Genomic DNA, 71,085 nt, shown 5'->3' on the forward strand with positions numbered 1-71,085 from the left:
CGCCAATCTTCCACGTTCCAACTTTGTGGATGTTGTAAAGAGATTGTTAATGAGTCCTGAGGAGAAAGATAACTTCTTTCAGGTCAGTTACAATGACTCGATGTCTATTTACACAGACATGGCAGAAACACTGGAAAACAAGGTAGTTGGCATGCTGAGTTGTTGTTTTTCTGATGAAACCACACACCCACACTCTTGCCTGCAGAGAATAATATGCTATAAACATTAACAAAGGGAGAACATGGACATTTGTATGGACAGGAAATTAAATTAGATTGCTCTTTCCTTTTTCTTTTACCAGAGCGTCTTTCCTGAAGAGTTTGGACCCGCATTTGATGAAGCTCTTCACGCTCTGATGTGGCTGTTTTTATCCAGACTGGAGAAGTTTATCCCGCTTCAAACCTTCCAGCAGGTACTCCAGGACCACATCAGTCTTTAATGAGCTGAATCCTTCAGCTGGACCTCTCCTCCGCTCATGGTGTTCTTCTATTTCTTGCAGGTTGCATGTGCGTTGGGGGAGACGCCCTCTGTTCTGGAGGAGTGTGTGCAGTCTGTGTCTCAGTGTGAGGAACTGAGAACTCTGCTGCAGTACCAGAGGACCCTCGCACCCCTGGATCGTCATGGTAAGAGAACCATAGAGGGTTTAAAAGGAGAGTAAATGTGTGCAGAAATCTAAGAAAACATTTTTCATCTTAGTTTTTTTGATGCCACTACAATGTAACCAACTCCTTTCTTTAATCTTTCAGGTCAAAAGTGACTTGCTTTGACATCAACCATTAAAAATAACCTAAATATAACTCTACGCTCAAATTTATGACTTTGTCCTAAAGTGACACAAATGTTGTTTTTTGGTTGTTTTTTTTTACATTTTTGTTGTGGGTCCAGTCACGGAAAAGGTGCTTCAGTGGTGCTCAGATTAGACAATCAGCTTTTTATTTTTGCACAATGAGACCCACTGGATACCTGGAAGGAAGACACATTGTATTGAGAGACAGATTGTTCCCACCAGTTTACAAACATTTAGCAGTTACACAACCACGGTGCTCAGAGCCTAAGGAGATTAAGGTTTATTTGATGATATAGCAATGATAACAAATCTATGATGATGAATAACTCTTTTCTTTTTCACTATTTAACCACATTTAATCATTTTCCCTTTCAGATCTTGTCTCGGATGGTGCGTGCATCATTTCAGCTCTCAAACTTCCTCCAGTACGACCTTCTTCTCCAACAAACGGCAACGATCTCCTGTTGAAGGCGTTGCAGTTGTGCGTGTCCCAGTTGGACAAAGAATCTGCATCGGCGCCTCACACAGCTCCAAGTACCACTGACACAGCCTCAGAGCGGCTCATAAGGGAAAACCGGGCGGATTCTTGTAGCTATGAACCTAAAGAACAGTTACATTTGAAAAACTTAAAAATGAAAAAACCCACAGACAACCTTCGGAGAGACGATATGTTACAATGTGTTCCGAAGGAGTGTAAGATCCAGCTGACCAGGATCGATATGGCTCGGACCCAGCGTTCTCGCCCTGTGAGGCCAAACAGAGGACTGAAGATGAAGAGGTTCCTGCTGGAGGAGAAAAGATCACTGGAGGAAGAGGGGGGTCAAGTCAGTGAGACTTCCGAAGGATATGAGGAGGAGGAGGAGGAGGAGGAAGAGGAGGATGAGGAGGAGGAGGAGGAAAGAAGGCACAGTGAAAATGTCGCCCTCATGAGTCCATACAGCGAAGACTCCTGGTCGTTCTACTCCGACCAAAACTCTGACGATAAGAGCTTCAGTGGCCGTTCCAGTACTGCCGATTCCTGGTCTTACTACTCGGATGATGACTCTTCTTTTGTGAGTCCATCTTCGCCCTGCCCCTCAGAGGACTCGTTCAGGGTTCGTAAGAAGATGTCAACCGCAATCAATAAGCCTAAACTCCCCAACAATAAAGCTTCCACTTTGAAAAAGACTCGTAAATTCAGCTGCTTCATCTGTAAGGAGGCATTGAACACCAAGCTGGAGACCCACCTGAAGATCCACTTCCCCTCCGGAGACTACGCCTGCCCTCGCTGCGACGCCCGGTTCCACCTCTACCGGGGTCTTCAGCAGCATTTGAAATCGGCCTGCTACGATTTCTACAGCCAGCAAATCAGTCAGGACACACCCGAGAAGCCCGGGGACGTGTACAAGTGTGAGAAGTGCAACAATGCATTCAAGTACAAGGTGTCGCTGCAAAGGCACGTGCTGACGCACCATGAGCTGTACTGCGCCGTGTGTCAGAAGGTGCTGCGAGACGCCGAGGCGTTGGCGAGACACAAGCTCTCGCACACGCTGTTCCAGTGCAACCGCTGCAGCCAGTCTTTCACTCTCTTCAAGCACCTGCTCAAGCACTGCCAGAACGTGCACAAAGTCAAGAAACCGTTCCAGTGCTACAACTGTTCGATGACGGTGGTCAGCGTGCGCCGTTTGATCATACACGAGTGGAAGCACACGGGTCACCTGCCCTTCCAGTGCGCTCAGTGCAGCTTGAGGTGCAGGTCCGACGCCGACCTCATCGACCACCTCCGAGTCCACACCCGGGAGAAGCCCTACCTGTGTTCAGAGTGCGGCAAGACCTTCTCCCAACGGTCCAACATGCTGCGACACCTCAGCCTCACCCACGGCGAGTCTCGAAACGAGAAGAAGCACGCCTGCTCCCAGTGTGAGAAATCCTTCAAGCAGAAAGGAGCGCTGAAGAGACACCAGAGGACCAAACACCTGAAGGAGGTGTTCCGTAGCCCCTGCCCGCACTGCGGGAAGATGATCTCCTCGTCCACCATGGCAAGACACAAACTGATCCACACAGGCGAGAAACCCTTCAAATGCAGCTTCTGTGACAAATGCTTCCGGTCGAACCCCGAATTGAAAAAGCACGTTCTCTTTCAGCACACATCGGACAGGCCATATAAATGTGACATCTGCGAGAAGGGATTCATTCAAATGTGGTGTCTGAAGGAGCACGCCAAAATACATTCTGGAGTGAAGCCGTTTGTTTGTAACATCTGTGGAAGAGCTTTCCTCAAAGGCTCCAGCATGCTGAGACACAAGAGACTCCTACACACATTTATAGCACAATGACCCTGTGCTGGACGACGGGTCGGGTCATCTCCTGGAACACTCCATGACACTGTATTTTCTGAACTGTTGAACGCACCTGGACATAAGCTGTACCTGCAAAATTTCAAAAGAAAATAAAAAAAAAGTACATATATATATAGGCCACACTTGGCTATTAGCCTCAGGTTTCAACGTTGTAACAGAGCAGAAATTTCAGTGCGGGAATACAGGGATTGCTTATATTTTTAATCAATTCCCACAAATCTGTCATCCATAGTGCTGGGACAATGCTGTGTCATTTTATAAGCCACAGGGTTTGAACCCCATGGCTTATAAAATGTGTGGGGAAAAAAAAGTAGAGGCTTATCATCTGGAAATTACAGTAATCTTTTTGTAAATCACAATTGAAAAATAAAAAATCCTGAATTATTTATGCAGATTTTATGATTCCTTTCAACTCAATGACAGTCTGAAACCAGCCACATTATCATCCGTTTGTCTATATTCTCCATTGCCATCTCAGTGAAACTAAAACATTTTATTCGTATAGCACTTTTCAAGATACTCAGACACTTTACATAATCACATTATAAGATCAGTCCACAAAATAGGTCATAAAAATGCATCATATAAATACATTTGTACTATGCACTGTGTTCAGCTGATAAACCTGTGATGTTATATCAATATGGGCCAACATTTCTCAAGAATGTTTCCAGCACTGTTAATTCTATAATTTCAAGAAATGACGCTATTATTGGGGGTCAAAATTGTACAATTCGGTGGTCCAATGACTTAAATTGATATAATTGTTGCAACAGTCACAATGAATGGAACATCTAAAATAGCTCAAACTACAAAAAAAGGTTAATTAATGTAACTCCATTTTAGTAATCTGTATACATTTTCATCTTATATCAGTACATCTTGTCGGTATAAACGACTTTCATGTTGCATAAACGTCAACCACACGCCACACCAAGCGGAACCCTTGTGCTCGGACTGTTGTTCTCAACGGACCTCCGAGCACCCGTTGACGCACAAAGCTCCTCCGGCATTGAAACCCGGTGAGCCGTTCTAAAACGTCAGAAATCTCCGCGTACGGAGCTCAGAGGTCCGTGTAGTATCGGACAGAGCGTGTGCTGACGGGGTAATGTCCAGACAGTGAACGGTCAAAATGGACGGAGGCATCTGTGAGTTACCCGGTGAGAAACCACTGTTACACCCGTTTGTTTAGATAGGCCGCAGCCCGCGCGCGGGAAGAGCATCGCCGTCGCCACCGGTTAAAAATAAGCTCATATCTTCTAATCTAGCCGTTTTTAAACAACTTTCTGGCTGATATCGGTGACTATGGTTATTGTCACCCTGAAAAATATAGCGCTGTTAAACGAGCTGCATTAATAAGCCGCTGTTTAACAACGCTCGGACGCGTATACGCTAATTGCTAATGCTAAGCTACTTTTGCTAATGGCAGAAAATCTGAAAATGTTTTAAAACGATAATACACTGAGACAAACCGCAGCACTTTGTTTGAATGGGTAAGTCTGCATTGTGCCTTTATGATCACATACACTCAAGTTGTTTGCGTTTTGCTAAACTTAGTGTTTGCCATGTCATGTTTATGACACGAAAATATAACCAGTTACATTTATGTGACAAATTGTGCTTTAATATTTCTATATTTCTGGTTAGTTTTAGTGAGATAGATTGACAGAAGCCACAGGAGCCCTTCAATGGGGCGATAACAGGGTTCTTAAGAGGGCAATATTGTTTTTTTTTTAATGTTGACAACAAGGTTTAGGTGCTGTAAATATTAGTTGATGTCTGTTTACACAGAAATAACAAACGCTGATGGCAATGTAGTTAACATGTTGGGCCACTTGTGGGTGGATTTCTTGTAATATAACCTCACACATACATACTGAGAACAATACGCTATAAACATTAACAGTGCGACTACATGGTCATTTGTATAAACCAATGATCCAGTTAGGTTACTATTCTTGGTGACTCAACTATGAAACTATGAAGTCGAAGGAGAATATGGACTGGTGGTCAAGACACCATGGAGGTCTGTATTGTTGTAATGTTCCCCCTCCTCTCACATGTGCAGAAGAACTATCTACTACACTGCGCAAGCGTTTTCAGGAAGTTGCATTAACCCCCGTTTACACATAGACAGAGGAGAGGTATTTTCAAAGAGTTCGACCTTAGTAGCTCTTGGATTTTCAGTGGCTTTGAGCACTGCTATGTAAACTGGCTCTTGAAAATGCTCTGTAAATGGGGCCTCAACATAGGAGTGTTGAGTATGTTAATTTAGGCTTAGTTGGGATTATTATTGATGCATTTTAATGGAAATGGGACTGTGGTAAGTATCAACACAGTGTGCAACATAGGTGACCCATAAGTGTTCAGTCCCGTCAGATTTAGATGCTACGAATCATGAATTAAAGGACAGATGAGGTTCCTCTTGGCTCTGATCTGGGGCCTGATCCATTCTACATCCCACCTTGTTGAGATTGTTTTTTATAAAGAAGTTAAAGAGTGCAGATGGAGACATTTTCCTTCTGTTTGTGTGGACGTGCTTCTCATCAAAGCATTTCCTATTGGGGGAGTAGCGACCTGTCCTCGCCTGCATTGAAATGACGTGCAGTGAACTATGTGTCTTGTGTGTCCAGGTCCCTCTCTCCCCCTGTCCACTCTGCGTCTCCTGGTCCCGCCCATCCGCCTGGTCTCTGCTGCCATCTGGCAGACAGTGGAGCAGAAGATCGTGTCGGACTACGGACTCCTGGAAGAGTTTGTGTTCATGGTTACCGAGACCGTCCCACAGCTCCTCTCCAGCAGACAGCGAGCAGAGCTCATCCTGGGACTGCGAGCACGGGTCAGTTACCTGCAGTCTGATCTTTGATTGACCAGGTTTTGTAATCTGGTTATACTCTTCTGGACTCTTCATCTGGCCAAATGTCCACTGGCCAAACTGCTATTAAATACTACAGATCATATATTTTCTTATGCATTCCAGTTGTCATCGAAACTATCAAATCTTCTATCCACAAGCCCTTTTGATAACATGATGGTGATATATTGTTCTGTTTTTAATGTTCAGTGAAGTAAGTACAAAGTGTTTTTACAGCTGTATAACTAAATAGTATATGCATAGTTGGTATATGACTTAAATTAGAAGAATGTGACGAGACAGGAACTGATCTTGGAAGTTAAACATGCTTTTAAAAAGCAAACTCGCTTTACATAATACATGGTTTTATTTAGTTTTGGCTATGAGTTTAAATATTAAGAGAAGCCTTAATTGACTCCAGGGGTTAGTAAATATATTTCGAATTGGGCCCCGTTTACATGGCAGAAATGCTGAAAATGATGTGGTTTGCATGCCAGGTCCAGCCAGTTGTTGCTGTTTTTCATTTTTTTAATGAAACCACACACATTTGAGCCTAGACCAGATGGGCAACGCAGACTGTGCATCACTGCAGTCTTCACACTGAAGTATCTGATGGGTTTAATCTCCATCCTCTCTTTGTAGCTCATCTTGGAGCTGTGCCGCTCCGAGGAGACCGCCGACCTCCAGGTGATTCAGCCTCATCTGGACCGCATGCAGAACCTGCGCTCTCTGTGGAACACAGACGTGAGTGTTGGCATCCTGCTACAGCCAGTGAGAGGCCTGATCATGTCTGAATGTTTACTCCTTCAAATGATTCTCTTGTTGTAACCATTAGACTTTGGTAAGCTAAACATGTGTCTTCACGGCCAGCAGTTTTAGTTTATGGGTTGACCTTCCAGTATGTTAGAATGAACTAACTTGAGGGTCAGCCCAGTGGAAAACGAGGCAGCAGGGTCAGAGAGGTACAGTAAGTAATGAGAATGATGGCTTTGTTTTAAAATGATCACAGACTGATTTTGACCAACAAGAAGTTGACCAGCGATTACAAGTGAGAACCAAACTAGTGCCACACAGCAAGTCGGTGCAGGAAATTCACACTCATTCTGTGAAGTGGATGAGAATGCAACTTTTTAATTCTGGTAATTGTCTCGTGTTGCAGACCGAAGATGCGTCCGACTCTCATTTTCTCGGCCTCGTCGCAAACCTGCTGAGAAATCCAGACGAGAGAAGAAACTTTTTCCAGGTCCTTTTCCATCGATGTATATTCATGGAGACGCACATTTTGCTGAGAGGCGTTTTTAAATGACAAACATTTTTGTGTTTCAGGATGTTTTTCCGGGAGACTTTGGTCCCACTTACGACAAAGCGATCCAGACTCTGATGTGGTTGTTTCTGTCCCGACTGGAAAAGCTTCTTCCGGCACAATCACTTCAACAGGTACACAGACGGTTTTCGTTTAACTTGCAGAAGTGGAGTCGCTTTTATAAGTTGGCTGCTAAACGTCAGTTTTCTCTTCTTTCTTTTTTTTTGTCAGATCGCTTCGTTGCTCAGCGATGCCTCGTCAGTCCTGACCGATTGCATGGAGAATTTCACTCAGCCACACGAGCTCAAGGTCCTCCTGGACTCTCAGAAAGATCTCAGCCAGCTGGAGGACATCGGTGAGCACAGTGTTGGCCTGTAACCTGGTCTGTGTGTGCTGAGGGGGTTCTACTGCAACGAAAACCGCTTTTAAAAAGGAAAACACAAGAAACTGGCAAGGTTTCACAGTTAGAACATCATTCACTGAATACATTGTCTTTTAAGAGAGATTTGAAGCTTTTACTCACAAGCTTAAAGAACATTATCAAATTTTAATTTGTAAAATTTATCAGGAGTTAAGTAATAACCAGTAATTTAACTGAACCCTCTTCTGAGGTTTTTTTCTTAAGCCCAATGGATTGCAATTTCTACATTTGCCATAGCTGATTCCTTATAAAACTTGAAATTGCGTCAACATTTTCATGATTTCCAAGTCTGGCTCATCCTGATTCCTTTTCTTGCTTTCAGAGTCGTACGTTGTAGAGAGTGGGATCTTGTCGGCGCTGTGCCTCCCTCCCGTGGAGCGAGTTGTAATCGTCAACGAGCAAACGGAACCGGACGCAGATAGCGGCCTTGTGTACACCGTCTGCACTGAGATGGAGGTGGAGTCGGAGAACAAAGAGTTGTATGTGGAGGGCAGCGGGCAGACGGAAGAGTGCGTTCAGACGCAGTGGTTCGGCATTGGTGGGGACGTTAAATCAGAAATAGTCAGCGTGGTGGTCACGGACCCCGCGGAGTCCATGGAAGCCGGCGAGGCAGCAGACGACAATCAGGCGGGGACGCTGATCATCGGGGAGGACGGACAGGTGACGATGCTCGATGGCTTGGAGAAGACGCCCAAGAAACGCGGCCGGAAGAAAAAGCAGCCCGTGGATAAGGACTTCGAGGTGGAGAGCCGAGCAAAGGTCGGGAGCGAGGACCAGGATGTGCCGTGGGAGCGGCCGGTGCGAAAGAACCGGGGACTTAAGATGAAGCGGTACTTGTCTCAGTGGAGGAAAACTGGCAAGACGCAGGAAAGCTCCAACAGCAAAGCGTCGCCCGGGTCGCCAAGTTTAGGGAAAAGCGGCGACCTGGACGACAGGACGTGCAAAGTTTGCGGCAAAGTTGTGTCTCAAGCCAAGTTCTTGGAGCGTCATATGAGCCAGCACGCGGAGGAGCAGCAGTACACCTGTCCCTCATGTCAGCGGTCCTACAAGAGCCTGCGCTACCTGCAGATACACCGATGTGTGACATTCACCGAAGGGCAGCCGGGCCAGAAACCCAAGGTGCCGGAGTCTGGGGAAGAGGAGGGCGAGCAGTCGTCCAGCGGGGTGCAGTGCGAGATGACCGGCGAGGAGGGGCTGCTGGAGAACCCCAACCAGGACCCCGACTACCTCGCCTCCAAAGACGGCGAGGGCCCCTTCTACTGTCCACACTGCAGCGTCGAGTTCAAGTGCAAGCAGACCTTCCGGTACCACCTGAGGAACATCTGCTACACGGAGCAGCAGGTGGACCCCGAGAAGCCCGACGACGCCAAGCACTGCTTCCGCTGCACCGATTGCGACAAGGCCTTCAAGTTCAAGTCGACTCTGGATGCGCACAAGCAGACGCACAACCCGCTGTACTGCGAGGTGTGCATGAAGCTGGTGCGGGACCCGGAGGCGCTCGCCATGCACAAGGAGTCGCACACGCCGTTCCAGTGCAACCGCTGCGAGGAGAACTTCCCCGTGTTCAAGTCGCTGCACAAGCACTACATCGACGTGCACAACCCGACGGAGCCGTACACCTGCACCCACTGCGAGACCACCTTCGCCAGCCTGAAGCGCTTCATCAGGCACGAGTGGAAGCACACGGGCTACCAGCCGTTCCAGTGCTCGCACTGCAGCAAGCGGTTCCGCTCCTACTCCGACCTGCAGGAGCACCATAAGAAGCACACCAAGGCTTACCCCTTCCTCTGCTGGGAGTGCGGCAAGAAGTTCCGGCACGGCGTCACGCTCACGAGGCACGTGGAGCGCGTGCACCACGCCGGCGAGCCCATAACCGCGAGGCCGCTGCCCACCTTCGTCTGCACCCAGTGCGGCAAGTCCTTCAGTTCCAGGAGGTGCCTCCTGAAACACGACAACTTCCACCACAAGGGCATGCGCTTCCCCTGCGAGCACTGCGGCAAGGGCTTCTTCGGCAAGGACGCGCTGGTCCGGCACACGCTGATCCACACGGGCGAGCGCCCCTACAAGTGCGACGACTGCGACAAGTCGTTCCGCTCGTCCGCCGAGCTGAAGATCCACCGGCGGTACCACACCGGCGAGAGGCCGTTCAAGTGCAACGTCTGCGAGAAGGGCTTCGTCCAGTCCTGCTTCCTCACGCTGCACATGAGAACGCACACGGGAGAGCGGCCGTACGTCTGCACCGTGTGCAGCAAGGGCTTCTCCAGCCTGCACGGCCTCAAGAGACACCGCCGGCTGGTGCACTCCTAGCTCGTCCGGACACCACGCCTAGCGCCCAGTCCACCCGTCCGAGCAGACCCACACTTATTTCGTTGTAGGATTCGTCATCGTTCGCAAACACTGATAAGGTCCTGGATTTAAAGAAAAGTGGTCGTTCCAGTTGAAAGACGTTTTGTTTTTGTGAAAAAGCCCTTGGGCTCTTTGCTTTCCGTACAGCTGCCACAGCATGGATTGTAGGAACTCTGTAATATAGTTCATCAAAAAGAAAAGATATAATGTAACTTTGTATTTTTTACAGGAATGTTGTTGCTGTAGTTCTGCGCAAGATTTGTATGTCTGAAAGTTATCGACCTTAATTCCACTGGGAATTGTTTTTTTTGTTTTTTTTTCTTGAATAAATTGAACATTGGATTTGAAGAGTCCTTTATTTGTTGTTGAGCGTTTTTGTCAACACATTTTTTCTTTTCTTTGTGTACATATTGTGGTCCGGTCACAACTGGTGGAATTTAGGGACAAGAGAAAGAGCACTGTTATCGAGAAGAACAAATCCACTAGCACAAAAATGTCAATATCTACACATTTGAATCCATCATAATGTTACTATTGCAGTTTTCCACATTAGTTCACCAAGACTCACAGCATCTCTGTGCTTTTAATTGGCATGGATCATTATTGTAATAATCCCATTATGTAACCTGTTTAAATCAGAATTTTGTAATGTGGATGTCTTATGCTGATGTATTTATAAAAAACTTTGTATAGCACAAGGAAGCTACTTGAACCCAGAATCAAAATAATTAAATATTGTAGAAATAATTAAACATTGTGGAATTGACAGCTTTTTAGAATTGGTGATCAGGCTGCACTATTTTTGGTCCTTTTTGCACATTCACCAAAAAGTACATTTGTACATCCATTCTATGCTTCTTTTGAATGTTTATTATGAAAGAAAAGCGCTACTAATCACAATTGATTCACTGTGCAATCAATAATTAGATATCAAGCAAACTTGATGTTCAGTATTGTTATTTGCGATGAATTCAAACACTTGAACGATGTTAAGGTCCTTAAGATTTGTTTGTACAAATATAGTAACTTGTCAGTTAATTAAATATTTTACTTTGCTATTTGCACGTTTTTTTATTTGATTACAATTATTTGCACATTTAAACTTGTCATCTCAAACTGAATGCACCGAAAAGTTATTTATTGCAGTTTGGTCTTGTGAAATGTATAATGCATTTCTTGACATTACAATGAATTTGTGATATATTCTGCTCCTGAGTTTAATTGATTGACAGCTCTTTGCTGTCTGCTAAAATGTGTTTTGTAGCAAGACGTCATTTAGACACTGAACTTTTCTGAAATGAAAACTTAAAAATGATGCGCTTTCACTTGAAACCTTTTGTGTGAATGAGGCCAGGCTCACTTCCGTTTTATCTAGCTTATTGAATACAAGCCACGGGAAGCTGTGCAACACAATTTAAACCGCGTTTCTGCGCTTATATAATTGTAAAATTGTATATTTTTAATGAAAACAAAATAAAAAGATCGCCTCACCCCAGATGGGACTCGAACCCACAATCCCTGGCTTAGGAGGCCAGTGCCTTATCCATTAGGCCACTGGGGCTGGGATTCACATCATGGTGAAAGGTTCCGTAATATACAACACGTGCACAATATGTGCCTAGAATGTGAATTAAATTGGTTTATTTACGATTGGCGGAAACAAAAACAATAGAAAGAGGAGCAGTCGTCGTCATCACGGAGTTCTGTGCGGCTCTCTCCGCCGATACATAAGAGCTTTCTGCCGCTCTTCCCGTCCTCTCCGCCGGCAGGAACCAGCCGCCGCTCCGCTTCCTTCCCACTGTCCAGCGCACTCTGCGGGAGGAGGAGGGGGAATGGTGGCCGGTTAGCTCGTCGGGTTTGCCTGTATTATTCTCCCCTTGTTTTTTGTTTGTTTGTTTGTTTTGCTTGATTTTCGCACTGGCTCTCTTTGGCACAAGGATGAATTTACTACCGTCTAACCCTCACGGTAACGGGCTGCTGTACGCCGGCTTTAACCAGGATCACGGTGAGTTTGTTTTTCCCTGATGCTAAGCTAAACGACGCTAACCCGACGTTTCCCAATAGCATAAATTAAACATAACCTTGTGTAACAGGGGTTGATTCACCATTTCCCAAACCAAATATGCGAATTTACTGTCATTTCCGCACTGGAAATGTTGAAATAAAGCAGCTAACGTGAGATTTATGCCAGTTTTGAGCTAAAGACTTTAGCTGGTGCAGGTTTGTTTTTAGCTAGCGTTTTGCTGCTGTCAGATGACGAACAAATGTACCACAGCGTGTCACGTTTAAAACATTAAAATTAGAATGTGGTTTCAACTAAAATCGCATGAATATGGTTCAAACTGAGATGCTTTTAAACAACAAAAGGCGGAATAGAGATTAAGTTAGCCGTAAGGCTAACACGAGCTGGGCTATCAAAGCTAACAGCTGGGTAGGATAACTGAACGCTATTTCGAGTTGTACGCTTTTATTTACTTTATTTCTACTTCAGCTGCTCAAAACTTGATTTTACCACCACATTTATTGATCTGCACCACACAGATGCCGATGTAGATCCGTGTCTTTAGTCCCAGGCCTGAAGTTGTACCGTTTTTATGAATAACTTAATCTGATTGAAATACCGTTTCAAAAATGTATTTTGTGTAACTTTGAAGGAGTTTGCCTGGGTGAGCGTGTGGGTGACAGGTGAAAGCCATCAGAGACCTCACATGACCTCTTGTGACAGCAATGGATGGGGATCGGGCTCTGCAGCCTGCTGGGATCCACTTCCGGTTTCCCCTGTGGCGATCTTTAGAAGTGTGTCAGCATTTAGCCCAAATTTCTGTGTGACCATTAACATCTAGACCTGAAAGACGACAGATCACAACCTTCAGAGACCTCACGTGATCTCCCGATGCAGCTCATGATCCACTTCCTGTGGAGATCTTTGGAAGTGTGTCGACATTCGCCACAAAACCCAGGGTGTGTCCCTTTAAATGTGCTCGTCAATAGTCAAGCATCACGAAATCCAAGTAAATGAAAGTAGAACAACTAAAAGATAGAAACACAGAAAATGAAGAGGATACAATAAATGAATAGATACAAGAACAAAAAAAAATGTTCTCTATAAGGTACCCAGACATGACATATGAAATAAAACTGTAATACTTTAATACTAATTTGAGGCCATAAAATATCAATTTGAGGACACAAAATAGTCTTTTTTTTTAAGAAGGTAATAAATGAGTAGCAGTACATTTGTGTCTAGATGTGACATTTTGAAGTTTTTGTGAATTTGTGTTCAGGGTGTTTCGCCTGTGGAATGGAGAACGGGTTCAGGGTTTACAACACAGATCCTCTGAAAGAGAAGGAGAAGCAAGGTGACACACACACACATTCAAATTGTGTCTTCTTGAAATTTGAAAAAGTTCAAATGTAATTTTCATGGAAAGACTACAAAAGCAAAAATATAGCATGCCAAGACAAAACGTCAAGCCCAGGACTAACTGGCTGCTGACTGGCAGCAGGTAGTCACACGGCTCTCGCTAAACTCTCAGTCCTCCCAATCTTTAGATTCTTTTTAAAACGACGGGGGCTTGTTTTTGCTGTGAGTCATTCCTGGTGGTCCTGAGCTGACGTCTTGTCTCTCCGGTGTTTGCAGAGTTCCTGGAGGGCGGGGTCGGCCACGTGGAGATGCTCTTCAGGTGTAACTATTTAGCTCTCGTAGGAGGAGGCAAGAAGCCCAAATACCCCACCAACAAAGGTAGGTGGCTGCTGATTCGAGAGAACTTTCCCTACAAAATAAAGTAGTTGAATTACTTAGCATGTCGTCAGCACAGTTACTGATTGTTTAGGTGCCCAGCGGGGGGGCGCCACACTCATTAATTCCGCAATCTCTGTGATAGCGTCTGCTAAATTAGGAAAGTCAGCCTGGAAATGTAATTATAAGTTTATGTGGTTTCATTACAAAAACAAACAACACCCACTAGTGGTCCTACATTCAAACGACATTGTCTGCGATTCTGCCATTTCCATAGAAACTGACATTGTTTTCAAAACGTTGCCATGTAAACAGAAAACACTGACGCGTTTTCACTTGAAAGGTTTCGTAACACGTGGCCTAAGTGCGATTTTACAGATCTTCTCTCTCTCTCTCTCTCACTCACTCACTCACTCACCCCCCCCCCCTCCATGCCACAGTGATGATCTGGGACGATCTGAAGAAGAAGACCGTCATCGAGATCGAGTTCTCAACAGAAGTGAAGGCGGTGAAGCTTCGGCGGGACAGGTTTTTCCAAACATCCCCATTCAAGTTTTCCCAGCTTCACTTTAGCTGTTGGCAGACGTTTCTTTTACACGTGCGCTCTGCTCGACCCTCAGGATCGTGGTGGTCCTGGACTCCATGATCAAAGTGTTCACCTTCACCCACAACCCCCATCAGCTGCACGTGTTCGAGACCTGCTACAACCCCAAAGGTCGGCTCGTTCGCCATCCATGTTCGTTTTGTACAATGGTAGCACTCTTCAGAGACGTCTTTATGACCTTCAACCCCGACTTGGCCTTTCCTCGCCAGGTCTGTGCGTGCTGTGTCCGAACAGCAACAACTCTCTGCTGGCGTTCCCCGGCACGCACTCGGGCCACGTGCAGATCGTGGACCTGGCCAACACCGAGAAGCCCCCCGTCGACATCCCCGCCCACGAGGGAGCGCTGTGCTGCATCGCCCTCAACTTGCAGGGCACCAGGATAGCGACGGCGTCGGAGAAGGTGCTCGTGTCGTCTTCATTCGCACCGCCAAGCAGCTAAATGCTAGTGTTGTCGCCACATCTTGTCTTCTCTTTCAAGGAGTGATGGTTGTAGCCTCGTCAGTAGTCTTAGAACTGTATGCTCGATTCCTTCACGGGTGAAACTTTTCAGACCTGACTGTCGTGCATTTCTCCAAACTGTTAACACCGTGTGTTAATTTGATCTACTGGGGTAAATAAAATCCTACTTCCTGGAGGAACTGCTGAACAAAAGGATGTTTCTTTCATGTTTTCTGTTTCTGAAGCTAAACGGAGTGTTTTGTGTCTGTAGGGGACTCTGATCCGGATCTTCGACACGTCTGCAGGACAGCTCATACAGGAGCTGCGACGGGGCTCGCAGGCCGCTAACATCTATTGGTGAGTGTTCAGCATCTCCTGGAAGCAGGTTCACGAGTGGTCCGTCACACGACTGTAGGTCCTGCACCGTCACCGTCACATGACCAGTTCCCTACAACGTCTCTATTAGTACCTCATCTGTACGTTTAGTTCAGTTTGAAATCTCCACGAGACTCAAATACTGAAGAAATGTCACAGGATCCCAACTGCAAAGCCAGCAGGCTGAGCCTGGATGGCTGTAAATCCAGTTTCTATCACAAGATGGTACGCCAGCAACTAACGTCGTGATTTTTCTTTTATTTCAAAAAGTAACAATGCATGCAGAGGCTATGGCGAGTTCAGATCCATTCATTCTCATTCTCATTGGAATCAACAGAACATTGACGAAATTGCGATTTTAATCGCCATTTTATCTGGTTTATCAAAGAAAGACTCATGTTTTGCAACTTGATTTTCACTTCCTGTTTCTTTCAAACTAACAAAGCCACTAATGAGGCTCAAAACTGTTAAAAGGCTAAAACTGCTAATAAGGCTAAAGCTGTTAACGAGGCTAAAAGCGGTCAAAATGTGAACGTTGCTATAAAGGCTCAAACTTTTCATGTCAATGTTTTAAACAATGACTTCAAAATGACCTCGTTTGCGCTGCAGCATTAACTTCAACCAAGACGCTTCCCTGATCTGCGTGTCCAGCGACCACGGCACCGTGCACATCTTCGCTGCAGAGGACCCCAAAAGGAACAAGCAGTCCAGGTGAGACACGCGGAAGCGGTCGCCACGGCAACCCGGAGTGCCCTGGAACGTGTGTAACATGCGTGTGTGTGTCTCTCTCTGTGCAGCCTGGCCTCGGCCAGCTTCCTCCCAAAGTACTTCAGCTCCAAGTGGAGCTTCTCCAAGTTCCAGGTTCCCTCAGGATCGCCCTGCGTGTGCGCCTTCGGGACCGAGCCCAACGCCGTCATAGGTGGGAGACACACAGAGACAGACACACTCAAAGAGACACACACGCATACACACATTCAGCATATTAGAAGTGTAGCCAAATGTAACATTTATTTTTTCCATTTAACATTTTTCGTTATAACAATTTTTAGCCTTTCAAGGAAGTTTAGCTATTTGGAGCCTTAACCCATTTAGAGCCTTGACTTTGTTGAAATGTGATGCATTGTGTTTATGAAAACCTGAGCAGTGACTCACTGCACCACCTTGTGGTACAGACTGGTATTGTAAGACTGCTAGCCAATGTCATCAATCACAGTTATTTCTTCACTGTTTTTTTTTTGTAGTATGAAATAAAAACTGATTCAGTGTTGTATCTTTAAGGATTCATTTAGTGATTTTAGAGCTCGAACCTTATCTAAACAGTCTTTTTTGTTTGTGTTTTGACTTAATTGTTCTTTTTTCTTCCAGCCATTTGTGCCGACGGAAGCTACTACAAATTCCTGTTCAACCAGAAGGGGGAGTGCTCCCGAGACGTGTACGCTCAGTTCCTGGAGATGACGGACGATAAAATCTGACCTTTGACCTCGTCCTTGAACGCAGAAGGAGGCTCGTCCGTTCAAAGACTCTGTTGGCAGAGCGACAACACGGCTGGAAAAACATCCAAACCAAACAGAATACAAAGAGGGAAAGTTATTTTTCTGAGAGGACGACTCGACACTTTTCAAAGACGTCTTCCGAAGAATTTACAAAGGACAGCTATTTTCAATGGCGCAGACGGAACGGGAGACTTTTGAGATTTTTTTTTTTTCTTTGTGGACTAACACCACCTAACCTAACCGTAGGGAGTGCCTCTGAGACTGAGAAGAATCTGTACGAACACAGGTTACCGTCATATATATATATATATATATATATATATACGTGTCTTCGTGTTCGGTACCATCGAGAGCACTCACAGAGCGTGTCGGTCCCAATCCGTCACACGTCAATGTTAGTATTAGATTTTCTTATAATCACTGTATATATACACAATCCCCACCGGCTGAACTTCTAACCACATAGAAACTGTACAGAATCGTAGCAAAGGAAAAGAAAAAACAAACATGTCTTTTTCTTTCGTACATTGCGCAATATGTTCACCCTCGAGTTTTTTGTTTTTTTTAGTTTCTTATTTTGTTATTTCTACCAACACCATAAACGTTCGTTTTCTTGCAGAGAGTGGGATGAATTTGATGGGCGCCACATGTGTTTACGGGATATTTAACTCCTCCTCTCCCGCGAGGGGCTTGCTGGTCCCCCGAAGTTGTTTTATGTCTAATTCACCATCAAACTGCATAAAAGTAATTCTGCACTTTTTTTCCCCCCTAAAATAATTCAAAACATGATGAAATTATGCAGCGATTTTAGGAAGTCCAGTTCGGAACTCACTTCATGAACGTTAAACTAGAAGACTTATCCGCACTTGTGTCTGTTTGGGGAAAACGAAGCTACAGTTTACAGCGCTTTAGCTTTAGCTTCACGTAAAAATAGGACAATGCTCACGATTGTCTGAATCTTAAGAAGCACTTTCATATTTAGAACTTCATGAAATCTTGAATGTGGATTGAAAGGAAATTAAAATGATCAGCTGTGTTATTTGGGTATAATTTTTCCATTTAAATGTTTACATGTGTAAAGTGATTCTATATTTAAATGGTTGAGATGTGCAAAATCAAAAAAACGGTGCAAAATCTTTTGGACATCTTGTTTACAACTTGCTTCCTGAGAGCAAGGCAAGAAGTTTGATACCACACTTGTGTCTGCTACAGTTTATAGCTCGTTAGCTTAGCATGAGAACAGGAAACAGGAAGTAATTTGAGGCCGTTCCAAAAATATCAAATTTAATTTGACATTTCATTTTCTTTCCTTTTAATTAACTTCCAAGATAAATATGGAACTGTAGTGAAAGGCTCACTAGCTCATAAAGACACTAAATGGCTAAGCTAACTCTACTTGCATTTGGCACTTGTTTGATTTCACACTGGATTCCACACATTCCATGAAAAGCACTTAAGAATTTGTGTGAAGTTTTGAGAAAAACATCTTTCTGGGGAATTTTGTTAGCTTACTTTTTTGAGAACTTGACCAGAACGTCGATGCTACACGTGTTTCTAAAAGCGAAACATCCTGGAATGGTTGAAGCTACAATTTACAGCGTGGTAGCTTTGGAAATGGAAGAAATGACTCGGCACGTTTCTGAAATAGCTCATCATTGCTACCTTAAAGTGTAAATCCACGAATAATAAGGATTGATTTTAAAGCAAAAGAGGCTAGTTAGCTTTAACTTAGCATCAAGCTTTCGGATTTTTGCTTAAAGAAAACGAGTTAGGATATTTTTCAACTCCGTTTTTCCTCCTTACAGCCGTTCAAAGCCAATCTGACGTCTTGGAAACTAATTTCAACATTGCTATCAAGGCTAGCGTGTAATTCTCTGCAAGAAAGTGACTCTTTTCCTCAAAATGTCAAAACATTTCCTGATCAGGACGCCAAGAGAGAGCCAAACAATTCAGCTCGCTGCACAAACACAAAGATGTTGGCATTAACTTTAGTGTTATTGCATCTCCTGTGTTGTGGAAGATGGCTGTTCTGCTCTACATGCTTCGTGCTATTCGTTACCATTCGAAGTGCTTCGCCCTATGAATTCAATACAAATCAGGGACTTTGAAGACCAGAAATGTTCAAGTTTAAAAAACAAAAAGTCTGATTGTGAGGTTGTTTTTGTTTTGTTTGTTCGTTTGTTTTTCCCCCCACTCTCCTTGTTGCAAAAACCTGTTTGTGTCGCTCTCCGCAACAGATTGTACGGGACGCTGCACAAGCTGAAACGCAGTGGGAACGATTGTAAAACCTGCAAATTTGTGAATAAAATTTAACCTTTGCTTTTATAGCACGAGCTCTTGTCTTGTAAAACCATCTTTGCAGTCGTTCAGTGAGTAAGAGTTTCTCAAGACTGTTAACTGAATGTTTTTTTTTGTCATGGTAGGCAGAAGTGGCTTCTGGTAGTTTCTTCCTCTGGAACACCAGAAACCCTGTTCCCTCTTTTTCACGTTCAGTTTCCTTGTCTGCTGTGTCGGTTCCTTTTTCTCCTCTGCCGACTCTCTCTCGTCGTCTCGGAGTTCTTTGACCTCTGGAATTGTCATGACTGATTTCCTTCCATTGCCTCTTTATTTACAGTTCCAGTCTTCTTTGCGGTTTTCTGGCTCCCGACAGATTTGATCTGATTTGAAGTATTCCAAGTATCTCAACGTGCACATGTATATTATTTAAATCAGTTGCTCGGTTCTTGGACAGCAATTATTTGTTGGAGCGGTTTTTCTCAGGCTTGTAGCTGTTCTCTGATCTGTGTGAGCTGCACATTGTCTCCATGACAACACACTCACCTGGAGTATTTTTTTTTTTTTTAGCAATTACTGCAACTTCATGATCACTTTGCACTAGGACTGCTACTTTGATACTTTTATCACTACTACTGCTACTTTATCACCTTTGCCAATGAAAGTTGCGGAGAAGGTTAGATTTCTGTCCGTGTGTATTTATTTGGTTTGCATGTATGTATGTTCGCAAAATTGCGTGAAACCTTCAGGGATGATTTGTCCTCATCCAAGGACCAATTGATTAGATTTCGGGACGTTAACGGCGAACCTCATGAATAAATCCCCCAAAACTGCAAAATATAATCTCCCATACAAAGAACCTCATGTAGGAGATCAAAGATCAATGTCTGTTGCCATGGAGACACGCTGGCAGGCTGCAGCTGCTGTTAGCCGTCTGCTAGCACACGTTTAACCTTATCATTGCAAGGTCGCATTAGTGAAGAAATACTTGTTCCAGTTGATACTTTTTCACCATTACTGCTACTTTAATACATTTACTGTGATTGCCACTTTATTCTTTTTTTTTTTTTTTTTACTGCTACTTTTTCTTCAGGAAATGCACATTTTCTATGTGGCATTTACATAAATATAAAAAATTGATTGGCTCACAGCTATTCATAACTGTTTTTTATAACACACACAGAGCACTAGCTTATGACGGTGTTTCTACTAAACATACGAGATTCAATCAAAAGTTCGTAAAACTTACCGGGGACGATTCAATCCGGTCAAGAAAGAAGAAATGCAAAGGTTTTGTGTTTTAAATAAATTTATATATAAAAAAAAAAAAAGAAAAGAAAAAAAAAAAAAAAGCATTTCTCCACAGAAAGCAGAATAAACACCTAGTACTTGGATTTCCTGGCGTAACATAGAATACAATCCGGGTGGGCTTCTTTCAAAGCCCCCAACACGACCCAGCTAACTTCAACACAAAGGGAGGGGGGCGGGGGGGGGGAGGGGGTTAACAAAGGCAGAAATAAACATACATACTTTAAAAAAGAACTAAGAGGTTAAGTGCAGCACTGGTTCAGAATCATTTAACATAGATTCAGTCGAAGTCTTCTTCAGTTCCATGTTCAGAGAATCTGCTCAGGTACATTTTTGTTTCTAAGATCCGTAACATGCAAGCTCCAAGAAAGGTGGAATACACACAGGAGGGGAAGGGGGGGCGGGGCGGGGGATATACTTTATATCTCATAGGATATTTCTGTAAAATATGAAAAAGATCTGTCCATGTACAGTGATAAACAAACTTCTTTTGCAATGGAGGAGCCTGAAAACAAAGAGAGACGTCCATTCCATCGATAGTGTTTTCTTTAACGGAAGGAGAACAAAGAAGAGTACATTCAGTTCACCGAACGTCCACGTGTACAACAAACCAACAAGGGTGGGTGGGGAAATAAACAAAACAAAAAAAAATCTTCCGGAAACTCTCACGCTGTAAGATCTGTGGCTCAGAAGGGGGACGAGCCCAAACATGGAGGTAAAAAAAAATGAGAAAAGAAAAAAAGAAACACTTCGTATGACTGAATACTGCATATCTACTCACAACTGGGTCGGGGGGGTTTGTTGTTGAGGAGGGCGAGGCTAGCTAGCTGCCGAAGACGGAGTGGTGATGGGGGGGGGGGGGGGGTTCACGTGTTCATGAGGTGCCTCCATATTGGTCGGTGACGTCATGTTTTCTTCTCGTTTTCATTGTTAATGCTACCGAAGTGAAACCCCTCAAAGGTTTTTTTTTTTTTTTTTTTCTAGGGGGGGGTGGCTCAGGGTGGGTGGTTTGGGGGGGGTGTCTCAGGGTTGGTGTTTGGGGGGCTCATTGTTTGTGTCATGGTGGGTTGGGTGGGGGAGGTACAATGGAAGTTACTTTTTTTTTTTTTTTAAACCTTTTTCTGTGCTTCTTCTTGCTGTCTGGGTCTTGTGGTGTGTGTGTGTGTGTGTGTGTGTGTGTGTGTGTGTGTGTGTGTGTGTGTGTGTTGGGGGGGGCTGTTCACAGTCGTCGTAACTCTTTAATTCTGTTTTTGGTCGTTAGTTTTTGCACGATGGTCTGAAATATGTTTTTGTTGTCATTTTGTTCACACATTCTGAAGTCCATTTCTTTTTTTCTTTTTGGCACGTCGGAGTTGGATGATGACTGACAGGTGAGGAGGCGGAGCTCGTCAGGCTCTGGACGGGATTGGTTGAGGAGAAGGGGGAGGAGGGGTGAGGGTGAGGGGGGGGCTACTTGTTGGCCCGCACCTGCTCGCCGACACCCCCCTCTCCGGCTCTGTCCGTTGTGCTGTTGGGGGTGTTGTCGCCCTCCGCCCGGGCCCTCTTGGAGTCGGGCTGCTCCAAGACTTCGCCGTTCTGCCTCTTGGTGGGGAGCGAGGCCGACGCCGAGGCGTGGGTGGCCAGGAGGTGGAGGGGGCTCGCCACAGCTGCAGGGGGGGAGAAAAACACCCACCTTGTCAGGATGGAGCTCTGTATTTACAGGTGTCCACTAAATGCTTCACCACCTTCACAGGCTTCCGTTTACAGTTGAGATGACACTACAAGTTCCCGATAACCTTAAACCGATGGATGCTACAGTTTACAGAGGTTCCCTGAACGTCACGGTCATCTGACCGTGGGAGGACACGCAGGATTACTGACACCCGACAAATTGCATCGCAAGGTAGTTTCCAATCCTGCATCAGCGAGGAAGACCGGTCACTAAAATCCCCAAATCTCTTAGCACTGCGGTTTACAGATGTTCCCTGAATGCCTCACATGAAAGTCAGAAAAGGACAGGCAGATCTAAAAATCCTTTAAATGTCTCAAAATCAAGCTTGAAATGGTACGTCTCGCACTGAAACACCTGGAAGAGTCCGTAAGTTACTGAATGCATCACAGTCCATAAATCCATCAATAATAACATGAATAGGCCACACTCAGAGGTCCCCTGAATGCAACACACTCAGTCAATAAAATGCAGGAAATGGAGGGAATAAAATGAGGAAATGAACTGAAATATGTGGGGAGTACCACATAGAAACGGTAAACGCCTCGCGCTCAGACAATTTATGCAACCGACCTGTGGTGGCGGTCACCAGGTGCGTTCCGTTCTGGGTGATGGTCTTGATGGGGAGCTGATGCTGTCCGAGTGGCGCCGGCTGCACGATGGTGACGGTGGTGAGCGGCGCCGTGGAGCTCTGGATGATGCGTCCTCCTATGGAGGAGGTTATGGAGGGGAGGGGCTCCACTTTCACTGTGAAAAGAGGAAGCATTGTGAGGCGCGGGGGGTAGGGATGGAGCTGATCAGGAATCTGTATCAGGTTTATTACAGCCTCATATAAAATCAACAATAATGATGATGATGATAATATTAAAGCAAACAGAGCTCCGGTATCAGAATAGTATCGGCATTGGCAGATACCCAAATTCAAGTATCAGGATCGGAAGTGAAAAAACGTGGATCAGTGCCTCCCCAGTGGGGCGACGTGGGGGGGCCTCACCTTTCAGGTCCCGATGCTCTCCTCCTCGACCACCACCTCCTCCCCCTCCCCCTCCATTCTCCTGAGGTTCTGGGCTCACGGTGGCGGTCGTCGCCACGGTGACGGCGGGGATCTGGTGGACGACGTGCACCGTCTGCATGACGGGCGCCGAGCTGTTGGTGGTCACGATGGCCGGCGTGGCCACGGCGTAGGTCACAGGCTTTATGGTCGTTTGAGGCACCTGACGCTGCACGGCGATCAGCACGGGCTGGCCGCTGAGGGGGGAGCCTGGAGGGGCAAGGAGGGGGGGGGGGGGGCAGGGGTGAGATGAGCCCATAGAGAAGACAACAGAGGACATTCTGGCGGGGGGGGGGGTTGTCTTACCGGAGGAATTCTGTGCAAAGCGGGCCTCCTGGATGACCGCCAGTTTGGGCTGGACCATCTGTGTGGGGGCTGGAGGGGGGGTGGGCTCTGGCTCCATGGGCACCGGGGACCCCTCCCTGGACAAGCTGTCTGGGGTCTGCACGCCACTGGAGTGGGCCGACAGCACCCCCGTGTGGCTGGGAGACGCCGGTGCGCTTCTGTGGAGGTACAGAGGGGAAAAACTCATCAGCTCTGTTTGAACTCAAGCACTCAGAGAGGGGACGCGACGGGGGGGAGGGGCCCACCTGGATGACAGAGGCCCCACCGGGGTCCTGAAGCACGGCACGCCGCGGGGGCGCCGCTTCCTGAACGCCTGCTCGATCAGCTTGCCCTCGGAGGCGGGGTCGATCCTCCAGAAGGAACCTTTCCCCGGCTCCTCCTGAGAGCGAGCCACTTTGATGAAGTACCGGTTCAGAGAGAGGTTGTGACGGATCGAGTTCTGCACACGAAACACGCAAATTAAAACACGCACGCACGCAAGCACACACACAAGGCTGCTAACACTTTACCCGAGACATGACATGACTGTGTTCTTGTTTGGTTTTGGCAGCTCCCTGCAACTTGTATGTCAAAATAAACCAGTTGGTACCATCTGTGACCACTAGATGTCACAGTAGGACCACAGAAAGCTGCTCTACTAAAGAAAATAAAAATCGACACAGAACTTAAAGAAAGTCCAGAACGAGAGTAGTAAGACTTCAGAATGTGAGGAACTGGTGCCACAATGAAGGAATTGGACCCAGATGTGACGTGTAGTCCGGAAGCATCTTTTCTTTTGGACTTTTCTCATTGTCTCGCCGTAATTCAGTTTCAACGGCGGTTTTGGCGTCTCATTGTATGACAGATTTATTGAAAATGAAAGACATCCTGATTAAATGTTAGGCCCCGACCAGAATTTCTTAGAATTGAGTATCGCTACGTCACAATTTCCCAGCTGGACAGTTTCTTTGCATATTGACTCGGAAAATGGTTTTAGGTTTAACAAAATGACAGGAATTTCTTCCGTTTGTTCTTCTGGATGTTTATACGCTCTGCTTTTTCGCTGCTGTCATGCTAACGTTGGACTGATTTGATTACTGATCGTAATCAAATTAAAGAAAAGAAACAAATGCTAAACTCAGCCCAATTTAAACCAATCACGTGAGTCCGCCAGGCCAGACCTGCCAGCCTTTGTCCGCCGTCCGGTAGTACGGGTAGTTCTTGGTGATGTGGGTGTAGATCCCGTTCAGGGTCAGCTGTTTGTCCGTTGCCATGGTGATGGCCTGCACAATGAGCTGAGCGTACGAGTACGGCGGTTTGGAGTCGTCCTGCGGGAGAAAGCAGACAGGAAGTTAAATCTGTGCCGCGGTTCAAGCAAAAGAGTCAATTTTTAGACTTCAATGCTGCCGCAGCCCGTCGAGACTCTTCAAAGGAGCTGGAGCTTCAGACAGTTTCAGAGTTCCACATGCTAAAAATGATCCTCCTGCACGAAAAGCATCAGGAAACGTGTAAAATGACTCAAGACGTTATGAATCTTAAGAGTTTACTCTTTTTCCAGGACATCAGGACGCTCATAACGTCAACTTCCTGTCATGCAGATTTCGATTTCCACAGATTGAGACAGAAGGATAGAAATCTGAAACACTGCAGATGTTTTTTTTCATAAATGGCGATCGAATGCATCACCAACAAGTGCACATGACTGCTGGATCCCAGAATGGCTTCTCATAGCTAGCGATGACAAAAAAAAACAACATTTGCATTTATTGCTTTATTCTTGGGAGGAATTTTTGTCGTCTTTCTTGTGTGACAGACACATTTCATGTTCGATCATTCACATGTTTCCTTCTCTGTGAAGTCGTGTGGAAATAAAGTCTGACTCGGAGCTCTTGGAAGTTCGTTTCCCCCTTTCTGTTGGGAGTTTTTGTCTGAGATTTGAAAGTGAAAACAAAGAGCCGACTGAACCTCGGTTCAGTACGAACCATCGACTGGAAACGACATCATTGATCAGAAACGTTTCAGACGGAAACGTTGAGAAAACGATTGCAGTATGACGAGTCTCAAAGGAGTTGCTTCTCCTGTTTATTACTTGCAACCATTAATATCCTTAAACAGTATATCCGTCTTTCCCTTCAGGAAGTTTTCCAAGCTACACTGAGGCAAAAGAAAAATCCAGTGTTATTCATCAGGTTCATGATATAAATTGTTCCACCGTCTTACAAAACTTTTTTTAAAATTTGTGCAAGATCAAAAATATATGAAAGAAATCCGCAGAACATTCGAGCACACGTCCAAAAGTCCCTCCGATACCAAAACCAGGTACGTTTCTAATGGCACTGCAGCACCCTGCAGGTTCGACAACCAGTGTGAGGCGCTCTCTCACCTTCGGGCTGTCTTCACCCGACGCCTCCTTGTCGTTTTCCGACTGGGAGTTGTCCCCGATGAGGTCTGAGGCCAGGACTCGTCCCGTCCGGTAGCTGGACAGGCCGGCCCCCCGCGGACTGGACGGGCAGGAGTTGGCAGCACTGTGGAAATCAGAAGCTCCCGTTAGGACGCCGGCCGGCGGGCGGAAGTCCGGGGAGAGAAACCAGTGTGCCGTCTCTACCTGATGGTGCCGGTGGGCGAAGGCAGTGGGCTCATGAGGTGGGCTATGTTGTCGGGAATGTTTATGGTCAGCGGGGAGATCTGCGGTTGGACGGGCTTGACCGGTGATTCCGGCACGTTCCTTGGCTCCTTCTTGTCGCCGGACAGGGCTGTGAACGTGATCTTTATACTGGTGCTGGGGAAGCGGAAGCAGCACCTGACGAGGGGACGAGAAAGGCGGGAAGAACCAGCGGCGTTAGACGAGCGTCTCCCACCCCGGGGACCGGCGTGCTGCCCGGCAACAGGCGGGTCAAAGAGGTCCGACTGAAGCCCGGAGCGCAGCGCCCAGACTCGGCTTCACACCCGTTAAATATGGACCAACGCCATTATGTAATGCGCCGTGTCTAGCATGTCTTATTTATTATTAATGGCGGTATATTTGGACTTGTCGCTGACACCACCACATGAATTACTACGACTACGTCCTGGCCCGGGGCATTAAAACACGACCTGCTGCTGAAACTTTGATGAAGGTTAGAAAGTAAACGCGAGAATATGAGTGTTGGGACGGATGAAATATAGAAGCTGGACAAACATGAGCCGAGATAGAAAAGATGTTGACACTGAACCAAAGGAACTGGAGGAGTGTCCTCAGTCCAGCAGCAGATCTTAATATAAAAGTTTAAAGGATGTTGATGTTGAAATTATAAATTTGCAATAAATGATGCAGCTTGATATCAGCAACTTTGATATCACACAGTCCTGAATGTTATCGAAGGACACATGACAAAATACTTTACTCATATTGAACTGAACTCATTAGGTTTCTGTAAAACAGCCACACACCACGGGCGTCTTCATGAAGACTTGCATTGTATGCCACATGCTTTTCCCAAACATGATGGTCACCGATTACTTACGAGTTAAATGATTCAATTAGAAGACATAAAAACACAGTAACAGCACCTAAATATGAACTGTATTCAATATAGTACTGAAATTACAAAGTGTTTTCATAGGAACAGTGTTTGAAATGTGGCTTAAATGAGAATCTTCATGGCCATGTCTGTTCTGATGGATACTAGCAGACCATTTCAAAACTGTTCCACCGAGGAACAGTTTTGAAATCAACGGCACCAAGACTGAAGGAAGTTCTTCATGTAGAAGGAGCTGGCAGCAAAACTGCACATACAGTACATAGAGATTAATGTTTGTTATGACGCCTGCAAACACATAAATCTAAGTAGCATACATGCAGTATTGCATGATCCTTGGATTTTAGGTAAATCTTGGTGTTTTGATGCAGCTCTGTGTTGGATGAATCCGACAGGTTTTCGTGGAGATCTGCATTTTTAGGTAAATGTGCTTTTGATGAATCTTAATACAGATCTGTGCTTTGCATGTTTTTGGGGGAAACTTGATGGGATTTTCGGGCAAATCAGTTTTCATGCATATTTGTGTCTTGAGTGATTATTGAGGTTTTTGGTTGCATATTATATTTTTGATTAATCTTGGTGCATCTAGATCTGTGCTTTGGATGAATCTTGTTGTTTCAGGTGACTCTTGCACAGATCTGTGTTTTGTACATTTTGAATGAATCCTGGTGTTCGGGGTGAGTGCTGGTGTTTTCGGGCGACTCCTTGTGTTTACGGTGCAGATTTGTGTTTTCAGAAGATGTTTATTATTGATTAATCTTTGTGCAGATCTGTGTCTTGGGGTGAATCTTGGTGGTTTTAGGTGAATGGTGTGCAGATCTATGCAGTGAAGTTGCAGCTTGACAACACGTGCAGCATGGACAACAAAACAATAACACGACCCCCTCCTCCTCCACCCCTCCCCACACACATATATACATACACACACACATGCACATGCTCGGGGGTCTTCCTTACATCCGCGGGAGCTGCAGAGGTGGGGCTCCTCTCCTCTGGAACACCCCATCCACAAACACCCCGTTCTTGCCCAGGCAGCGGAGGTAGAACTCCCCGGTGCCGGTGCCGTCTTCTCCCGCCGTGAAGATCTCCAGGTGCCGCCGGGAGATGAAGCTGGAGTGGCCCATGCTTACGTCCACGGAGCCCTGCGAGGAGTTCCGTCCGATGGTCACCGACCTCTTCTTCATCAGGTATTCGAATTCTCGGCCCTCTAGCCGGGCGACCGCCGACCCCGACATCCCGCTCACCACCGCCATCTTCTGAAGCTTCCAGCAAGACAGACTTCGGGTGCTCAGCGTTCAGCGCTCGTGGGGCACTGATACGGGGGTTAATTTGTTTTTTGAAGGGGGGAATTTGTTTCGGGTGGGGGTCCAATTTTACACCGTGGAGAATTTAGCTAGGAACGTGCCAGACCGGGACACCGCGGCTCCGACCACCGCCGTGGAGAGAGGAAAAAAAAGGGCCGCACTGGCCAATCAGCAGCAGCCAAACGGACGGAAGCGCCCTGACGGACAAGGCTGACAGCCAATAGGAAGCCAGCATCGGAGGGCAGAGGCGAGCTGTTTACCAATGACAACAACATTATAAATAGCCGAAGAAAATAATGTTGGGTTGCAGCGCAGGCTGACACGCAAAAGGAGGAAGGGAAAATATGGCGCCAAATCCACGAGGTGGATTTAATAATAATAACAATAATAATGATAAGATAATCATTATTATTATAAAGATAAGAAATACATTTGTAATCTCAAAGTTTGAGTAAATAATATTTAAATACATAAAATATGATTAATAAGTAATGGTAAAAAAAAAAAGTGTTTGCCAGTACACAGAAGTATATTAAATGACAAATCCATCAATTACAAGAAAAAACCTTTTGGGGAAAAACATTTTCATTTAATATTTCCATAACAAAACCAGAAAGAAAAATCTAAAGTTAATGAAAACAAACAACAGTGAAAGAGTAATTTCTGTCATTATAGAAATGTTTTAATAGCTATAGAAATAGCAAAATTATTTTGGCAAAAAAAAGACCTTTTTGATTGCAAAATAAATATTTTAGTATTCACATGAAAGGTTTTCAAAAATATGTATTTAAAAAAAATAAACAAACACCCAATTCAGAAAACGTTTTCCCAGAAAATTGTAAATTGATAATTTATTTTAAAAGATTAAAAAAAAAAAACCCCATATAAAAACAAATGATCTTCAAATGCATTAAAATACAAATATATATTGTTTACTAGAGAAGAAGAAAATCATCTGTCTGACTTTCCCTGAATGCATCTATGTTCATATTCAGCCATGGCGCACGTGGTGTACAAATATGACGTAATCAGAGCGAGCCGCGTTCACTGACGCTCGGAATTATTTACGGTTCAAATAAAGTAGGTCATCTCGTACATCACATCAATTTTAATCATAAAATTCGTGAGGAATTGTTTAAAGAGGTTTAGAAAAAAAGACATATTTGAAATACAATGAAATGCTGAAGACAGAAATTGTAATCAATCACATGTAAATGGTTAAAAAGCGACGGATGGAAGACTCTTTTTCCTCGTCATTGATAAGGTGGTTTAAGATGATGTCAAATGGGTATGAAGTTAGAAAATGAAGTGACCGTAAAAATCTTTTTTTTTTTAATGATTTAATGAATTTCAATGATTATTGACTGTTGCAATGTTCATATATTTTTTAAGTACGAATTCAGTTGAAAAGATAAGTCATTCATGTGTGTAGTTGAACATGTGTTTATATAACTCTATAATGAATGGTTAATTCATGTATAGTTTAAGATTACAGTTTTATTTGTATGTTACTTGCCCAATGACAATAAAGTTATTTGATCATTCGTGCCAATAAAGTGTTCTGTTTCTGGAATAAATGTTTCAGTTAATTTCACATTTCCCACATTTTGATCAGATTTTTATTGATTACAAACAATTTTTAATTCGGTATTCAGTGCACACTTTTTTCTTTTCTCCAGTGCACGCTTTAGTCACCGCTGCTGTCTAATTGAACTTCAGCTGAGTCAAATCATGATCACGTGCTGCTCCCTGCTGGCGAAGGACAGCAACATACGGCACTCCAAAATAAAATAAGAATCTGATCTCTGAACGAGCCAACCAGTGACGTGCGGCGAGGTTCGTGGCTGGTGAGGCACTGACGCCACTGGAGTCAGATTTACAATTGTAAGGACTGAAAAGAGCAACTTATTTCACTATTCATCCAACTGCATGTAACTGGTAATGCTTCATATCCCATCGGCATGAGTCTTTCAATTACACCAAGACCAACATATACATAGAAACATATTTGTCTTACAAAGAAAGTTTCTTTTATTGAAATGGATAGAGCACCTTCCTTGTGTCTAAGCAATTCATATTTACCGTGAACAAATTAAAGTAATTAGATGTGTGCAGCACAAATTTAATTTTGACTTTCAGTAAACATTTCTCTTATTTTTCAAACTTTAAATTCTGATGCTTTAATCAATGCTAATACAGGTTGTCTATCAAAATGAGCAAGAAAGTTTAAAGTTTGTTCTTCAAAAGATCTTTAACTCCATTAACCTAATTTAACAGTTTTGGACATATTTGCTATTTAAGTGTTTTTAGCCATTTTATCTCTTCGAGTTGATTTAGAAAATTAGCCATATAGGTTAATTTCAGCAGTTTTAGCCAAGTTTTGTCCTTTTAGCTTTTTTTTTGTATTGAGCCTTTTTGGTGTTTTAACCCCTTGGCGTTATGAGGCCAACACAGATTCTAAAGTTCCGCGTTAAGCCCATTACTGCAGTGGGCAGCCACATTATGGCACCACTGGGAGCTGATGGGTGTTGAGAGTCTTGCTCAAGGACTCAGTGGTGTTTGGCTGTATGGTTCAGATCAACAACGTCCCACTTTCTAAGTCCACTTCTGAAATCACGAGGCGACGACTGGACCCGAATAGATTAGAAGTACTTTAATTCCTTCGGGAAATTCTTGAAAGATGACCCTTCTAAATAGATGATTAGCGGAGCATAGAAATAACCTGCTATTTGAGCCGTTTTTAATCCGTCTGTGCCAGTAGTTTGAATCACAATGCCAACTGCATTGTAGCCTGTTGTGTTGAAGTCTTAAAGGACCTGCGTCCACATTCCTCCGCACCCTGTCACCACGCTGAGTGTGAAGCGCTGGCACGGCGACGGTCAGCGGCGTGGAACCCGATCCCCGTCCTCTTTGTCACCACAGCGTCGAGTCAAAAGGTGTCGTGTTCACCCGGGGCGTGGGCGTGTTGGGTGGTGTACTGTGCCCCGGGCGGTCACACAGGTAATGGAAAGACACGGCGAGGTGTGAGGCGATCGGGGCTGAAGTCATGAATTAGTAAAGCTCGACTGACACATTTCCAGACACCGTGCGATCCTCGGAAATGTGCAGCAGGCAACCGAAGACGTAGACGCCACCTATAATCCTTTTCAAGCAACTAAACACACCACGTTTAATTCAGCTGAATCCAGAAAGATTAATTTCCTTTGGCTCTCCTCACGATAACGATCACGTTTTCTTCGGTCACAGACAAACACGTTGGACCACATACTTCAAGCTGAAGATTATGCTTTGATTTCACCGTGTTTCTCCGTTTTCTGCTTTTCCAAAAACCATGCTTGTAAAACGAGAGCACTTCCTGCCCCGCTAACTGAAAGCTGCCTCGTTGGACTGGTTCCCTGTTGAATGGACGAAAAGACGCTCGGATTTCACCAGAAAAATCATTAACCGAGAGTCTGAAGAGATCTGAATAAAAAGACCAAACATGATATGAGAGTGAGAATGTGGCTAAAGGATGAGCATTTGATCGGAAAACATATGTAATGTCAGACAGAAAATAGAAATATGAGCCAGAATATCGTTAAAAAAAGTCACAAAATGACAATTGAATGTTGCAGCAAAATGACTGAAAAGGGGAGTGAAGAGGCTATAAATTGTAGCATAATCACAAATTGAAGTGAAACCTTTAGAAAGAAGTAAAAAAAAAAAAAAAAGCTTGATATTGACCAAAAAAACTGCAAAATATCAATCGAGAAAAAAGTAGCATCTACAAAGTTTTAAAAACAGTTTATATTGATCAAAAGGATAGAGCACCTTTCTTTTGTCTAAGCAATTTATATTTCCTGTAAACAAATTAAAGTATAGAGATGTGTGCAGCACAAATTTAATTTTGACCTTCAGTAAAAAAAAAAAAAATATATATATATATATTTTTCAAACTTTAAATTCTGGTGCTTTAATCAATTTTAAAATAGGCTGTCTATCAAAATGATAAGACTTTAAAAAAATAGATTTTAGGCCAAAGGTTCAACAAAAACTCATCTCAATGGAGATTATGGCCAAAGTTCAATTCCCATTCGCCCCCTTGAGGTGAGGCAGGGTATCTGCCTGCCTCACTGGCTTGAGGTTTCTCTGCACTTTAGTGTACGATCAGCAGGAACGATTCTCTCACACGTACATTAAAAAACATTACACAGACCGTAGAGTCATGCTGTATAATAAATATTAGCGTAAAGTTCATATTGGCGATATGCTGAGGAACAGACGCGGGCGGCATCATGTGACCCAGCTTGTATTGGATCACTTATTCAGATATGAGGCACAGCTCTCCACTGCCTCACCTGGGATTTCTGCCCTGGATTTGACAGCCAAATACTCAAATTCGGCGATTTTTACTTAATAAAATGTCAAAAATGTCATACTTAAAATGCATCTTTAACACAAATCAGTGGACATTATTTACATTTATTTTATTTCTTTTTTTTCCTTTACTCATGAGCACAGCACGTCTCTAGTCTTGAGGTATTTGGTGCGGGATGTAGATAAGCAGAGGAATGTCACCTGCTTCAGTCACCCCGTACAAACTCTTCCTCCTCGTCAGTCGGAGCACTTTGCGACAACCCGTTGCTTCGTTACAAGTCGACGCCGAGGCTGTGGTGGTCATGGATTGTTCCACCTATTACGGCCGCTTCCCGCTCTTCTTCTTCATCGCCATCTTCATGAACGTGGTGGGCTTCGTCGTCTTCCTGGTGGGGGTTGCCGCTCCAATACGCTCCTGGGACTTCTTTGTGCTGACAGGACCGCTCATCATATTCCTCAGCCTGGTGTTCTGGATCTTTTGGTATCTGGGGAATCTGGAGCTGCAGACGGACGATGACTTGCTCCCCAGATGAGTTTGTTTTTGATGGATGAAAATACAAAAAAAATAACTAAAGCAGGTGCAGATTCTTCATGTTCACAGGTAAAGAAATGTGTCGGATTAACGATATCTTATTGTCTTTTTTTCTCATTTGCAGGTGGGAAAGGTTTCTCCAGGATTCCAAATGTTTTGGGATTTACTCAGAAATTATGCTAAATGCAGAGAAACTCACACTGCTGAGCTGCGTCATGGACGTTGGAAGGAAAAGGAAAAACACTCGGGCAGAAACTCCTCAAGCGTGGAACGATTCCAAGTTAAAACAAATGTTCGGAGACAATAGAAAACCCGACTGACCGCTCTTCTCGACATCCTTCAGCGGAAAGATCAGATAGCAAGCATTCGCAAACGTACCAGTTTCTGACTAAAATAATTTAAATATTTGATTTATTACTTTGTCTGTGTTTAGTTTCCTTTTGGAATCAATTTGCTCCTGTAATGTTTTTATTGACAGCACTTTTGTGACATCGTCGCATTATCACAACCCTTTCAGTTCTTTTGTTTGTAGTTGTTTACATTTTGATCCTCTGTGTTCCTTTAGCTATTCTCTGTGGTTGTTTTTGTTTGTTTTGCCATCACCCATGTCCAATCCTCCACGTTCGATTGCCGATGCCAGCATTATGGCAGAAATTCCTGCTGGATGGTGGAGTTCTGACCGCTAATGCAGTCATGTTTGGAGCAAAGCTGAAGGACAAGAGATAAGTCTTTTAAATCTCTAAATACCAAAATACCTTTATACTGCATGAGCTCAGAGTTGCCCTCACATGGTCTGCTTTGGTACTGCAGCAAATCAGTACCACTCCTTGTGGTGCCTCTGCACTGGTATTCAACTAGTATTCTACAGTAATGGACCGTTATTGAGATACCATTACAATACAGTGTTGTAGTCTACAGTACAGTCTAGCATCACCCAATACAGCCCTATGCCATTCTATATCGAATTGTACCCTACGATACTGGTACCAATGTGCTATGATACCAAATAGCACCTTATGGTAGCCTACTGGTAACTGAATCGTAGAGGTAATGCACCATTCAGATAGAATCCCAGTACATGGTACCATTACGATATCCTACCCGTAAAATGCCAGTAGGGTACCTTACTAACATTTTGCCGTTACTGGAAATTTACCAATACCATACTGCTATTTTACAGACAAAATACTAGTACTTCCGTAAGTAGCAACAGTAGGAAACCATCATATAGCACGGGTAACAATACAGTATCTGACTGGACGGTACCAGTCAAAAAAAATACCTCACCGGTACAAGAAATGTGACACTGAAACAATACCTACTGTTATGATCACAATGTTATAATAGTAACACCAGGACAGTACAGTTCCAGTATCTGGAACCTGTACTGTAGGTTACCAGATGCGGAAAATACAAAGATAAAACTGTATGTTTGTTATCAGACATCAAGATGAACCAATGACTAAATCCATGTAAACTTTATTTGAAATAAAAAATAACTTACATCTTCCACAAAATCAGCACATTTAAAAAATAGACATTTGCTATATACATAATAAAAACCCTGACCTGAGGATGGTGGGGCTTTTCCCTGATAGAGAAATTCTCTCTTAAATTAGAATTTAAAAAAGTGGCTTTAGTTGTCAAAGTTTCAGTCTGTTGGAGTTTGTAGGAAAACTGAAGTCCATCCAACGGAAGGAGAGTGTGACATCATCTGTGAACGAGAGGCGAAGGATAAAGTGTGACAATTAAAATGAAAGTCAAGAAAAGACCAAACAAATAGAATTTTGCTTTAAAATGATGATTCAGCGGTATCGATAGTTTAACATCCACTTTAATTTTTGCCATTTTAGCCCTTTTTCCAGTAGTTTCTCGTTTACACTTTTTTCGCTGCTTTATCTGTTAAGTTACGAGCCTTTTTCTTATGCTTGAAGCAATTATAAATTAATTAATCAATTATAAATTTGCCAATTTATTCTGCATTTTTAGATTTTTTTAAATGATAATTCAGCCATTTTAATCGTTTTATTTTAGCCCTTTTTAAATTGGACATTTTTGTAGTTTCACCTTTTTCAGACATTGTTAAAAATACATTTAGCCCTTTTTTGTAAAGCAATTTTATTTTGTGTTTTTAGCCATTGAGCTGCTGTTTTACCCCATCATTAGTAATTTGAAAGCTATTTTTGGATGCTTTAGTCCTTATAACCCAGAAATGTTTGTTAAATGTTTGTTAAATGACGAAAAAAAAAGTCACTAAGAAGTCAATCTGATGAGACAAAAAAAATATCTGGTGAATTTTCTCTTCATGAATGACGAAAATATTACCCAACCTCATGTAAAATGTACATTTGACCATGCTTCACAGTACATTTTACACACATATATAATTTAAAACCTTTGTGCGTTGTTTGTGATGAGCTCATTCAAGCACATCACTAATTGCCTTTTTGGTCATTCAATAGCAGCTAGTGGGGAGTATGTGAGGCTGGAGTCAAATTACAAGTAGTGGAAGTTGGTATAATCAGCACTTCCTGGAAGCTAGCCATCTGAAAAAAAAAGTGGGATTAAAGTGGAAATAATGAGATAAAACCATTAATTCAGGGAGTAGAATTTATAGAATTTCTGGTGTTAAAAAAAAAAAAAAAAAAAAAAAAAAATCAAAAACATCTTTTAATAGAGATCCAGGTGTTCCGTACTTAAAGACCAAACTAGTTAGCCTCTAGTGATCTCTGTATTTCTAAGAGTCCTCATATCATTATAAACCTTATCTATATCCGTGTTAAGAGAATCGTTTACTGAACACCGTTAAACTCTCCTCCGTCCCACCGGCTCTGACTCACGTTGCACTACTGTCAAAACTGATAAACCTTTGACGTTGCGGCTCGTGATAAGAGGCGGCAGGTGGCCGCCACAATGGTCATGTTGTCTTTAGGTGGAGCTCAGTGTTACCGAAGGAATGTGCGGTGATAAAACCTGCAGCCCGCCCACGTACACAACGTATGATGTGACGGACAGTAAAATAAAAATCGGCCTCATTTCCTGTAAGTTAGCCGTGGCCGAGCTCAGAGGTTTAAAAAGGTTTTAGTTCTTTTGGCGGTATTGGCCGGAAGAAGGCGTTTTCAATATTGAAGGTAAAGATGCAGCATCCTCAAGTGCGATTATTTGAATATAAACCAAACTAAATCTCCTGATATACAATAAAGAGCAAAAACAACTCCATCAACTCCTGGGAAAAAAAACAAAAACACCTGTGGCTCAAGAAAAGATCCCTGTGGTACACCACTAGGTGAAAAAGCTTTGTTAGAATGGATGCTTCATGCGGTTAACTCCACCATTTGATATTATTTAAGCAAAATTAATCCCGAGCCGCCTGCATGTATGTATTTTAGGGTTTTAAATATTGTGGATTCCTTCTTCCAAACTGATTATTTTAATTTTTAAAGAGAAAAAAATCCCACAATTATTAAAACGTTTTCTTCGAGCTATATTGTGAAAAAGATTAAATGTCACCCCATAAGGATTTGTGGTTGAAAGCCTTACTCAAAACAGAAACCAAAAAAAAACTGATAATCCAATTTTAGAAATGACTTTCTGCCAAAAAAAAAAAAAAAAAAAGAAATCATTTAGTTTGAATGTTAACATTGCATTTTTGTATTCACTTCAAAGTGTTACTTTATTAATTATATTCCAATAACTGATTTATTTGTCTCCACTATGGAATGCTTTGCCTGGAATACATACATTAAAAATGATGTTCGTGCAATGTGTCTATGCTGCTCTGTCATGAATAAAACAGTAGAAAACGTTGCCTCATGCTCTTGTGAGCACTGTTTGCTCTTTTGACCGCACTGTTAGCCTGGATAATAACGCTTGATAAGACATGGCGATTAGGTGATTTGGAAATCAGGCAAACATCCATTAGAGTTCCTGGGACTGGGGGACGATAAAGAAAAGGCAAGGTAGAGATTTATACGTGTAAAATCTGCTTTCGGCTTCTTATGACAGAAACCAACAAATTTAACAAAGAATCTCTTAATCGCACTCGGCGCATCTGATTTATCTTATCGTAATATTGACAACTTTGTTCTCAGGCCTTGTTTACAAGAAAATTATGTATTCCTGCAATTTGCCTGCCATGATGGTGTATTAAATGATAGTAAAGGTACAGTTTGTTGGAGAATCTTTGTTACCTTAAAAAAATAAAGCAGAAGAATATTTTGGAAAACTTGTGCTTTCTTTGTTTTGACGGATTTATTTTCAAAACTTTGCACTAAAGCATCTTTTTCGGTGAGTAACGCTGCCGTTGTCAAGAAAACAAAGCCACAATTTAATGCCAATTTATCGTTTTAACTGGAAAACATGCACAAAAAAAAGAAAAAGGTGTTGGAGTTGGTGGAGAGAGGTTTCCAGAGTTTTCATGCAGAGCTTTCAGCTGCCAGGCTGTTATAGCAGCTCAACTTTCAAAGGTTTACATTACCGTATTGTCCAGAGTATATGACGCAACAAATTATAAATCACAGTCAAAAAACAGTGACATTTAGTGGTTCTGGTATATTTTAATAAAATATTTGCTTTTTATTATAAATCGCATGAGCGGCTAAACAGCCAAGTGTAACTAATCGTGTGAAGTAATGGACAATCAAGACCTTTTCCTTATTGCAACACTATCGCATGTTCACCTAATATCATGCAGCAGAATGACAATGGTAAAAACAATCAACTACATTTCAATGAACACTTCCAGTTACATATTGTGATTACTTACATGTTAAAGTAGAAATAACTTCTAGAAACACAGAGCTCCAGATGTAGATACTCAAACAACTTTTGGTGTTTATTTAAAATGAATGAAATCATTACAACAAACTGTAATCAAAAAGCTTTGAACACGATGGTCAAAATGAGTTTTTAAGTATTTCCCAAAGTGTCCTGTTAAGAGTTAACCTGCTTAATTTCCCTACGTTTGTATACGACTGTTCTTTCTTGGCACGCACTGCAACATTGTTTAAAAAAAAAAAAAAGAAGCTAAATAATGAAAAGAAATGGTGTTTGAGAAAGAGAGGAGGCCGCACACCTTCCTACACACCTGCAGCCGCCACACTCCACTCCTCCGGATCAATAAGAGCTGCTGACTTCCATTAAAAATGCAATTGCGCCTTCTGGCCCCAAAGGGAGTCTGTCTGGTTACAAGCAAAGTGACAGCTAAAATAATGCAGAGTTGAAAACGGCCGGGCTTGTTAATTAAAAAGCTGCCACGGGCCACTGACGATGCTTCACCCGGCAGAGGAGAAATGGAGAGAAGTGTGAGAGGTGGAGAATATATATATATATATATATATATATTTACAGATAATGCAATAAACTGAGCTTTATGGTAGTTACAGGCAACAAAAACTAAAGGGTTACAGGGTTTCAAGATTCCTTAAAGTGAACGTGTGCTACAAGCCGCCGCCCTCCAATAATCAAACATTTGACAAAACAAAAAGTGTTTATTGGCGTAAGCTTCAGCTCCCACTCCGTTTTCTCCAAACCACCAATCAGAACAAAGCACAGCTTTTAGCAAAAGAAAGCTGATCGATGGCTTCAATGCTGAAATAGTTAGCAACCTGCACATAGCTTGTGAAAACGTATCTTACGTTCTGGGGGTTCGCTAACAAGGCACCGGCTTCGTTACCACTGAAGACGAAACTTTTCGAAAACGCTCCCACTCTGTAAACGGTGGAAACACCAAGGTTGAGCAAATAGTTCTTCTGCACATGCTCAGTCGACGGACAATATCAAGTGTCTCCAGAGAGTCATGACTCCCCGTCCAGATTCTCCTGCGTATTAGTAGTTTTATTCTCGACAGACTCCGTAATGACAATCCAACTTGGCCGTCTGTCCAAACGAATTTCTGCTACAAACGTTAACAAGCACACAAAGTGTTGGGTTTACGCACTTGTCTCAGGGTTGTTAGGAGGACCTCGGCTCGCATACTTTCAAACTTTAGTTCACCAGTTTTTTTTTTCCACGGAAAAAAAGAAGCACGATACACTTTTAATGTTTAATGTACCCTTTTCAGACATGTTGAATTAGAAATGCATTCTGTTTACTTGAATATAGATTACTTTTTGTGGCATATTTTCATAAAATATAGATATAACTATTTCTATACACTATTTACCAAGCTTATTTATAGAAATGACTTCAGATTGGAATTCCATGTTGAACTGAAAGAGCATCTTCAACAGTTCTTCCCATACAATACATTTTGGTTTGATTAGAAAATAGTTGAAAATGTGAATGATTAGGACTGGAACTATGTAACAAAGTAATAAAATGGAAAATAAGCTTCAAGTTAAGGCTGGGCAAAACAATACATTTTTTTTTATGATTATTCTAGCAATTATTTAAATTGTGGATTAATTTCCTATTATTTGACGAATATAGCAATTTACACATTATGCTCAGCAAAAAACATTGATTTCCTTTAACATTTCAATATTTATTTAACATTTCTTACATACATGCCTTCGGAGCATTGCTCCTAAAATCTCTCCCAATTCCAAAACGCCATTAAAGTAGGAAAAATTAAGTAGTGCAAAAAATATGTATTCTTAGAAAAGATTTTCAACAAAACAAAATTAAAGCAGGAATTCTCAGAGCAATTGAATACAGGTTTTTCCCCTTTAGTCAAGCCAGAAGAGTAACTTTAGGACATTGAACACATCTCATGCCGCTCAACATTTCAATATTTACACCATTACACACTTAATTGGTGCGTTCAATGCACATTTCATTAAATAAAACACAAGTTGAATAGATTAAAAGAAACAAAGGCTAAACAATTGTATTCTTGTCAATAAGCATTAGTCAGGAGTAAAATGTAATGTTATTACTGGCTATTGGGGGAGTAGTAGAATTAAATAAGTTTCACTTCCTTTTTTAATCAGATCGCTGAGATTAGAATATATATTCAAATTAGTAGATACATTTTCTTTTGTATGTCAGAATGTATCTGTATTCTGCTTATGTTTTGACATGTCGGAAATTGATTAATAAATAAAGGAATGAGTAAAAGTTTAAAGTGAGTAATGTGGCTGAGAATCACTGCTCTCTGGATCAACAACACGCGTCTGTTTGGAGATTTACGCACCGTCGGTGTCAGAGGAGCCTCTCCACTTTCTCCTCCGCGGGCCGCAGAGCCCCGTCCGCGGCCCTCAGGACGCCGAGCTCCACGTTCCTCTCCGCCGCCGGACCGTCCGCGCTCGGGTCGAACCCCCGGTTGTCGTGGCCCGTCAGCGCGCCCTCGCGGCCGTTCTCCCAGGTCCGAGCGTGCGCGGCCCCGGTCGCCCCCCTTCCCAACCTCTTCTTCCCCTCCTCCTCCTCCCCCCTCCAGACGCACCCCGCTTCCAGGGGCTTCACGCCCCTCTTGGACAGCCGCTCGGACAGCTTCCGGGCCCAGTGCGTGAAGTTGACGTCCAGGGAGCTCCGGCGCTCGTCGCCGGGCAGCTGCACGTTCCCGGTGTACCACAGCACCCACCACACCAGGCTGAGGAAGATGACCACGGAACCCGTGTAGATGAAGAAGTCGCCGAAGAAGCGGTCGTGCAGGCGTAGGTTCCCGAAGACCCCCACGAGGAGCATGACGAGGCCCGCCGCGTCGAACACGAGCGCGATGAAGAAGAGGGGCGCGCACCTCCCCACGGACCTGCGCGCCATGCCGCGGCGGTGGAGACTGCAGCGCGAGTACCGGCGTCCTCGCGGCTCCGCCGCTTATCAGGCATCTGCATTGCCCATCTCTGCACGCGACCGGTGAGACACCTGTGCGGGGCTCACCTGTGCTCACGAGGCCCCGCCCCTTCCTGCGCGTGTCAGCTTCTCAGCTGAATACCTTGGAGTAATGTCTTCTGTAACTTTGAGTTTGCTTTGCAGAGTTTGTTTCAGTTTATTTGTCTTTATTTGATTGTAATGTAATGTTTATCTCTTCAGTTGTTGCACGATCGTTATGTTTGACATTCACTGTTAAATAACAATAACAAATAATAATAATATATATATTTTTTAAGTATCTAAACTGTTCAATGCAGGGGTATCAAAACACATTTTAGGTCAGGGGCCGTATAAAATCCAAATTCAACTTGAGTGGGCCTGACAAGTAAAATAGTGCCGTACTAATTTTTAAATTTAAACTTTAAAGTTTTTCATTGTTTCAGCGTGACAAAATTACTACAATCTCTTTAACAAAACCTTCTGTTGCAAAATACAGAGAAATGTCCCCATATTAACTTGATGCTCTAGACATCTTTCATGTTTATAGCATATTATTATCTGCACACATGTGAATATTGAATAGAATGAATGGTGCATAAAGAACTGACTCTTTGTAATGAACAGAGTCCAAACAAGTGATTCTTTGTAATGAAATTTTCTTTCAAGTTGTGCAGAACACGGTATCTAATGCCCCGGGCTTTCTTTACATGTCTGAGGTGAGATATGTGTGGCAAACAGAAAACGAGCCCTCGGCTTTGAGAGTCTTTTACACTGTGAGATCTTTGCCGAAACATGTGAAGGGATGATTTGCTGGGTGGATTTAAAGGTGTGAGCCTGTGAGATGGATTGTGCAGCATTTATTGTATTTATTCAGCAAACTCGCTGTTCACACAGCTCACGCACCGGGACGCTGCCCAAAACAACCAAACAACACCGACCTGCAGAGAGAAACTGTCACACCGCTCCAGTCAAATACAAAAATCCCTGCTCTCCCCTGACTCCACCTCTTGTCCTGCTCAGCCGAGTGTGGAAACCTTCTCATTCTGTATTTGAAGGTAGATCCATTCGGCCCCCATGAACTCTGAAGCTGGCCCACCTCTTACCCGCACCATGAGTGATTTCATGACTTATTAAGCCCGGTGATTAGCGGCGAGACGTGGTAAATTACATGGATTACCTTCAGCCGAGGCCTTCATAGGCCTGGAGTGATTTGGCGCCCAAATGACACTAAAACAAAGAGAGAAGGGTCTTTTAAAACGCTTGTATGTTCAAGCTGGGCACACTGCATTATGCATCCATCCTGCGTGGATACATGGATTAGGCCAGTAGGGGGCGCCAGCGAGCTATGGGAAAAACAGCTGCTGGAAGCACTGCATTGGAAGCAAGCAGCAAACTCAAAGATCTGCACGTGAACTTAATCAAATGCATTTAAATGATTCACACGGTCGTAAAAACAGGTCTTAAAATCACACCTGATGTGCTATAAATGATTAAAAAAAAAAAAAACATAGTCAAAGTGTGTGAGATTAAACTCATACGTCTGCATTCACACTGCAATGCAGCGATGCGTCTGCCGGGGTTTGACGCTAATGCTTGGTTTTCTGCAGGACCTCGAAGCTTCCAGATCACTACCTTTTCAGTTGCTTTTCTGCGGTCTGCAACTTTTACATGTAACTCACTTTAATTCTGCTCACGTGGATGCAAATTAACTTAAATTAACCTCCGATTTAAAGTAGCAGGATCAAATCTTTCTTCATCCAAAGCTGTTTTCCCTGAGCATCTCTTGGCTATGTCTTACCTATATTAGATTTAATTAATCTTGTTAAATCTTTCGTAGTATATAATAAAAAAAACTAAAAAACAACACATAATGCTAAAGATGCTATTTAAATCAAGCAAGCGTTTATAGTTAAATAGTAAATCATGGTAGCGTGTTGCTGGTTTGAGCATTTTAGCAGCTTAGGCCAACATGCATGGTGTACCTTTGATGTAGAGTGGCAATGTATCCCATTCAGTGTTGGGATTTATGGTTGGTAATTAGCATAAATAATTACTGTAAGTAATGGATTACTGAAAGTAATGGATTACTAAAAGTAATTTAGGAAAAATTGGAATTACTAATGAAGTAAACGGTTAGTTACTCATCAGCAACTCCTAGAGTAATTGAGTAATTACTCAAAAGTTAATAAATTATCAAAAATAATGTATTAATAAAAATTATTAATTTGCATAAATTGGTTATTTATCAAATAATAATTAAATCGGGGCACCACCAGCTAAGCTGGAAATAGCTAATACCAAATTTCAGTCTCGTTTGTCAAAAAGGGTTATTTAAGTAAAGTTAATATTTCTGTGTAAATATAACAATATTAAATAACAAGGAAGGTGTGAGATTCGAGCACAGACTGTTACAAACCAGTGAATTGTCAACAATAAATACACAATGATAACCAAGAATCGATCAATTCAGTTAAAATGCGTTTATTAACAAAAGGTATTTATTCAAAAATAATTCATAAATCATTTATTAAAACAACACAATTAAGTAATAAACGCTCAAACACGAAGATCTAATCTATTAAACAGCAAACACTATGTACAAAGAAAGAGGGTGTGTGTGTGTGTGTGTATGTGTGTGAGAGTGTGTATGAGTGAGTGTGTGGAAGCCTGAGTGGGGTGTAATGACCACGAACGTCCACCAGGTGGCGGCAGGCGTTGGAGGGTCAGTGTGTGTGGGTGTAATGACCTCGAACGGACACTAGATGGCGGCAGGCGTCTAGTTCGAGGTAGTAACCGGAACGACCACTAGGGGCGCGGCGGCGCACGGAGGGAGAATGCAATGACTCGACTTGTCCACCGAGTGGCGGTCTTTCAAGAGATTGCAATCACCAACGCGGCCACCAGAGGCGCTTAGTGTACTCTTTCTGGACAGCGTGACGTCACTGTGCTCGTGCACGGCTCGTGAGCCTGCTCGGAGCGCGCCTGGGGGCTCGTGGCTGAGAAATCCCAGGGACAGTGAACTACACACGGTCACAGAAGCGGGTGCAGCAGCGCGCGGCTGCTTTTACGCGATCGTTTATGAGGAGGAGAGGAAAAATGAAAAGGAGGGAGGGAGAAGGGCAGTGGACAGAATATGTTCAGCTCTGCACACTGTCTTGGACTCCACAGTCTGGGAATGGTCTGTGCAAGTTGAGAGAGCGAGCGAGCGAGAGAGAGAGAGAGAGAGAGAGGAGGTTCGCGTGGATGTACATCCAACGCGCAGACACAGATTGGTTGGAAACAGGGATCGGCGTCCCTGACTTCAACACAATAATAAACACACAGCAATATTACAGTCACGTTATTCTCATTGTCTGCCCAGACTCTAAGCCTTACTCAGTTTGATGAGGGTGAACGTGCTGCCGGCGGCCGGGGAAAGTGCGTTGATTTCCCGGCTGGAGATTGTTTTTCTCTCTGGCGTCCCAGGGAAAACAAGCTCAAATGGTCTGTGGACAGGAAAAGTCCACAGGACGATCCGAGGAGGATCAAGCGCTTATTTTGAGGAGGGGGAGAAGAAGCGGCTTCAGGTCTGCAGGCGGGAGGACGGTGCGCTGGCAGCTGCACACTCGGACTCCGGTGAAGAAGAAAAAAGGAAAAAGGGAAAAGTAGACGTAGTTCCACGGTGGTTCTCGGCTCGTCCGGCCGGGTGTGGAACTCCGGGCCCGGTCAGCGGGCACACGTGGCACTTCGTCTCCGTGCGAAACGGATGCGTCCGTCTTTACGCAGGTTTCAACATTGGAGAGGCAGAAATCACCCCGGCGGGGGTGTTTTATACCTCTTGTTGTGGTTTCGTGTTACCGGTCGGCTCTGGGTCATGTGGACCAATCCTGACGGAGGGCCCGCCCTGGACCTTCCAGCTGGTGAGGGGGAGCTCTCGTGCGCCCCCTGCCGTTGGCCTCTAGTATTGCACCTTGGAAGGGGGGGTCCAGGGGGTGATCACGTGACCAATGGCAGACTTTTTCAGTTGTAGGCATGTGGTCCTTTGTTCTCAAAACGTGGTCTCCCCTCCCCCTTCCATGAGGTTGAGCGGCCCCCAACATCCCCCCTTTGGTCCGAAGAGTGGGATGCGGATCTCAGGCTTTGGAGCAAACCTGGGCCGAAACGTCTATGAGTCTGTGAATGTCCCAATGTCCTGTGAAACACAAGGTCATTTCCTGTCCAACAGTTCATACATGAGGTTATTGTCCGAGCAGGGCAAGGCTAGTCTGGGCAGGGTAAGGCTAGTCTGGGCAGACCTACTATTCCTGTTCTAACTATCTAAGCCTTCATACATTTCATTTCTTACAAGTGCATCACCAGTGAAAATGAAAGAGGTAGGAAAGGGCAGGAAAGTTGAAGAACAGGAGGGAGATGGGTTAGTAGGCAGCTCGAGGACAAGTTTACAAAAGCGGAGGTACCGGATACAAGGAGTAGAGTCTGATCTGTAAACTGTGGATGTGGTTGCACCAGTGAGCAAGTGTCCAAAAGCCACCAGCCGTCTGGGGGTTTTGGTGCACCTGCTCCGGTTTGGAGTGAGAGTGAAGTGTGGTGTGTGGAGGTGCACGTGTGTGTTCCCTTCCAAAACCCAACTTACACTACAGAGGCTTCTAACTGTAAACATTATTTTGGTTAATAATGGCTAAGTTTTGAAGAAATCACAACTCTTGGCTCTGTGGTTTCACAGAGGTTAAAATAGCACTGCCGAGACTGTCAGATGTATCTGTGAAGGTTGTATAACCGTGGTGGTGTTAGTCTTGAGAAATTGCTCAACCCGGGTTAGTGGAGCTAAGTAAGGTGGTTCTACCTGTACTGAAGCTGCTAACGGAGGAGCTAATCTCCCTTCGATCTCGTGTGAGATTTCTGACTATACACAGGGGTTATTTCTCCTAAACAATACTTGACTGGTCTAAGGCATGCTAAGTGGTGTTAACAGAGCTGGATATGAGTTTACAGTGACTATATTTCCCTGAATGGTTCAACTCAAGCTTTGTAACTGCTCATGTTGTCTAAGGAGGCAGGGTTAGATTTCTGATGGTGGCAGGGGTTAGTACATGCACCTGCTGGGAGCTGAGCATGCTGGCACTAAACCCTGCTGATTAAAATCTGTTCTGCTCCTGGAATGGAGGTTCTCCCCCCTCGCTAGGGGAGGAGTTGACCTTACTCCGAGGGAGTAAATTGATTGAGTGGCTCTGCGATGCAGGCCGTGACAACACTGACCTCTTCTGGCTGGTCCAGAAGGTGCAGTGTAAGGTCATTTCTCTACCAGTCATTCTTTGGAGGGAGTGGAACCTGTGGAGTGGTGTATGGTGGACCGATTGGTCACCAACACCCGTTGGAGGCTCACGTCTCCATCTGCACCACCGCTGTTGCCATACCGGAGTATGTGGGTGGTGCTGTGGTTGACTCGGTCAACCTGGGAAAATGACTAGGAGTGGTATGGTGAATGGAGGTTGGCCTCCATTACCAAAATGTCGTACAGGGCAACCATGACACTGCGTGTGGCATGTGTGCCTGTCTGAGTCGACCAAAGATGGGAAGCTCCAATGGCTGAACGCTTGGTTCAGAAGGAGGGCAGCAGCCGGAATGGCTGTGTCAAGATGGAGGCTCCCAAGTTATGACACGTTAGTCGGGCTCTGAGGTTTTGACTGGCGTGAACTCTCCCTGCTGGGGGTTCAGTCCCCTCAGCGCCACCTATGAGCCCAATGAATTCAGCTTTGGTGCGGCCTCCCAAACTATGCTGAGAGCAAGTTTGGTTCACGCTACCAGAAGTTGATAAAGGACGCGTCGTGTCTCGGCTAAATGTTCCTCACAGGTGCAGTGACGCATGAGGAAGTCATCCACATAGATGAGGGTTGCCGGGAGCAGCAATGTTACTCATCATGGTGTGGAGAAGGATGGTAGACACCGATGGTGGGTCTAAGTAGCCGAAGTGGCACCGGTTCCAGGCGAACTGGCGGTTGCCAAAGGAAGAAACTAGCTGCTACTGGTTAGCGGGGACCACCTTCGTGGTCCAGCACCGCTTTACCGCGTATACAGCTAGAAAGAGTATGTACTGGTGTACAGAAGATGGCGGTGCCTCGAGGTCAGTGGGGACGCACGCCAGGTGGGGGTCTATGACCCCCCTTTCGTGCGAGACCCGCGCGAAGATCGTGTGATAATCGCGGAAGACCTCAATGAATGCATCTCCTCGTTTCTGCTGTGTAAAGCGCTAGCTTTAGCAGGGTGTGGCTCGGTCTTTGACTCGAAACCTGAATAAGGTTCTTCTGGTACAGACGCGGTCTGTTTCCCTGAAGTGTCTGTATTCTCTGGTTGAGTCATCGGAGCGTGCACAACCAGGTCACCTTCAGTGCTCGGTTTTGTTCCATGGAGAACCTGGTCACGGTTAACGTGGTGAGCGCTGGTGATGGTTTTGGTTGTGGGAATGAGGAGAGCGGTGTCATGCGTGTCGTCACTGGTGGGGGACGACGGCAGGTTGTCAGTGAGAGGCACCATCAGTTCAAGATTGTGAAATGAACTGTCAGTTGACATCTCTAAAGGTGGGAATGCGGTCACTTTAATCTGACTGTGTGTCAGATTGTGGACCTGTGGGTTGGCTGAACGATTGTTCAGCTCCAGAAGAGATGTGTCACAGATCACCGGGTCGGGATCTGGACGGTGAGTCGAGGAGGCACATGAACCAGGGACCTTGGTTAGGGTCTGAAGTGACCCTGCTGAAAGTGAGCGGTGGCTCGGAACTTTGAGCAGGCCGGCGTCGGTGGCCGATCTCTCGGACCAGCGCGCCAAAGGTGCCTCCGGAACCGAGGTTCCATCCATGTGTGCACCCCCCACGGTGTGGTGGGCGTGCAAAGAAGTACTCATGTACAAAGAAGAACTCACGTCCTTCAGTGACAAGAGTAAAGAGTGGTGTGCTTGAACTGGGTCTTGGCTCGTCACCTGCGGCGGATGCTGACTGTCAGGGAGCCTTGAAGTGGATTGGCTGGGGTCAAACTCTGGGAGAGACCCAAGTATTGGTAGGGGACCTCTGGACTGGATGGCATCGACTCTGCTGTTGAAAGCTTGGTGGCCTGGTTCAGGGCCAAGGGGAGTCGGGCTGGTGACTTGGGACCAAAGGCGCCATTGGTTGCAGTCCATCAGCACAGCCAGTCGGTTTAAGAGGTCCTGACCAATAAGCAGTTCCTCTGTGTTCAGGTCAGTGACATAGATGGGATGTGTCACCGACATGTCCTGGAAAGTTATGTCGACCCAGACACGTTTAGTGATGGGAGACACGTCCTGAGTGAAGCTTCTGATGGTTATGCTACACTCTTCCACCTGAAGTGGCTTTCCTAGGGCACGCATGGTTCTAGCAACCTGCGTGAAGGTGGCTGAACACATGAGGGTGATTTCTGACCCAGAATCAAGCAGGGCGAGGGTGTCTACACCCCCTACCATCACTGAAGTGTATACGCGGTTGGCAGTGCCATTGCGTACAAGATCACCCAAGAATGTCAAAGGGGGCTCCTCTATTGGTTCTGAGGGCCTCTTTGACCTCCTGGATCTCCTCCTCCTCCTCCTGACAAAGCAAACTTTGTGTGCGGAGGGGAGAGGCGACCGGCCTAGTCATGCGGTCAGGGGCCGGGAGTCCGGTTCCTCAGGGGAGCCGGGTTCCTTCTGACCAGGCGGGTTCAGGTCCTGCATCACCTCCTTGAGGCAGGTTTTGATCCACTGTGGGACGTCTGCGTCCCAGTGGTTTTGGGTCTGACCTCGGCCGTGAGACTTACCTCTCCGCTGGGAGTGGTGAGGTCTCGGTCTGCCTGATCTCTTACCTCTGTGCCGTTGTCCAACTCGTGGTCGAGGCTGTGGACATCTAACGGGTCCCCCATCCACAGCAGGTGTGGGGGAGGGGACCTCGTGACCTACAGGTGACAGGTTCGTGTTTCCGGTCGCCTGCGTTCTCAGGACGCCTGCGTCACCATCATGGTTTTCACCTGAACTGTGACGCAGCTCCCACACCATCTGCGCGTGTTTGCGGAGGTCTTTCATGGTGGGGTTTGTAGTCCTGCAGAACAGAGCGACATCAAACCGCACACTGTTGTGGAGGTTGTTAATGAAGAGCGACTTTAAAGTCTGGTCTTCATCCAACCCCGGTGCGCTGCGGCCTTGGAAGTAGGCGGCCCTAAGGCGCCTATAGTACTCTCTGGGAGGCTCCGCCTCCTTCTGAGTAATGGCAAGTGCACCAAAGGTTGAAGAGGCAGGATCATTGTACAGAGAATACTCTTCCCTAAGTGCATGACAGAGGGATGAGTAATGGTCTCTGACGGCAGGTGGGAGGGATTCCATGTAAACATGGACGCTCCTGGACGTCGTCTTCCAGAGAAGCTTCAGCTTCTCACGTGACGAAGGATGAGGCAGGTCGAGGAGGCAGCGTCCAACCTCCCGGAGGTAGTCCTCTATACTAACCTCCCGGTTGTTTGGGTTGAACTGCTCTATGTCCTCTGCAAGGGACTCAAGCTGGCGGGTCCGAAGACCACGTTCCCTTGGGGGACCGGAATGGTCCGAGTCATCTGAGCTGGACCCCCCTGGTTCTCTCCGGTGGAGAGAGTGAGGGTCATGATGACCAAGAGGGTCTCCAGTGAGTGGAGGACCAAAGCTGACAGCACGGTGAGGTGCTGCAGAATAACTCTTTTCATTCTCCTGGACAGGAGTGAAAGAGCTGTGAGAGCGCATTGAGGTGCGGCTAATCACCGATGGATGTGTGTCATAGCACACCGGGACCCTGCGGTCCTTAAAGTGAAAAGCTGGGGGGACTGGGTGTCGGTTCAGTGGGATGCAGTCAACTCCCACAACACTGGGCAGGTGTCTTATGCCACGCCCCCCTGGCTGTGTGTCAAGCCCCCCCCTCGCCATGGCTGCGGGGAAGCTTGATGCAGTCTGTCCCCCTGACGGGACAGCTCCAAGTCTACACTCACCTGTGGTGGTCGGTCCACCTGACTGGACCACCTCAGGATTGTAGAGACCTGGAGGGGGCTGTCCACCTGACTGGACAGCTTCAAGAATGCGCATAACTGGGGTAATTTGTCCATCTGACTGGACATTTTCCAGACTGCGGAGATGTGCTGCGTCTCTGCTGAGAGCTGCACCAGGTTTTACCCCAGTGTGGTTTGGCTCATTGTGCTGAGAGCCATAACCTGACTCATCTTCTGATGAATCATCAGATGATGTGTCTGTTTTGACTTCTTTCGCAGAAGTTCGGGTTAGTAACCCAATAGGTTCCGTATAAGGAGCCTGATTGTCCCTGGCCTGGATCTCCTGTCGCAGGCGGGAGTTCTCCAGCTTCAGCTGGGCAGTGTTAATCCTCAGCTGCCAACTGTAAAGTTGCAGCTGGGAGAGCTGCTCTTGAGCTTCCAGAGCTTGCAGCTCGGCCTTGCGCTGGTAGAGCAGTGCAATGTGGCCTAACACATCCGGAATGGTGAGCTCTACCTGACCAACCGGGTTCCTCACATAGCTTAACAGCTGCCTGATCTCTGCTTCACAGGTCTCTAAGCTGTAGCTGTTGAGGTTTCTTCTCTCCTGTGTGGAGAGGCATAGGAGCCCAGCGACCACAGTCTGCAGGGCTGGGTCATGTGGCTCCCGAGGAGTCTCTGCTCCGAGCACGCAGTGTCTCTGACTACTCATGGTAGGAGTCACGCGAAAGCTGTGTTTTGAAAAGTGCCAAAATGTTGTTAATGCACAGGTGATGGTTACACCTGTAGCTTACAACTCTAAAGGTTGCTAATTGCTCTAACTGTAACCTCTCTCAAGTTAACAGGGTGGAGTTAGCACCTTGGGTGAGCAATAGCGGGTTAGTGTACATTTATCTCTGACAGAAATAAAAGAATGCATGAAAATGCAAGAAAAAGAAGGCTTTACCACTTCACAAACACAATTGACTTTGCTTAGCAGTGCTGTAACGTGTTCTTCGAAAAACTAAGTTCTGAGAAAAACAAAGTTATCGGTTGTAAAACTAAACAGACAATTCTGGATAAATTATGCAGATATTGTGACAATACTGGTTTTAAAACAGCCTCACACGGGCGGCATCATTATGTTGGGATTTATGGTTGGTAATTAGCATAAATAATTACTGTAAGTAATGGATTACTGAAAGTAATGGATTACTAAAAGTAATTTAGGAAAAATTGGAATTACTAATGAAGTAAACGGTTAGTTACTCATCAGCAACTCCTAGAGTAATTGAGTAATTACTCAAAAGTTAATAAATTATCAAAAATAATGTATTAATAAAAATTATTAATTTGCATAAATTGGTTATTTATCAAATAATAATTAAATCGGGGCACCACCAGCTAAGCTGGAAATAGCTAATACCAAATTTCAGTCTCGTTTGTCAAAAAGGGTTATTTAAGTAAAGTTAATATTTCTGTGTAAATATAACAATATTAAATAACAAGGAAGGTGTGAGATTCGAGCACAGACTGTTACAAACCAGTGAATTGTCAACAATAAATACACAATGATAACCAAGAATCGATCAATTCAGTTAAAATGCGTTTATTAACAAAAGGTATTTATTCAAAAATAATTCATAAATCATTTATTAAAACAACACAATTAAGTAATAAACGCTCAAACACGAAGATCTAATCTATTAAACAGCAAACACTATGTACAAAGAAAGAGGGTGTGTGTGTGTGTGTGTATGTGTGTGAGAGTGTGTATGAGTGAGTGTGTGGAAGCCTGAGTGGGGTGTAATGACCACGAACGTCCACCAGGTGGCGGCAGGCGTTGGAGGGTCAGTGTGTGTGGGTGTAATGACCTCGAACGGACACTAGATGGCGGCAGGCGTCTAGTTCGAGGTAGTAACCGGAACGACCACTAGGGGCGCGGCGGCGCACGGAGGGAGAATGCAATGACTCGACTTGTCCACCGAGTGGCGGTCTTTCAAGAGATTGCAATCACCAACGCGGCCACCAGAGGCGCTTAGTGTACTCTTTCTGGACAGCGTGACGTCACTGTGCTCGTGCACGGCTCGTGAGCCTGCTCGGAGCGCGCCTGGGGGCTCGTGGCTGAGAAATCCCAGGGACAGTGAACTACACACGGTCACAGAAGCGGGTGCAGCAGCGCGCGGCTGCTTTTACGCGATCGTTTATGAGGAGGAGAGGAAAAATGAAAAGGAGGGAGGGAGAAGGGCAGTGGACAGAATATGTTCAGCTCTGCACACTGTCTTGGACTCCACAGTCTGGGAATGGTCTGTGCAAGTTGAGAGAGCGAGCGAGCGAGAGAGAGAGAGAGAGAGAGAGGAGGTTCGCGTGGATGTACATCCAACGCGCAGACACAGATTGGTTGGAAACAGGGATCGGCGTCCCTGACTTCAACACAATAATAAACACACAGCAATATTACAGTCACGTTATTCTCATTGTCTGCCCAGACTCTAAGCCTTACTCAGTTTGATGAGGGTGAACGTGCTGCCGGCGGCCGGGGAAAGTGCGTTGATTTCCCGGCTGGAGATTGTTTTTCTCTCTGGCGTCCCAGGGAAAACAAGCTCAAATGGTCTGTGGACAGGAAAAGTCCACAGGACGATCCGAGGAGGATCAAGCGCTTATTTTGAGGAGGGGGAGAAGAAGCGGCTTCAGGTCTGCAGGCGGGAGGACGGTGCGCTGGCAGCTGCACACTCGGACTCCGGTGAAGAAGAAAAAAGGAAAAAGGGAAAAGTAGACGTAGTTCCACGGTGGTTCTCGGCTCGTCCGGCCGGGTGTGGAACTCCGGGCCCGGTCAGCGGGCACACGTGGCACTTCGTCTCCGTGCGAAACGGATGCGTCCGTCTTTACGCAGGTTTCAACATTGGAGAGGCAGAAATCACCCCGGCGGGGGTGTTTTATACCTCTTGTTGTGGTTTCGTGTTACCGGTCGGCTCTGGGTCATGTGGACCAATCCTGACGGAGGGCCCGCCCTGGACCTTCCAGCTGGTGAGGGGGAGCTCTCGTGCGCCCCCTGCCGTTGGCCTCTAGTATTGCACCTTGGAAGGGGGGGTCCAGGGGGTGATCACGTGACCAATGGCAGACTTTTTCAGTTGTAGGCATGTGGTCCTTTGTTCTCAAAACGTGGTCTCCCCTCCCCCTTCCATGAGGTTGAGCGGCCCCCAACATCAGCAATCGACAAAATTGTGTAATAATGAGCAAAATTTCATTGCACTTTGGGGCTTAGTTTCCACAATTTGGAGGCACTAAAAATGCAACTTTTTGAAAATACTTGGGCTTCATGTCTGTGCAGACGGCAGAAATGCTGCCATGGCTCAGGTGTACCAAGCCTGTGGTAAATAGTTCTTTTTTTTTTTTTGCACATGCGGGACTAGATGGGCATTGACTACAATGGCAGCCTCATGAGTATCACGAGTCCTTATTCTCCTGGGACTTGGTAGTTTTGTCTCCTTTCAAGCCATGGTAAGTGTTTATGACATATTATGGCATGCATGTGTAATTTGATTGCAAAACAACTAACAGCACGCACTCGTGGCCCTACATGCTTAACTGCATTGTTTTCAGTGTTTCTGTCACTTCTATGTAAACGGACATTGTTTTTAAAACGTTGTCATGTAAACGTCAAACTTTTCTGAAACAAAAAGGCAAAAACGAAGCATTTTCACTTGCAATGTTGCGTTAATGGGGCCTAAAACAGGGAAGTTATTAAGAGCATTGTTTTAGATCATAACGGCTGGACTATAATGAACAGAACGCAGTTGACTGTAGTAGAAAGTTTAAATAGCCCCAAAAAGACTAATTATTCTCTCTATGGAAGGGTTTTTATTTCCTGCTGCAGCAGAGAGTTCGTGTGCAGTCATGTGACTGTGGCTTGGTTTGAGTAACAGATGGTTTTTTTTCAGAGATATCGACGATCGTTTGATCTAATAGAACGAAACGGGACTTCAGATCCCGCTGTAAAGTACTTAAACCTCAGTGTGGATTTGTCTTATTCGTCCAATAATTTAAGAATTCTTGACTCAACTTGACATGATGTGATGTGATATACACGTCCTGAGGCTAGTCATGAAATAAAAACAACCCAGATGAAATTCTTAAAAAAAAAAAAAAAAACATGCCCGAGAGACATTTGCACTCCAAACAGCCTGAACTTGTTTGTTTTTTTTGTTGTTATTTTTTTCTGGATCTCTGTGGAAAAACCTCTTCAGAGTCTTGATTGACTGCTCAGAGGACGTGTCGGTGCTTTGGGGGTCGTACTCAAACTTCGGAGAGGATCGTCTAAAGTTTCATTGCCTGCTTTCTTCTCTGGGGTCTTTTTTTTTTTTTTTTTTTTTTTTTGCCGCTTCAAATCCCTTCCTGTTATTGACGATCGCACTTCAAGATCTGAACCTCATCGGTCGCACGATTTCAGGGAAATTGGATAATAACAGGAATAGTTCTCCAGGTGAGACTTTAAATCTGCTTTTAAGTGAGTGAAGTTGTGTGCACACGTGGACATCCTGGCACAGTGGCACAGCTCGGGGGAACAAAAAAAAAAAGAAGACTCTGTTTTATGAACCAACGCCCTGGAGATCGCATTATAGTGTAGAATCAATCAAACAAGACACGGAGCACAAAACTGCTTCGTCTATGCCAGGAAAGAGGCCCGATCGGAGAGCTGAACCTTCCTCTGTTCCCTTTGAACAACTTCTGGAAGTAAAGGAGCTGGAACCGTATTAAATAATTGAGAGTTGGAAGGTAATTGAGGACATAGATCAATAATATCTAGGGGGTTGTTCTCATTACGGAGATACAGAGACACTTTGGAAAGTTATAGCTCAATGATGATGAATCTGGAGAGCGAGGCTGGGAGGAAGGGGAGAGGAGAGACGGGAACGACGGGATCAAGAAATTTAACAAATGAGACCCATTTCCGAGGCCTGTCGGTCTCATCAGAGCCTTGTCTCCAAGCCGGGGAATGTGGCAGGCGGTTCGGCCGCCTGACGGCTTCCCGGGCGCCTGATTTCCCCCGAGGACCGGCAGCGTCGACATGCATGGGTGTCTGCGAGCGTTTAAGAACGCCCCCGCAATTCCACCCCCTCCCCACAAAAAAAACCCCCTCGCTTTTGTTTTTCATCACATCCCTCACCACCTGTTAGCAAGGTTTAAAAAAAAAAAAGAAGAAGAAAAAAAAAGAAGAGTTGTTTCGTTCAGCGTTAAAGATGCAGAGTTGATGACGTTGAGATTTTTCAAACCAGCGAGTCTTCTCTTCCTTCCACCGCCGCCTGGAGCAGGAATCACAAGGCTGCATTCAAACTGATAGAGTGTGTTGAGGAGAGCAGTTACTTTTCTACCGGTTTATCCCCGAGGGGGCTCAGAACACACACACACACACACACACACACACACACACACACACACACACACACACACACACACACACACACACACACACACACACACACACACACACACACACACACACACACACACACACACACTGAGCCACCCACGCGTGTTGTTTTCTTACACAGGCGAAGACCTTGGGTTGTGTTCCATTTATCCGCCGTTCTCAAGGCCTCGGCTCCTTCGTCAGATGTTCCTGCTGCTCTTCCTGAGACTAAACACAACCTGAACCAGACCCCCGATTACTCCCAAATCCAAGTCCGGGACTTTATTTATGGGTAGAGGTCAGGGGCTTTGACTCGAGCTTGGGTTTTTCAAGTTAAAATGCAAAATTTTGGTGCGTTTTTGGGGTCTGGTTACAAAACAATTCGTGCCTGGATCCACTGAAGACGCAACTTTTTGAAAACGTGAAAATGTTTGCGTTATATGTGTGTGAATGGAGGCTTCAGAGTGGGTAAATGTTAGTTTAAATTGCTGCCACGAGTTAAATGTTTGCAATTAGTCTGAGCGAAATGAGCATTTCATGTTTAACACAGCAGCTGGAATGTGGCATCATGTGCATTTTATAATGTTTTGAGATGTAGAAAGATAAAACACACTGTCTTACGATGAAGATGTTCTGGACAGTGTAATTCCTTATTCGTTTTAAGGTTCACATTAAGAAATTCATCTGTTTATTGTAGACATTTCTTTTGCTAATGCCATCTAATGTCCAAATGTAGTTATTGTTCTGATTTGTATTAAATGGGTTTTTAAGAAAAACATTATGGTAATTAGCTTCACAGTCCAGACAAAAAAAGCTGTATTAAAAAGTTGGACTTGTGAATGCACTGCAATCGTTCCCCTGAACAGAGTCGGATCGTCTACAGCTAAATCAAAGGTCAAACTAATAAGAAAGAACAAACTCTGGATGGATTAAAAATGGGTACTCATTATAGCATTAGAATGTCATATCCAAGGTTACGTATGGTGGAGGCAGCACCACAATTTAAGGCTGCTTTGTTGTTTCAAGCCTAGAGCGTTCTCACTGGATCCTACTTGATAATATTTTGGTGGCTGTGCATATTTAGACTTTGAGATTAATCAGATCAAAAGACTTTATTGTTTTCTTCCATTCATTTTATCCTTGTGTCAAATGAGGTACGTGGGCTAGATAGCATTTGTCTATGTGTTGTACTTTTTTACAAATCTCTAAAACTTGCACAGCCTCTGAAAAGGGCAAATACAAACAAAATCATGCCTCCCCTGCTGCTCCAACATTGTCTCAAGGACACTTGTATTGTGAGTGCCAGGTTCAAAGAAGGACGTTTCTGAATATCAAAAGTATTTTTTTTTTTCTCTTTAAAAGGAAAAAAAACAAAAAACAACCCCAAACAAGATATGTCTGGTCTTTTAGAGCATCTAGAACATATTGTACTTTTGGCTGAGGCCTGAGTCAAAAGAACTCTTGGTTCTTCTGTGTTGGATTGAAAACACTGTGTCAAGCTATTATTGACTTTTTGGCCACAACAAGCTGTGAAGACTGAAGCTGACGTGCTGTATTATCGCACTGCAGGATGTATATGAGGGGAACGTGTTGGAGAACAGTTCACACTTACAGCAGACATTTGCATTTAATGAGGCTTGTTTCTGGACGTGTTTCAGTCTGGAATTTAAATGCTGAGTGTCTGAAATGTTTACTCAGAAAAGAAGAAATATAAAGTGAAGCAAGGTGACAAAATGTTCTTTTTCAATCGACATGTGTAGAAATTGCCGAATGTTTTGTACAGAGTGCGAATGAATCCTGTGGAGTACCGTGTAACCGCCAAGAGTCTGCCTCGCAGGTATCTCTGTGCTGCTCACAACCAGTGGTTGATGAAATATTATGGACAGACGTCGAAGTAGCATTGTGTCTAACTCTGACCCGGAAACACCAAAAAAGCAACATTTGAAGGACAGACTAATTTAGGCATAATGAAACCTGTTGAGGAACCTCTGATGTGGGAATTTGTGGCTTAAAATATGTTACTTTGTTATATAACTGAGTTTTCTACCCATAGAGGTGGCAATTAATGAATATGTTAAAGAGGATATGTCATCATTGACAAAATCATTTGGCGCCTCAGTCAAGTGGAGAGAATACCTGGAGAAAACCGACACAAGCTCAGGGACAACATGCAGAGGGAACACAAAAAGACTGCTGCGTGAAATCGTCTCACTGTTAATTTGAACAATAACACCACTGTGACACCTTGAAATATACCAGTTGTGGAGGAAATTTCAATTGGCATTACATACACTCGTGTGACCCACAGTTTTTTATAATAAGATCCTCCATTAGTGTATTTGTGTACTGGTTGACAAGAAACATGTTGCTAAAAAGGAAGAAGCTACACAGCAGAATTTAAAGAAAAAAATGATTAGATATGCAGCAGAAAACAGACAGAGAGCAGAAAGAGATCCGTGTGTGAGAAACTAGAGAAAAGTGACTAATAGTCCAGAAAATAGGATAATAGGTAATATCTGATGTTTGTGAATGTGCAGTTTCATTCTTCACAACTCTTAATACATGAGATATGGACAATAGCTGAAGGAATGGCCGAGTGCAATGTGGGTAGAAAGAAGAAAGTGGACACAAGATATACAAACTGAATATATACACACTGAGAAAAATGATTCATGGGGTTAGTTTGTAAAGCTTGAAATCAAGAGCCTTTTTTACAGAAAAAATTTAAGTTTGTTACATACACATGTTTTAATCAGTTAATAACTTCCTGTTATAAGTTTGTCAAACTGAGAATATAGAAATCTGTCTTGACTCCATAATTTAATGATTTTGAATGGACATTTCTGCTTCCACTCAGCAAGAGACAATATTTAGTTGGCGCAACTTGAATTTCTGTTAAGCATCCTTCAAAAGCTGAGTGAGACTGGACTTGCCCCCACATGTTTTACCCAAAGGCCACGCCTGCAAGAAAGTGGAGGGAAAGGAACGGACATTGCATATTTTCAATCCAATTGAATGTTACTGGGTGAGTAGTACTTTTTGCTTTTTGCAGTACGTAGGCTGGAGAGCTGATACGACACCGTTGCTGAGAGGAAGAGGCCTAAAAAAGTAAGTCTATTATCACTTTACTTAACATTAAACATATGAAAATATTGGCCTGCTAATATTGCCATTGAGTGTGCACTATTTTTATTTCCTTTGGCATGTTACAACATTAATGAGAAGGCTTTTTGGGTTGTTTTTTTTAGGCCCCGTTGTATAAAGTTTGAGAGGTTGGCTGCTAGTTGTTGTTAATGACTTCAAAGTCTGATGGCCTGCTCTTTTTGATGCAGTTCAGGTAAATATTTGATCATTAAATGGTTTGCAGTATGTACTATGTTGATGGAAATTTCCTGCATTTTAAAAAAATGTCCCTGTTGTTTGTCTTTACACTCACAGATAAACCAAGAGTTCAGAAGAATCACAATTCTCAATCTGGAGACAACATTCATGGCAAAACTGGACCAGTACATCCCGAAGATAATGTCCTTGCTGTCAGCAAGAGGAGGAGCTGCAAAGATGAGTATTCAGCGCATAAAGAACCTGCTGCTTGAGGTATGAATAAACCTTGTCTTACAGTATACGTGGTGCTATAATGGTTCCAGTATCACCGCAAAGGTGGTCAGAAATAGAATTTCAAATTACTGCTTACATTGCTGATTGTCTCCTTTATGCGTTAAAGTCAACTGTTCTGAGTCCAAATACTTACAAGGACAAATATCAGATCAGGTGTTTTTTATGGCTTAGTTATTTGCTCCCAATTGGACAAGGAAAAAATCTTCAGTTAGTACATAACTATAAATGCTTAAGCAGAGCACAACTTAATTGTAAAATGATTTTTCTGTTGTTTCATTATTGCAATCTTTAAAATGATAAATTTAACATTCACAATTGAGATGGGTAATTGGTATAGGCCAGGCATTGGAAACATCATCCTTCACTCTCTTTCCTAGTGATGTTATTAAAAAAAGCTCATCTTCATTGAGGTTAAATTAAAAAACATTATAAAACACTTTTTTATTTTTCTTATTCACAGGATGATTCTGTGGAAAGAAGGAGAGAGATGGCTATCCGTGGCTTAGTGGTGTATCTCAGAGAAAAGGAGGAAGATCTCCTTAAAGATCAGTTGGTAGGTAAATTGAAAACTTAATTTCATTGTATATTCTTTGTTTTACTGCTATTTTTAAATTGTATTGCGGATAAATACTAACTTTTTTTTCTTACCTACTTATGCCAGGATGGTGGAGGAGATGAAACGGATGAAGTGATGAAGATTGTCGTTACCAGAGGTGCCACAACATCTGATCCAGCCAATGCAAAGATTGTGCTTGAGGGAACAACAGTCCTTGAAGACCTGGACTACCCAGAGCGTGTGCCATGCTAATGGGGCTAATCTACGCTCTCAACCTCAGCTACCCAAAAGAACTGAAAAACACTTTTGAAGTATTTCAAAAGATACTCCTTGAGCTGGATAGTCTGAAAGCCAGTCCGAAAGTACTGTCTCTCAAAAATAGACTGCTTTTTGTGATGTTCTACTGTTTTAACCCATTGAGATGTCGTCAATCGCTGCCCTTACCTTAATAACAGGGGTAGGTTAACCAGAAGCAGATCAGAACATGTGATACAGTTTGAGTGTTTTATAGTTGTGTTTATTACAGTATTACATTTCAATTTTTTTGGTTTTGATATGAATCAGATATGTAGCAAGTTACTTGGAAGAAAAGCTTTGACATTCAAGAATAGATGAAGAAATTTGATGTGCCTTACCGATACTGACAACAAAAAAATATAAACATTTTATTTTCTACTCTGTTGTTGTGAAATGGAGTACTGCATTCAGTTCAGGGGATGAGTAATCCAAAATCCACAGTAATAATTACAACATGTTAATCTTGTTTTACATTGTTCAAGGGCAATAACCTGGTAAAAGCCTTCAGATGTGAAGCTTCACACTCATTTGGGTGTGGTTATTTTTTGATTTTTGTTTAATTATTGCTAGAAGTGGGCATGTTTTTTTGTTCAAAATGAGGAAAATCATTCATTGTTTCAAAACATTTGTTAATACTAGTTTTCTAATAAACATTTTGCTCAATGAAGAGGACTTTCAACGTGTAATTTATTTTAACTTATGTACATTAGGTTACTAGAACTAAAAAAAAGGGATAACATACAGACTTTTATAAGCTGAATCAAGGCAAAATAAATGAGTTGGATGAACCTAAATAGACTTAATTGACGACTTAAAAACGCCAAAATGTTTTAATCAGAATTCAGTTGGTTTAACTTATTTAACCTTGTTGAGGACAAGAAATGTCATGTTGGTTGTACTAGACTACCTCTTGTGGGATTAACTCAATAATGGCTGAGTTGAGAGTACTTAAAAAAATCTATGCAAATTGTTACCTTAATTTTATTAAGTTTAGCCAATGTATTATTTTTTAGAGTGCAGTGTCAATGAAAGGGAGTCCAAACATGCAGTATTTCTTCGCGGGGTCAAAGATCTCCTCCCATCGGCTGCTGTCCGGTGCGATCTGCCCTTACAAGGACAGACCTGCTGTTTGTCTTCCGCGTCCAACTGACGGTGACGCCAGCGAAATGTCTCCTCCTCCACCCTGAGCGGCTATTGTCTTCACCCCAGTCATATAAATCAGACTGCTGGAGGAGGAGGAGGAGGAGGAGGAGGAGGAGGAGGAGGAGGAGGGGGAGGATTAAAAGAGGGAACAGGGAGGGAGGGAAAGCGCCAAGATGGAGCGCAGGAGGAAGGGGGAAAAAAATGAAAAGAAAAACCGGTCTTATGGCCGAATTGTCCTCGTCAAGGTCGTGGTGGTGATTGGGTTGGCTCGAGGAGGATGGGAAATGAAACATGTCCACTCTACGGTCTTAATGTGCGTCATTTTAGTCCGGGCAAAGTTTCATCTGCACATCCTTTCACAGTAATTGCAGCTCTTAGAGAAACATATCATGAATTTCAACAAAGTGAAATATGCATGACCAAGTTTCACCGTGTTGCGTGAGTTCAGTTCCGATCGGCCTATATTGAAGTGCTGCCAACCCATCACTGAGAATTTCATTATCGGGCCCCGTTTTCCATCAGCTAAACAGTGTTTCAGGAAACGTCCCACCCCCGTGTGATGGGTTTCTTGCTCTTCTTTCACCAATCCGTCAATCTGTGTTTACCCCCGGATGAGTTCTGATGCATCTGTTGCCCGTGACAGTAAACAGATGGCCGTTACTCCTATTCGCCGCTTCCCGTCGGCCATGAGAGGAGGTGTGACCCAACATGATGGATGCAACGACCGATCCTGCGGAAAAGGACGCTAATGCTGACGAGAACAAAAGGGCTGCTCCTTCAATGGGTTGGTATTGAGTTAGAATCACAGAAACATGTTGTGTCGTATATCTTCAATGTACATAAACACAAAGAGCCAGATCTACGAAAAGCTTTTAAGGTGTTTGAAACTCCATTAGAGATGCCGTGATTATTGTGGTAGGAAGTATTTCATCAACTGGCCCTCCACGACTTTTACTTGTCGACTTTATTATGAAGTTTATTTCTGTGTTCTACCTCACGTTTGACCAATATGCACGCAATGTTACTTAAGGAAGTTATTCTTGGTAAATTGTTTGCACAATATTTTGGAATTATAATGTGTACAACTGAAAACAATTTCTCTGTAACTAGCTTAGATTTAGACAAATATGAAGTTCTGAAGTTTCTCCCAAAGTGACTTGTTTGACCTCAGGTAGGGTACCTACGGTCAAACAAGCAGGGGTGTCAAACCTAAGGCCTAAGGACTAAAACCGGCTCCGATCTGGCCGTCAAAACCACCAAGCAAATTGTAAAAACCTAAAAGAAAACAGATTTTTAAACACATAGGGGACGCAGAGACGTTATATTTCAACCTTTCTTAATTTCAGCAAATAATAACATTATTATTCAGAACGCAAGGCAACTATTTCAAAGGACGGCATAACTTCTCTGAGCGAGCAATGGGTCGGTCTATATCTTCAACGAGCTGTTTCTGCAGTGTTGCATTCAACGGGGTTAACAAAATGCTGTCTGGCTGTTAAATATAGGTGTTTAATTACACACTGTAGATACGTTAGTTGTGCTTTTCGTCCCGTAGCTTTGAGAGAAATTTGACTTCCCCATTTGCCGTCCTAATTGCACCTTGGGTTCTGAAGTGAACGCGATTTGCAAATGGAAAACCATTCATTATGATATCAAAGTGTGGGCTATCACAGCAGCGAATGCAACTGTCAAGTCTCTGTTTTGCTTTACAACGTCTCCATATACGTAGGTAGAAATAAGGAAGTAGGAGGAAGTATCTCCTTTAAAGAGGAAAAAATGCTTTTACTATACTTGCTATTGTCATGAGCTCAGAAAAGCCTGTGTTTAAAAAAAAATCATCTAATAATAATAATAATATGGTTTGTTTTGGGGTTTTTTTGGTGGAGGATATTTTAAATTCACTCATTTTGGCTTCATTTCAAGAGATTGGGTTGCCAAACACCTGATGCAACAGTTACGTTTGCGTTAGCCTCGGGCGAAGATTGCGTTTACGTAATGCTGCTAACGCGTTAATCTCGGATTGTGAAGGGAAACGTCACTCTGATGCTTTCTAACTTCACCGATTTAGAAACATATTCAGAACAAAGTGGCGGTTTGTCAAACGATGTGTTAACCTCAATGTGTAAAGGAGTGGTAATGAGAGTGAAGAGGTGCACTTTATGGCTTTAATCTCAATCCTCATCAACTTGTGATAGCGCCATTCCTCCTGCTAAGCCACAAATCTACAAGCACAACACTCATCTTGTGTGCAAGAAAACACAAATGATCAGGCATCCATACAACTAGGAACCAGGAGAGTTACTAATCCATGTAAGCTGAGACTGCATTTGGGTTTTTGATTTCACTTCCGAACTTGATAATATGTGGTAGCTTGCAAAATGAGGTTCCTAACCCTAGTCCAAAATGACTAGGGTTAGAATTAATCTAGTCCAAATTGTCCAAAACAAGTTCTAAACTTGTCTCAACAAATCCCAAATTAGTCTCAAATTAATCACAAACTCGTCTTAAACTAGTTCAAAATCGGTCCCAAATGAGTCCTACCCTAGTCTCAAACTAATCCTGAACCAGTCCCAAGCTACCTCCAAAACTAGTGTGATATTACCTTCTGGTAATTTCCCCACTGGGAACTTTCCAATATAACTGAAACATCATATTGTGTTTAGTGTGTTTAGGAGAGATCCTGCTATTATAGTGGTGAGAAGAATTTCTACAGTTGGCTCCCCATGGCTACTATCTATTGAGTCAAATTTTAATATCTTGTAATAAAGTCCACAAATGACATTTATTTTTCCTCACTCCTTCTCCTTGATTATTAATTGCAGAATTATCATATTTGTATGCGACCTTTTCGCAATATTTTTCTGCATTAACGGTGGAGACCTTCTGTAAAACCCAGAAGCCATTTCCAGCAGATCCTTCTCATGTAAATCCTCATTTAAATCCTCTTTGTGTACGATATCTCTCATTGTGTTATTCTTAGTTAAAAAAACAAAATCTACAAAAACACACAACGTGAAAACTCAACTCCTTTGTGTGCATGCCATTTCTCATCTTTACACAGGATCTGAGTAAATAGGGCAAATAAGAGCTGCTGCCCTGGTTAAAAATAGCACTATTTAATTTCGGTGTTTAATTACATACTTTTGCTGATGTGGGACATCCATGTTGCTTCTATGCTTTTCAGTGTTTCAGCTTGCAAATGTGACTTTCCCGTAATTGCAACTTAGATACCGACGTGAACGCCATTTATAATGGGAAACCGGTAATTATAATATCAAAGTGCAGCGGCTGCAGAGAAGGGACAAACAAAATTAAAAGTAACACCAGGAGGGAGAAACATTTCTTTTTCTCTCCTTTTGCTTTTTAACTCGGCTGCACTGACCTCTTAACATCGTCACCATGGTCGCAGCAACAGAGAGGTCTCCACTGAAAAGCAACTCATTTCATCAAATTAATGAGACATACCTCGCATTATGCTGGAATTCGTTTGCGTGGTGGAACCGTGCACGGAGGTTATCTGAAATTTGAAAACGGAATGGAATGACTCCTTACATCTGGGACAGTGACATAATTCGCGAGGCCTGTTTTGGCTCTGCAGTATGCTTTCTGGATCAGAATGTAAAACGTACTCTGTCCAGCGCATCATTCGCCATCCTCCCTTTTCCTCTAATCCTTCTCCACACCCCCCCTTCCTCCAACAACCACTATTCATTTGTGTTCCCCATTAGTAATCCAATTACACACACTGGCTCCTGCCTCCGACATAGCTGATCATTTTTTTTTTTTTTCCCCTAAATCATATTAAGCCTTTCAAGCTCGTTCAATTGTTTGTTTCAAACTGTCCAGGAACACGGGCTCGGGGAGAACGGAGGTATGACACGTTGGCTAATAGCTGATGAGTGGTAAATCAACGGTGCGACGCCAACGCCGCCCGAGCCGCCGGCTTCCTGCACCTGAAGCATCTCCCCTCAATCACAAGCTGCCGTTTCGCAGGGAGAACAGGAGAGGCCCGGTAATTGACATGCTATTGTTGTGTGCAGGGTCGATCTTTAAATACTCGGCTGATTCAGTGCCGCGGCGTGCGGGCGGAGGTGCAGAACGGCGAGGCCTGGCAAGAAGGAGAGGCTCCGCACTCAATTTGGAATCCGTCTTTACATTCCGGAGGAGTGGAAGTCAATATTCCCAGACCTCCCCGAGGCTTTGAAAAGGGGAAATTGTGAGAAATGTTGACAAATAGATAATCAGTTAAAGGCTAGATGAAGCAAGCCTCACATGCCTCTCTGCCAGCTCAGATAAAAATCCGCAAAGTGTAACTGCCGTGAGAGATAAGGGGGAATCTCATCTCTTTCCCATCTTCTTTCTCACAAACCCGCCAAAGGCGTCCATTTTTCTCCCACCTCCCTCCCTCGGCCGACATCGTTCTTCCTCTTTCAGGCTCTCACTTTGCAGTCCATTGCACATGTAGAGATAGAATCTCAAAACTCGTGTGGAGAAATGTTGAAAAAAAAACGGAAAAACCCCCCCCAACTAAAACATGTGGACGATTCGATGGTTTAAGGTGATTTCGGAAATGTAGTATTTTATAGTGTATTTTTATGTTGCGTGCAAACATTTGGATGTACCAGCTTTCAAAATAACACTGTTTCTTAATACAGAATATCAAGTGTTTATTCCAGATCGTTCAACATACGAGGAAGAATTTTGCTAATATTTTAAGGCCACATTTATACTGTACATAGCCGGGTATTGACAAAAAACTCCCAGATATTTCTCTCTCTACTTTTTCAAAAATAACATCGTTCACACCAGATCATTTACACAAACTAGCAGAAACCCTTATAAAGAGCGACCATGAGCATGTCAAACCTATAGGGGGCAGTGTAATGAGAAGCGTAAAGCCATGCTTGCCTATCAGAATCCTGGAAAAAAACACAACAACAAATGGCACAAATTACATCCTATTCCTTTAGATTGTCCTATATATTAGTCAAATAAGCTTATACAGTAATTTGTTGCGGGATTATTTAGTTCAGAAAGTCTGCTTGATTCCAATCTTACTGTCATATTCTGTTTCAGACCAAAGTATCATCAGAGTTCATGTACTGACATGCAACACAACAGAAACTAAATGAAGAGTTTGTCCTCACAGTCAAAGAGATAAATGCGAAGGAAAAGTGCAGCAGGGGACTCTCGCCAGTGCCAAATGGTTATGGCGCCGCTCCAGAATACGAAGGCTCATGAGGACAGCAGTGGTAAACAATACAAAGTGGTCTTAGGGTCAAATGAGGAGAATGTGACGGAACAGCTTTCTACTTTCAGAAAGTCTTGATTCCAAAAAGCATGAGGCACCTTGAAGGATGGAACGCAACCGGAGAAAGCTTCTCTGTCATCACAATAAGAACCATGATTGGTGTGTTGTCAGTTTGTTTAATCCTTTATAGACCACTCGCTGAAATATGGTGAACATTTTAAGACGAATATATGATTTACCCTGAAACATGCTGTTCAACTATTTGTAAGAGCCCATTTTTTAACCAGTTAAAAACCTAACGAGATCATCAATCTCTTTTCCATGACGGACCTGACAAACAGCAACCCACCAAGTTAAGATACATTAAGATCAGGAAGTTCTGAGAAGAAAAATGTTGGTGAAACTGAAGCAGACACCTAAGATAACCAGTAGGATTGATCAAAAAAAGACACTAATTCCAACACTTTTCTTGAGTCCTTAGTCTGGACCAAAGTTCCTGTTAATATATCATGTACACAAAGAGCCCATGTCTAAACAATCCGTACAGGCAATCTTAACTTTTGGGCAGCGGTGGCGAAACTGCAAATCTTTTTGATGTTGGCGCTGTCACTGCTCGGCACACTCTTTTCGCCGCTTGTCACATCACTCAGCTTAAAGCTATCATTTGCTGCCACTGTTGCACTTCAAACTGCTGCAGCATGCGCCCTGTAATATCTACCCCTGCAGTCCTCCCTGGGGGGGAGATACTGTCACCCCCTGCTGCGCTGAAGCTGAACTGGGTGCTTCCCGGTGGGAATTCAAACAAGAACCCTGTCTTCAATTAGCTCCAGCCAGGTTACCACATAAAAACGAGCATATTGTTAGATTTTATGAGCAGCAGCAAATAATCTATGTAGACTGTAGTGGAAAATGTTATAATATCCAAAGACATTTGGAAGCGATTCATAATTTCTACTTTCTGCCACAGCGGAATTATTTTATTAGAACCATATATGATTCAGCTAAAATATCCCTGAATACATTAATGTAAACAATACAACCATATAATCTCAACCACAAAACCACAGAACCACAAAATAGGCACCTATGAGCAAACTAGTCTTTGTTTATGTTTAAATATTTCGGAAACTACAGAAGCGTTGATTGGTCTGGATAGTACATTATATGCATGAATGCTACACAATCAACTGCCAACATGAGTGAAAAAGAGGAAGTGTGTTTCAGGACATGAAAATGCTCATGCTAAAGCTAGCTCAGTGAGCAGGATGTATTGAGACAGCAGCTCTGCGACTCTCCAACTGATTTCATGTGAAAGTAAAAGAGCAACCCCCCCCACAAAGAAAAAAAGCAAAAAAAAACAAAAAAAACAACCAACAACAAACTGATAATAGTGAGTTTATAAAAAAAACACTCATAATGCCAAAGCTATAGGAGTTTGTTTTTTTCAGATTATTTCTGACATCCGATTCTTTCGCATGTGGAGTTAATTGTGGATTCAGCCAGGTAAACAGGAGCTTAGTGATTAGTAACTGAGCTGCTCTTCAATCTAGATGCTAAATGAAGGGGATGTAGCGAGACAGCAGCTCTGCAGCACTTCGACTGTTGCCACTTACAACCAAAGTAATGACAAAAAAGTAAGTTTAATCCAGTGTAATTTCCAATCTTTATAAAATTCCCTGATACAAGTATTGCTGGTTATCTTCTGTCAGGCGGGTCTTGTTTCTTCAGAGAGACCTTCAATCTTATAATTCCTCTCACTTGTCTTGTGTTTATTCAAAGATTTGGAGGCCTACAGAAGTCCCCCTCGAATGTAAAAGTGCAATATATCAGGTCCCTACCCTTTTCCCTTCCAGATGACGCCTCTCTTGTATTTATTGTTCTCTGCTGATCCTGCTTTTTCACAGAGAATTTTGTCGAGGACAACACGAGCTATATTAGATAGCGGCTTATGTGTTCGGGGACTGAGTAGATGCTATCCACTCTTCAAATGTATTCTCATATCAACCTGGCTATTTCTTGCTTTTTTTTCTCTTTTTTTTTTAAATCGGAGGGGGACTGAAGAATGTGCGGATCCATCTCTGGTCCCTCGGATTTGCTGCACCCGCAGGCAATAATAAACTATAGACATGTTTCTTCCGCTCAAACTCCACCTTTCGCTGCCCCCTCTCTGCGACACAGGCCATATCATTATCCTCACAACAACAAAAAAAAATGCCTCTGCAATCTTGGGTGTTTGGAAGGAATTTCTCCTCTTGCCGTCCTCGTCAGCCGCCCCCACCTCCCTCCATCAGGCATCTCTCCAGTCGCAACGCAAGAGCAAGAGACTCACAAAAGAAAATCCGCCCTTGGTGATGAATGTGCCGGTGTTCTGTTCTCCTCTCTTTTTTTTTTTTTTTTCCCTTGCTGTGTGTTGAATAGAAGATCTGTTCGGATTTACTGGAAGCTGGTTGGGGAGTGTTTGTCAGTGCGGCTGGAGATCCTGTCGTTTAATAAGACCCCTGTATGGAAGCACTCCTCTGTTAACACGACTGAGGTGACACAGGTAGTGCAGTGGAGACTACAGAGGAGGATACAAGTGTTCCTGGCAGCGGGCCCAGAAAGCTATTGATCCGAGATGTTCCAGCGCCGCCGGAATTTTCTGCATCTGTTTGTTTGGCCGCTTGTGAGAGGTCTTAAGGCGTTCCTGTCTTTCAACTTCTGCGGTTTCCGTTGCTCCTTTGCGCATCAAATGACACTAGATGGTGCTGTTTGTCTCTGGTGGACAGTGTAACCTTTCACGTACAATCAGATATTGTGCTCGGATATAATGAATCAGTGATAAAACCCCCAGTGAAGCTCCAGTGGTTGTAACTACATTATTAATCACAGTAATCAGTTCTTAATGCGGTGCTGCCAAAAGTAGGGTAGTAGTTGTTGCTCTCACTTCCCAGCGAGATTATTACTCGTTCTGTCAGTGTGCCGTTTGCATGTCGTCTGTGGAGATGTGTGTTTTCTCCGGGTTTCCTCCCACAGTTCACACAAAGCAGATTCTGCGATGTTTGACTCGAAATTGGCCATGATGGATGGACTGGGGATCTGTTGACTCGAGAACCTCAATAACTTCAGGGCCTTTTGACTCTATAATTGAACACACATATATGTGGAAGATGATCTGATAACAGGAAGCATTGAGGATCTAGTCTGACAGATGCACAACATAACAGACCCTATCGACCTCTTCTTCCAGTTGGGTGAAAATACTGATTAGGAGAATATGTGATATGTGATTTACAAATGTTTGTGTCGTCGATTATTGCACCCATTGTGATGTGCATCAGGGCACCCTTTAGCACACGTACTGTTATTTGTTTAGCTGGCTCCTAATGACTCGTGTTTGCAAAATTTACGAGAAGATATTTTTGGTGTTGTACCCCTTCATAACACTGACAAGCTCTTCTCAATAACCTGTTTTTCCCCCACTGATTTGAGTTTGTGACTGAGAATTCCACTCATTATGGTGAATTCAACCAAGCAAACACAGAATCGATACATATTCCGGCAGATCGTTCTTGTGTTAACACGGATGATTCCTCCTGTCTGTATGTGAAGTTTCTCATAGTGAGTTTCTTAACTGATCACCTGGAAAATAAATGCTCACCTAAATTGTAATTGAACAAGCTTTATCAAGGATCTTAGTTAACTGGGTTGTAAGCTACAGTCATACAGAATTATTGTAACTTCAGGTACGATACATTTTAATTTACAGCATAGGGCTCTGATGCACCTCCACCACAGTGGCTAATAAATGAACTTGAGGAAGCTCTGGAGCAAAGATGCTGTAGCAAAGTGTTTCATTAGTATATTTACATATGTTATATGCTCATTAATATGTACTGTCCCTATTTAAATAAATAAATACAATGGAATTAAATTGGCTTTGACTTAGTGGGCTCAACTTTCCACAATTAACATCAGCTGCTCCTCGTAGAGTTTCCACCACATAGTTTTACAAATAATTGATCTTTTTTTTTTATTAGCGAGTGTCACTTTATTGTTAGGACCATTTGAGCATTCTCTCTCTCATTCTGTCCTCTCTTTCCTTTGGCTACAGTTTGGATCCCACCAACAACTGGTGATGGCATGTCCCTTTGCCACCATTAGACCAACGGAGGGATGCAAATGCTGAAAGGGCTCGCGTTGCTGAGTCGAGTCAAGCAAAGCGTCAATGTGCTATTGCCTGGCAACGACAATTCACCTCGGTGTAATGTGCAAATTGGATTGGAAGGTGGGGCGGGGAGGTGATGACAGACTCCTTCTCTATTCCTGCCATCGCCAAGGTGTTATCCAGCGGCCTCAGAGCCATTGCAACAAACACAGCCGAGCAACGCTTTGCAATCTACATGATCATTTATACCCTTGGGAAGAGTGCATGTGCTGAATGATATGTGTGTATTTGGGGAGGGGTCAAAGAGGCGAGCATAGGTTTTGATTATTGGCCAGAGAGAGCTCGAAACAAGGAAGTCCTTTTTCTGACCCGATAAATACGACAGCAGAGCTAAACACTATGGCCCTCTATCGACATCCTCCCGAACCCTCTTGTCTGTCAGTGGAAGGCAGCGGACCATTCTTGGATCACTTTCAGGATATTGATCAAAACAAAATGGGGCAGCCTGAGTGGAACGCCGCGGCCGGGTTTAATGTGATTCAGATATGCGTGTGTGTCTGAGCGTGTCCATATGACAGGCAGGTTGACACGGCGCCTTGGGGAGACCTCATTACACCAGACCTCTGTCCTTGCGCGAGACGAGGGCGCCTGGTAGCCGTACCCTTGACACTGCTGTCACTTCCTGCACGCGCGCACGTGCACACATACACAAAGTTTGAGAGTGAGTTCTTGCCAGAGAGATCGGAGAATAACCTCATCAATGGAGAAACACTGTTATCTGTCATCCTGTCCACCTCCAAATTGTTACCCTGTGCTTGGAAATTGGCACAGAACAGCTCATGACAAAGTGGCTTATTTGTCATTATCCTCATGCTAAACGATCATCGTTGTTGGGTTTTTTTTTTTT

At 43.8% G+C, this 71,085-nt stretch overlaps 5 protein-coding genes across 5 annotated transcripts; 3 read left to right on the forward strand and 2 right to left on the reverse strand.

The window, feature by feature from the left end:
- Positions 1-1,893: 1,893 nt before the first annotated feature.
- Positions 1,894-3,456, forward strand: LOC308145552 (zinc finger protein 711-like; the record flags this gene model as incomplete). The annotated part of the gene is made up of 1 exon (XM_080517018.1): positions 1,894-3,456. One exon carries the CDS (start codon positions 1,894-1,896, stop codon positions 3,100-3,102), a length of 1,209 nt encoding a protein of 402 aa, XP_080373144.1. The 3' UTR covers positions 3,103-3,456.
- A 702-nt stretch (positions 3,457-4,158) lies between these two features.
- Positions 4,159-10,404, forward strand: LOC308145400 (uncharacterized protein). Its single transcript, XM_080516820.1, has 7 exons — positions 4,159-4,286; positions 5,760-5,962; positions 6,620-6,721; positions 7,137-7,220; positions 7,304-7,414; positions 7,512-7,635; positions 8,024-10,404. The coding sequence occupies exons 1-7, from the start codon at positions 4,259-4,261 to the stop codon at positions 10,006-10,008; spliced, it is 2,637 nt and encodes an 878-aa protein (XP_080372946.1). The 5' UTR covers positions 4,159-4,258; the 3' UTR covers positions 10,009-10,404.
- Positions 10,405-11,876: 1,472 nt separating this feature from the next.
- wdr45b (WD repeat domain 45B) lies at positions 11,877-19,029 on the forward strand. Its single transcript, XM_080517078.1, has 10 exons — positions 11,877-12,052; positions 13,332-13,406; positions 13,688-13,789; positions 14,227-14,314; positions 14,407-14,501; positions 14,600-14,790; positions 15,100-15,185; positions 15,813-15,914; positions 16,001-16,122; positions 16,569-19,029. The coding sequence occupies exons 1-10, from the start codon at positions 11,986-11,988 to the stop codon at positions 16,673-16,675; spliced, it is 1,035 nt and encodes a 344-aa protein (XP_080373204.1). The 5' UTR covers positions 11,877-11,985; the 3' UTR covers positions 16,676-19,029.
- A 1,244-nt stretch (positions 19,030-20,273) lies between these two features.
- foxk2a (forkhead box K2a) lies at positions 20,274-28,301 on the reverse strand. Its single transcript, XM_080516686.1, has 9 exons — positions 27,837-28,301; positions 25,967-26,161; positions 25,745-25,886; positions 24,543-24,689; positions 23,628-23,821; positions 23,344-23,540; positions 22,981-23,247; positions 22,560-22,733; positions 20,274-21,924 (listed from the first exon to the last, which is right to left on the reverse strand). The coding sequence occupies exons 1-9, from the start codon at positions 28,130-28,132 to the stop codon at positions 21,728-21,730; spliced, it is 1,809 nt and encodes a 602-aa protein (XP_080372812.1). The 5' UTR covers positions 28,133-28,301; the 3' UTR covers positions 20,274-21,727.
- An 11,913-nt stretch (positions 28,302-40,214) lies between these two features.
- Positions 40,215-40,772, reverse strand: LOC308145553 (transmembrane protein 238-like; the record flags this gene model as incomplete). Its single annotated transcript, XM_080517019.1, has 1 exon — positions 40,215-40,772. The coding sequence occupies one exon, from the start codon at positions 40,770-40,772 to the stop codon at positions 40,215-40,217; it is 558 nt and encodes a 185-aa protein (XP_080373145.1).
- Positions 40,773-71,085: the final 30,313 nt, after the last annotated feature.

The sequence above is a fragment of the Blennius ocellaris genome, assembly GCF_963422515.1.
Source record: "Blennius ocellaris genome assembly, chromosome: 21".
NCBI classification, from domain to species: Eukaryota; Metazoa; Chordata; class Actinopteri; order Blenniiformes; family Blenniidae; genus Blennius; species Blennius ocellaris.

Bases quoted from the DNA above. Each gene is read 5' to 3' on its own strand.
- LOC308145400 (XM_080516820.1), top strand. From the start codon at position 4,259: ATGGACGGAGGCATCTGTGAGTTACCCG. The intron at 4,287-5,759 runs GTGAGAAACCAC...TTGTGTGTCCAG, and splicing joins AGGCATCTGTGAGTTACCCG to GTCCCTCTCTCCCCCTGTCC. The intron at 7,636-8,023 runs GTGAGCACAGTG...TCTTGCTTTCAG, and splicing joins CAGCCAGCTGGAGGACATCG to AGTCGTACGTTGTAGAGAGT.
- foxk2a (XM_080516686.1), bottom strand. From the start codon at position 28,132: ATGGCGGTGGTGAGCGGGATGTCGGGGTCGGCGGTCGCCCGGCTAGAG. The intron at 22,734-22,980 runs GTGAGGCCCCCC...CTCTTTTCACAG, and splicing joins AGAGCATCGGGACCTGAAAG to TGAAAGTGGAGCCCCTCCCC. The intron at 21,925-22,559 runs GTCGGTTGCATA...CCCCCCCTGCAG, and splicing joins CCTGGTGACCGCCACCACAG to CTGTGGCGAGCCCCCTCCAC.
- wdr45b (XM_080517078.1), top strand. From the start codon at position 11,986: ATGAATTTACTACCGTCTAACCCTCACGGTAACGGGCTGCTGTACGCC. The intron at 12,053-13,331 runs GTGAGTTTGTTT...ATTTGTGTTCAG, and splicing joins CGGCTTTAACCAGGATCACG to GGTGTTTCGCCTGTGGAATG. The intron at 15,915-16,000 runs GTGAGACACGCG...CTCTCTGTGCAG, and splicing joins AAAAGGAACAAGCAGTCCAG to CCTGGCCTCGGCCAGCTTCC.